The following is a 72089-nucleotide window of genomic DNA, read 5'->3' on the forward strand; positions in this document are numbered from 1 at the left end:
TTGTTTGTTGGACACTTTTCCTCTTGAAAGGAGAAAAAGCTATAGATATTTTATTAATAAATCAAATTAAAACTAAACTAGCATTTTCTATCAAAAACTGATTACCGTCATTCATAAATCAAAATTTCTCTTAAGAATGTCAAACAAAAAATGGAAAATTTTCAATAACTTTAGTTTTACGAAGTCTTAATCCTGGTTAGTAAAAAATGAAACTGGGACTATTCTTCAGTTTTCAGATGTAGCAGAGTAGAACATTACATGCACATCAACTGAACTGTTAAAGCTTGCTTTCTATTCATAAGCACTTTGTCCTGGCAGCGGTGTATATTTATAAGGTTTCCTTTAACTTATCTTTTCATTCCTCTTTTTTTAAATGAAACATTGGCATACAATTCAATTGGAATTCCAAGAGAATATTTGGACTGAACAGGTGCCCTGCAATATAAAATCCTAGAATTGGAAGAAGTCTAAACATAACCAGGTAAAGTACCATTTTTCAGACTGTACTTTTATGAATGAAAGGATCTAAGCCATGACACAGATAGCATTTTCCATTAAGTTAATTTTACAAAGGAAACTGTGCTGGTATCTAGGTACTTTTATTTATGTCATCACTGTTGTGATTGGGCACCTGACAAAAATACAAAAGTAAACCATAGACAAGAGAGTCAGGCCTATCTAGCTTCTTTCCTTTCTCTTTTTGGGAATGTCCTCATTTTCCTAATGTTCATGTATTTTTGTCAAATGTACGAGCCTTGAGGAAATGTGTCTGTTGAATTATGTAGTAAGAACTAACTACTCTATCCAGTTTTAGTCCATTAATATTAGCGATGGCTTTAAATCAAAATCCCAGAATAAAACACCATTGTCCTGACAATTAATAGAGTTCTGGAACTTGACAGCCCAGGCCCCTATCTCCAGAGGGGACCAAACCAAGATCCTGTTTTTTGAACACTTTCACATTTGGGATACATTTGGATCCAGACCTGAGTTTTGCAGCTCCAGTGCACCTCCAATGCAAAATTTGATTGTTTTGAAATATCTTAATTATGTTTTGGTTAACAATTGAAAGGACACACCTAAGATTAGAATATACCTCAAAATTAACACCTGTTCACAGTGAGTGCTACATATTTTCAGCCCTTTCATACCAATGTTGCTGACATGTCATATATTAATGCTAGCTTCACAATGAAAAATCCTGACTGTGAACAATGAAAAGGGACATGGGTGACCAATATGCACAATGCATGTCCATTTCGACAAACCAAATGTTCCTCTGCTGCATAGGTACTTTAATTAGCCTAAGTGATGAAGGGCTTGAAAGTTAATTTGCAAAAAGTCATACTGTCCAGAGCTGCCCTGTCATGTAAAGAACTCACTTTCAGAATTTACTCAGACACTGCTTTTCCGGCACAGTGAACTCTTGATTTGTTACAAATGTGGCACCCTCTCTATTAAAAAAAATATGCTGGAGAGTCTGTTCACATAGCAAGCTGAGTCTCACAGCCCACAGAGGTGTCACATTTTGTTAAGATCTGAGTACCATACCCTCATGGTTGATTATGTGTGGACAAGTACACAAGAGGGTGAGGGTAATAAAAATTAATTTTTAAACTGAGAGAAGACCCCAGATCACCGAATGATGGTTTCCCAATACATCTTCCTGCTTTAGAGTATTTTACACATTAAAAGTGCACTTCTATAACCCTCACGAACATGAGTAGTTCTGGTATTTTATAACTGAGCTTGATTTTCTAGCACAGCACCCTGACTAGAATGTAGAAAGAATGCTACATTAATTAGCTAATTTATGCAAATGTGCCCATATTTGTATTATTATTGACCATGTTTATTACAGTAGCATGCCTTGTACAAACATAAGGTCCAACCAAGAATGGGCCCCCCATTGTACTAGACACTGTACAAACATATAGCAGTAGACAGTCCTTACCCTAAAGAGTTTACAATCTAAATGCTTGTTGTCCTCCTTACATTACCCCTACTTGTCTTTTTTTTGTCAACCCGTTGTCTTGTTAGATTATGATCTCTTCCACCGTATCTGTCTTTTTTGTGTGTGTATACTGCCTGGCACAGTCTGAGTCTTTCCCTCACTGGGGCCATTCTGTACCACTGCAATATAAACAACAATTAACTATTGAGAGTAACTAAGGAAAGAGGCCACATCCCTCACCTTGGCATTTTCCATTGACTAGCTTAGGCAACCCATTGCTCAGCATACTGGCTTTTGTGGACCCATTATGAGGTGGGTAACTCTCCAGATGCATTGCCTAGGGAGCATAATGCAGGACTGTGGATTCCACTAGGTAGCAGTATGCCTAAAGTTAGATGTTTCAGTGCTCAGCCTCAGATCCTGTTGTGGATCTAACCCCAAATGCATTCTGCTCAATTTTTTCTCTCTCTGTTACAGATGCTAGAAGAGAAGTTGTCAGATATTATAGGGTGGATATTCCCTACTACCTAAGGTAGTGGCTGAATTTACACACTTTGGGCTTTTATTTAGCTTGGAAGGCTTGCTCATTAATTTTTCACAGCTGTGATTTCCTGCATAACACATTGTGCTCCATACACTCACGTAGACACCTCAGGATGCGTGTGTTAATTCTGGAAGAAGACATCAAATAATTGGGGATTCATTATAATACTGATGATTATGTTTCATATCTGAATTCCTTTCTTTAAAACATAGCTTTATATATTTAAAGACAGCGCCGTCCCCACGCACCTCCATACAGAAGCTGCACACCGGCAGACAGAAAAGGTCAGCACTTCTGGATCTAGTTTTAGTAACAGAAAGATGATAGGAGATTTTTATATAACACTGCATTAATCCCAGACTTTTCCCTATGCTTGGCTGCTACCAGGGCTCCTTTTCCTACCTCCTTATATTCAGATGAAGTCTAATGAGCAACACCAGCTGCAACGAGTCAGTAAGAATTAATCTGCAGCTCTGTGCAGGTTACCTGCTAAAAACAGAGGAACAACAAGAGAATATCTTGACACCTTACAATATTGTTCAGGTTCTTTGCAAGGTGGTGACAGGAAATAAATCAGTGGGGACACGACCGTCTGGCCAATAGATAGTTGATACAAGCAGGCAAACAAAAGTTCTTTCATTCACAGCTTCTGCTTTATTTCATATCCAGCACTTACATATATCTGCAACAGATTGGTAGAGCATCCCAAATTACCCCAGATTCATATTTACCCAAGGTCTGGAGTGGATAATTGTAGACATCCAGTGGCCAGCTTTCCAGCTCCAGGGGGACTTGAGAAGTGTTCAAGTGTCCATTAAGCTCAGATTTCTTCCTCTTCTTATACCCATTTTTTTTAGTATTACATGCTTTGGCAAAAAGGTCAAGTCAGGAGGGCACAGAATCACGTTTACTCCTCATGGTCACTCACTTCCCCCTCCCCTCCTGGTCTGTTAGTTTTGCTAAGGTTTCAGAAAGGCCTTTCTAGCCGCTTTCAGCAATAAGCATAACAATTGGCATTATAGCTGTGGGCAATCTAGGCATGTTACTGGATTAACAAAATTTCTCCTTACATAATGACTGCAAAAAAAATGACCTCAGTGGCTTGATTCTGAGAGGTGCCGAGTGCCTCTTTAGTAGTGCCCACTATTAGCATGCCCACTAATTTAAGAGGGATCTGAAGCACTTGGCACCCTATAGTACTGGGTCCTGTTTGTGAAGTCCAGTTCTATGGGCCTGTCCTGACACTACTTAAGTCAATGAGAGCTTTTCTGGTGATATCCATGGGAGCCAAATTGTGCCCTTATCACAAATTATACAGGGCTAACAGAGGCACTGACACAGGGGTGAACTTACAGGAGGGTGAAAACTGATAATTATTTAACTCTGTACTTTTTATATAAGTACATTGTATTAGTTTGAGTGTTATGAAAGTAATGAGATGAGGGAAATATTCACTGTTAAAATCCCCCAAGGAACTCATTATAAACATGAACTAATTATTATATTGAAAAATGAATGAGAAATGAGACTGAAAACAAGAATGAATATCACAAGTCTTGGTCTATTTGTTATTTTTTTTTGTTTAAAATATGTAATTGTTGCATTTCATTTGTACTTTTTGGTTACTTTTTGCCCATATTTGCAAATTTATTTACAATGGTAGAGAGAGGTTAGAATGTAGTAATAAAACTGTGATGAGTTGGCCTGGTTCTACTAGGGCCATTTCCCTCCCACCCAGCCATTTCCCATATGGTCTTCCAGCGGCTCAAAATTATTATTAGAAAGTCCAAAATACATATATCCTTTAGCTGAACTATACAATAGCCAAATTTGATTTTTTTAAACTCTTAAAAAGCAAGATTTTCTAGGCATCTAACTAGCCCCTGGGCTCCTAGAAAGTTGTTGCTATTTAAAAAAAACAAAATAAAAACTCAACACCCAAAATACCACTTGCCCCTCCAATAATTGGACCCTAGAACCAGCCCTGGTGTTAAATGCAGTGGAAATAGAGAGCTGAATTGATTGATGTTACAGATGGACAGGATTCTCTAAGAACATAAAAACAAATGGCTATACTGGGTCAGACCAATGTTCCATCTAGCCAAGTATCATGTCTTCTGAATATGGCCAAGGCCAGATGCTGCAGAGAATGAACAGAACAGGGCAATTTAATGAGTGAACCATTCCCTGTCGTCCACTCCCAGCTTCTGGCTTTCAGAGGGTTAGAGACACCTAAAGCATGGGGTTGCATCCCTGACTCTCTTGGCTGGCTAACAGCCATTGATAGCCCTATTTTCTATGAAAATATCTAAATCTCTTGTGAACCCAGTTGTAGTTTTGGCCTTCACAGCATCCCCTGGCAAGGAGTTCCACAGGCTGACTGTACATTGTATGAAGCAGTATTTCCTTATGTTTTATTAAACCTGCTGCATATTAACTTCATTGACTGTCCCTGGTGTGATGCTGTATGGAATCTGAGGGATACTTTAGGATATTATGAATACCAATATTGTAAAATTGCAATGAGTTGTGCCAGGTATGCCATGTATGGTATCTGCAAAAATGATATAATTTGCCGAGTATGATAATCTGTTGATGTGTTTGTATCACCATTATACTGTAAGTTATAGATATGTAGGGTATATCTATATTTCCAAAATTGTGCTATGCATCTGGGTGACACCCTCAGACAGATTGGCATCAGTACTGACTAGTCTGCTTGTTGGCCCAACAAGGGACTATTGAAAGACCAGGGACTACAGCAAGCCATGTAGGGGCATGCCTATGGACAAAGAAGTCTTAGGCCAGGTCTACACTATGGGTTAGGTTGAATTTAGCCATGTTAGATCAATTTTAAAATGACTACATCCACACAACCAACCCTGTTCCGTTGACTTAAAGGGATCATAAAATTGACTTCTGTACTCCTCCCCCAACGAGGGGATTAGCGCTAAAATCAACCTTGCTGGGTCAAATTTGGGGTAGTGCAGATGCAAATCGATGGTACTGGCCTCTGGGAGCTATCCCAAAGTGCTCCAGCGTGACTGCTCTGGACAGCACTTTGAACTCCGATGCACTAGCCAGGTACACAGGAAAAGCTCAGGGAACTTTTGAATTTAATTTCCTGTTTGGTCAGTGTGGCGAACTCAGCAGCACAGGTGACCATGCAGTCCCCCCAGAATCATAGAGCAAATGTTTCTATGCTCCCCCTATCATCTCCGTCCCTGAGGTTATCACAGATTAGAAAGCGAAAAAAATGCACTCGCAATGGCATGTTTTCCAAACTCATGCAGTCTTCCTGCACTGATAGGCACAGCTTAATGCATGGAAGCATTCAGTGGCAGAGGCCAGGAAAGAATTAAGTGAGCGCAAAGAGTGAAGGCAGGACACGATGTTGAGGAAAGCCAGCAAGAGCACAGACCTCCGCTGCATCCACTGTATAACCACCTACCCTTCTCCTCATGTTCCATAGCCTCCTCACCCAGATGACCAAGAACATGAGGGGGGAGGATCCGGGCATCCAACCACTCCACTCCAGAGGATGACCCAAGCAACAGAAGGCTGTCATTCAAACAATTTGATTTTTTTAGTGTGGCTACAATAAGCAATATGGCTGTGTCCCTCCCTCCTTCCCCAGGCTACCTTGTCCATTATCTCATTTTAAAAAAATTAATAAAGAATGCATGGTTTCAAAACAATAGTTACTTTATTTCGAAGCGGGGAGGGTGGTTGGCTTGCAGAGAATTAAAATCAACAAAGGGGGCAGGTTTGCATCAAGGAGAAACACACACAACTGTCTCACTGTAGCCTGGCCAGCCATGAAACTGGTTTTCAAAGTCTCTCTGATGGGCAGCGGGTCTTGCTGTGCTCTTCTAATCGCCCTGGTGTCTGGCTGCTCAAAATTGGATGCCAGGCGATTTGCCTCAACCTCCCACCCAGCCATAAACATCTCCCCCTTTCTCTCACAGATATTATGGAGCATACAGTAAGCAGCAATAACAATGGGAATGTTAGTTGCACTGAGGTCTGACCTAGTCAGCAAACAGTGCCAGCAAGCTTTTAAAGTGCTTGACGATGATCTGAGTGGGCTTCATGCTTGCTGTGGTATGGCATCTGCATGGGTAACCCAGGAAAAAAGGCGCAAAACAATTGACAACTGTTGCTTTCACGGAGGGAGGGGCGACTGACGACATGTACACAAAACCACCCATGACAGTGTTTTTGCCCCATCAGGCATTGGGAGCTTAACACAGAATTCCAATGAGTGGCAGAGACTGTGGGAACTGTGGGATAGCTACCCACAGTGCACCGCTCATTAAATCGATGCTAGCCATGTTAGTGAGGATGCACTCTGTCGACTTAATGCGCTTAGTGGGGACATACAATCGACTGTATAAAAATCAATTTCTAAAAACTGACTTCTATAAAATCAATTTAATTTTGTAGTGCAGACATACCCTAAGGCTTTGTCATGTGCTGTGAAGCTTGTGTTGGGAACAAAGGAAGTGCAAGCCTCATGGCAAAAGAATATAAAAGGCAACTGCATCATCTCCATTTTGTCTTCAATCCTGCTTCTTACCTCTGGAAGAAATTTTCTACAAACTGAAGCTCTGAACAAAGGACTGAATGACCCATCTCAGCTGTGGATGTGTTCTAGAGTGACTTTCATCCAGCAAACTCACCAACACTGCTAAGAAACTGATATATGTACCTTGAAGTCTTTGTAAGTATGTGACTGCATTATCATTTAACATCTCTCTTCTTGTTATTTCTTTTTTCTTTATAATAAACCTTTAGTTTTAGATGCTAAAGGATTGGTTGGCAGCATGGTATTTTGGGTAAAATCCATCCCAATACTGACCTGGCAAGATGGCTGTCCTTTAGGGGTCAGAAGAACATTTTGTTTAGTAAGCAGAGTTTTAAAACAACTTCTCACTGTACTAGACTTAGGTGCTGATTAGGAGCCAGAGAACTGGAATGCAGTAAAGGAGGCTGTGTGATTTCTTTTTTAACTTCTTGATAATCAGTGTGGGGATCAGAAGCAGAGTTTGTGACTGGTTGGGGGAATTTAACTTCAGTGTTACCCAACAGGCTTGAGTGTATCTACACTCCTTTTTGCAGCCTGCTCTGACCTTGGCATTTCCAATGAGGTCTGCTCCAGTCACCACCAGGTCACACCTGGTTCGTGTATTATGTAAAGTGGTAAATAACACTTCCATATTCCCTTTCTCCACACCATTTCTGATTTTATAGACCTCTATCATGTCATCCTTAGTTGTCTCTGTTCTAAGCAGAGCGGTTTGGATCTTATTAATCTCTCCTCATATGGAAGCTGTTCCATGCCTCTAATAATTTTTGTTGCCTGGTCTGTACTTTTTAAAATTCTAATATATCTTTCTGAGATGGGGTAACCAGAACAGCATGGCATATTCAAGATGTGAGCATACTAGGGATTTATATGATTGCATTATGACATTTTCTGTCTTATCTAATTCCTAACATAGTTAACTTTTTTTGACTGCTGCTGCATTGAACAGATATTTTCAGAGAACTATCCATGATGAATCCAAGATCTTTTTCCTTCAATGGTAACAGTTCGTTTATATCCCATCACTTTGTATGTATAGTTGGGATCATGTTTTCCAGTGTGCTTTACTTTGCACTTAGCATCAAGTATCAGAGGGGTAGCCGTGTTAGTCTGGATCCAGGGGTGAAAGTAATTTACAGGACTTACCAGTACTGCTGGAGTCCTGAGGAGGCATGGCCTCACCCAGAAGAGGCGTGGCCTCTCAAGATTTAAAGGCCCTGGGGCACCAGCTGTGGCTGGGAGACCCAGGGCCTTTAAATCAACCAGGGGCTCCCAGCTGAAGAGGTGGCTGGGAGCCCCCCGGGACTCAGAGGCAAATTAAAGGGCCTGGGGTTCCAGCCGCCAGGGGGAACCCCAAGCTTTGCGGGGCTGGGGCAGGGATTTAAAGGGCCCAGAGCTCCTGAGCCCTTTAAATCCTGGCCCCAGCCCAGCCGCCAGAGCCGCAGCCGGGACTCAAAGGGCTCTGGGCTGCCCGTAGCTGTGGGGGAGCTCTGAGCCCTTTCAGTCCTGGCCGTGGAAGCTGGTGCAGTCCAGCATGGCGTACAGGCTCTTGTTGAGTATCAGAGGGGTAGCCGTGTTAGTCTGGTTCTGTAGAAGCAGCAAAGAATCCTGTGGCACCTTATAGACTAACAGATGTTTTGCAGCATGAGCTTTCGTGGGTGAATCCCCACTTCTTCGGATGCAAGCAGTGGAAATTTCCAGGGGCCTAATTTCCAGGCTCTTGTTGGTACGCCGTACCGGACCGGCTTACTTTCACCTCTGTCTGGATCTGTAAAAAGCAACAGAGTCCTGTGGCACCTTATAGACTAACAGAAGTACTGGAGCATGAGCTTTCATGGGTGAATACCCACTTCATCAGACGCATCTGACGAAGTGGGTATTCACTCACGAAAGCTTATGCTCCAATACTTCTGTTAGTCTATAAGGTACCACAGGACTCTGTCGCTTTCTGCACTTAGCAACACTGAATTTCATTTGCCATTTTGTTGCTTAGTCACCTAGTTTTGTGAGATCTCTTTGTGACTCTTGCAGTTACCTTTGGACTTAACTATCTTGTAGAATTCTGTATCATTTGCAGACTTTACCATCTCACTTTTTACCTTTTTCCAGACCATTTTGATAAATGTTGAACAGCTCTAATCCCAATACAGGTCCTTGGAAGACCTGTTATTTACCCCTTTCCACTGTGACAACTGACTATTTATTCCTATCCTTTATTTTCTACCTTCTAACCAGTCACTAATCTATGACTGCTTAGTTTGCCTAAGAGCCTTTAGTGAGGGACTTTGTCAAAGGCTTTCTAAACGTCCAAGTACACTATTCACACTGGATCACCCTTGTCTGAATGTTTGTTGACCCCTCTCAGAATTCTTATATTTGGTGAGCCATGATTTCCCTTTACAAAAGCTGTGTTGACTCTTCCCCAACATATTGTGATCATTTATGATCATCTGTTCTTTACTATAGTTTCAATGAATTTGCCTGATACTGAAGTTAGGCTTACCATCCTGTAATTTCCAGGATCACCTCTGGAGCTTTAAAAAAAAAAACAAAAAACACTGGCATCACATTAGCTATCCTTCAGTCATTTGGTACAGAAGCTGACTTAAATGATAGGTTACAAAACACAGTTAGTAGTTCTGCAATTTCACATTTGAGTTCCTTCAGAACTCATGGGTGAATACCATCTGGTCCCAATGACTTCGTACTGTTTGATTGATCAATTTGTTCCAAAACCTCCCTATTAGCACCTCAGTGTGGGACAGTTCCTCAGATCTGTCACTTAAAAAGAATGGCTCATATGTGGGAATCTCCCTCACATCCTCTGCAGTGAAGGCCAATGCAAACAATTCATTTAGCTTGCCTGCAATGGCCTGGTCTTCCTCAAGTGCTCCTTTAGCACCTCAATCATCAAGTGGCTCTACTGATTGTTTGGCAGGATTCCTGTCCTGAGATACTTAAAAAACTAATGGCAATATTTTTGTCTTTTGCTAGTTACTCTTTACATTCTTTTTTGGCCTACCTACTTATACTTTTACACTTGAGGTACCAAAGTTTGTTCCTTTCTATTTTCTTCTGTAGGATTTGACTTCCAATCTTTAAATGATGTCTTTGTGTCCAACTGCCTCTTTTACTCTGTTTAGCCATGGTGGTGGCTTTTCTGGTCCTCTAATTATTATTTGATTGGGGTATACATATAATATGAGACTCTATTTTTAAAGAGTTTCTATGCAGCTTGCAGACATCTCACTCACATGACTGTTCCTTATAATTACCCATCATCAAAATGGTGATGTTGTAACTTGGGAAAATATGCCCTTCTGATAATCTGAAGGCCCTGATGTCAAAACATTAGCTATACACAGTAGACCAGATTCCCCTATTCAGTGGGCTTTCGATCAGGCCCGGACTTGTTTTATATCAGAGACCGCAATGGAGTTACAATAGTGCTGGTTAGAGAAGACTCAGGACTAATTTCCCCGGAAAGAGCAAAGAACAAAACTTTATCTCAAACAGCCCTAGAAACAATGTGCTGCTAGAGATAGATAGATCTGTCTATAGATAGACATACATACATATTTTCCTTAACCTCTGGCCTTTTGCCTATTCCCAGTGAAGTGGATTTATTATATTAATACATTTCCTTAAGACTGGGTGTACAATTTGGATACATCATTTCCCCCCCAGCAGCCACATTTTGTTGCTGTATCACACTGAAAACTCAACTGTGTTCTGGGTTCAGTCAGCTCTGGTCGATAACAGTCCATGCTATCAGCTAAAACTGATTTTTTACCCTTCAGACAGAATACAATTTTTACACTGTCAGCATGAAAGATGAGGACCAAGTATAGACTAAAAATAACGTTTTTCTTTAATGGAAGGTTAATCTAATTAACGAGTCATGGCAATTTTTCTTTTAAATGTAAATGATTTATTCATTGTTAATGGAATTATATTTAGTGAATGGATTACTGCAGTTACCTGGTTATAAATCTACATTCTTCTAACATGCCAATCATCATCTGAGCACTTTTTGCTCCAGTGCTGTCATTTTCATACTATTACTAGGCATAATAATGACAAATAAGGTATTCACTTCATGCTTTTCTTTTTCACATTGTGTTTTCTACTGCTTATTTCTAGATGGGTATTCTTGTTTTAAACCCTTATACTGGATGGCCATTAGTTCCTATGCTGATGAAAAATTGGACTTTTACTGACATTAGCCATATTATAATGGCACAAGTGAATAGGAGATGCAGAAATTTTAAATCTTGAGAATATTTCACTTGCATTTCTCCAAGACTGCAGCAGCTTACACTGCTTCTTCTAGTGTTGCTATTGGCTGAAATGGCCCTATGACTCCAGGAGATAACAGGTGCCTCAGTGAAAGTTAACTGAAACTATAGTACACTTATGGCCACAATAGTAAGAATTTTGTTACAGTATTAAAAGGGGGAAAAATCAAAACAGTAAATCAGAATTTCTGTCTTGCAAATGTCATACTATTTTCTCTAAAGACAGAAGAGACCCAAAGTGAAATAATGCTAGTGATCTCAAAACTATAGGCAACTAGCATTAGATGTGGAGACTCTAAATTACTTTATGCAAGTGTGTGGGACTCACCCCTGTGGTGCCTCCTGCTGGTAGCTTTTGGGAATTAGCTCTCCAGCTGTTGGAGTGCCCTCTGCAGGCTGGTGTCCCACATTTTCCAGACCTGGTGCCCCTTGCATGCTGGGGTGCTGCCCCCTGGCAGTACACCCCTCCGTCTCTGGGTCTCCCCTCCCCAGGGAGGCCCCACCCACTATCCCCACCTCACCTCAGTTTATGGCCACTGCCAGCCATCACCTAGCCCCTCTTCACTGGGGCAGAATGCAGTGTAAATGCCACTCATCACAGGCAAGGGGGTTTGGACCTGCTGCTTTGCCTACCCCTTTAGGCTGTCCCCTACAACCCCACTACCTATTTGGCCCTCCACTTGGGGGTTTCAAGGCTGGAGCTCCCCAGGCCTTCCTCCAGCTCAGGTACCTTGGTATGCTCCCAGCAGCCAGGTCCCTCCCTCTCAACAGGCTAGAGAGAGTCTGTGCTCCTAGCCCACTGCCCTCTTATAAGGGCCAGCTGAGCCCTGATTGGGGCATGGCCACAGCTGAGGCTGCTTCCCCTCAGCCTGGGAACTGCTTGTTCCCAGCCACTGCCCTCTCCTGGACTGTTTTAAGCCCTCTTAAGGGCAGAGCAGGTGATCACCCTGCTACACTTTATTTGAAGTGTTTATTCACTGTGTGCATATATATATATATAGAAAGAAAGAAAGATACGTCTCTCATAGAACTGGAAGGGACCTCAAAAATTCATTGAATCTAGCCCCCTGCCTTTACTAATAGGACCAAGTACTGATTTTGCCTCAGACCCCTAAGTGGCCCTCTTAAAGATTGAACTCACAACACTGGGTTTAGCAAACTAATACTCAAACCACTGAGCTATCCATCCCCCCCAGCATTATAGCTTACCAAAGTATTATCTTGGAGTGCTAAGGGAATAACTAACCTAATTACAGTAAGTGGGGGAGTTTTGTTAACCTTACTTTAAGAAAATTCTAAGTCTTACTTCTCTCTCTCTCTCTCTCTCTCTCTCAAAGAATGGATGTATCTGGTTCAAGTTGCAACTTTTTATATAATTTGGGGGGGGGGGTGGAGGGGTGAAGCCACATCGTCTAACCAAGTAGACAGATCAGTCAATACCACCCTGCTATTTAATTGCATCACCAAGCTAGAGTCCAGTAAGCATCCTCAGCTGTTCTCTGGCAGATGGCTATAACTAGTGGTTGATTTTCACTGCCATGTCTTAGTGAATAGAAGTGAGTGTTATTTTGGCTCATGTACCAGGATAATTTAAAGTCTGGTACTAAAGGTGTTGGTTGTACATCATATCCCCACAACCCCATTCTCTATCAGCCCTATAGGGAATCCTTGGGAAAGCTAATATAGCCTCAGATTTTATTTTCCCCATCCCTTCTGGAGGAGAGTTATCAGCAAATGGAGGAAATCTTGCTAGTTTATCTTTATTGGCTCTGTGCTCACAAGGAACTGAACAAAGGCAAGGGAGCTAGAGTTGGTGCAAAGCTCACTGCCTCCACATGGATGGTCCTAGCTGCCAAAGATTCTTGAGGGAGCTGAGTGTTCTGGAAGGAACCCAGCCTTTAGGGAAGATGTACAAACTCTTTTCTATACTCAGTCCCCTGCTGGAATGAGCTTGGAAGAAACTCCACTAGAGGAATATCCATGGAATTTTCCTTTTCCCCAGGTCCTTCCTGTCAGTATTTTTGTAGGGCTTGAGAATTCAGTCTTTATCCCTTTAAGATGAAGTATGCTAATTTCTAGAACTCTGGAAATATTAATGGCATCCTACAATGTTAAATAATATTTGGGTAACAAAATTGGCTAACTAGGTGATTCTTTATACTCTAAGTCCTGATATAGATTTTATTATTTTGTTTATTATTTGTATTGTGGTGGCACCTGGGAACCAGAATCAAGAATCAGTGCCCACTTGTGCTAGGCATGGTGCAGACTGGTAACCAAGACGACACTTCCTGCCCCAGAAAGCTCTCAATCATAGCTAGCTGAAATTTTTCATTCAGAACTTTATTTATTATTAAAAATAATCTTTTTTCTTTCCAAGAAGAAACTGTTACAAGTTTCTTTTAATCTGTTTTTAATGAAAAAAAAAGTTAACATATTCTTTAGTTTCAAAACCAAAACCTGAAAACATTTTGACACCCCCCTCTCCACCTTCTTCCCACTTTCTTTTTTCAGTTTTAAATATTGACAGTGAAAAGGGGCATGAGAGGAAAGGGGGAAACAAAAGTTGGGGGGGGGCAAAAATTTTGAATACTCTGGTTTTCATCAAAAAATTGGAAATCTTTGAAATTTGTCACAAAACATAATTTACCATTTCTTGACTAACTGTACTCACAATCTACATGACAGACAGGACTCAGAGGGACAAACTAACCAGATGTGTTGGTGGGGGAGAACTTGGAAGATGAAGTACCAGTAAAACAAACAGCTCAGTAGAAAAGCAGAAGTCACTTGGCTCATCACTTGCCTAATCTGTCAGGGTACATGACTTGCAGGCTTCGTGGAGGAGGTAAATTTGAAGAGGGATTTAAAAGAGGAGAAGTGGCAACTTTACAAATTTGATGGAAAGTTTTTCCCATGCATGAAGACAGCAGGGGTGAGAGACACAAGCAGATGATCAAGGCTGCCTTCATTGGCAGAGAGTGCAGAGGTTGACAGCTTGATAAGCTTAGATTTCATAGTTGGGATACAACTAAATGGAGAAGGGCCTTAGAGACAAAGACAAGTATTGCCTTGTATTTGATGCAATGGAGGAGGGGGATCTGATATTTACCTTTAGATTCAGACTCACATTGACTTCTTATGCTTAAGCCATGGAAATGATTGTGAAGTTTCTCTAATGTTAATTATATTCCTCTTCTTAGATGAATCTAACCCAGGGGTCGGCAACCTCTGTCACACGGCTCACCAGGGTAAGCACCCTGGCGAGCCGGGCCAGTTTGTTTACCTGCCGCATCAGGAAGCCACGGCCAGCACATCCCTCGCCCACGCCACTTCCCACCTCCCCCATTGGCCTGGGACAGCGAACCACCACCAGTGGGAGCTGTGGTCTGCCGAACCTGCCAACACGGCAGGTAAACAAACTGGCCCAGCCCACCAGGGTGCTTAACCTGGTGAGCCACATGCCAGAGGTTGCTGACCCCTGATCTAACCATTATTTTAGGTTTCAGAGGGGTGGCCGTGTTAGTCTGTATTAGCAAAAACAATGAGGAGTCTTTGTGGCACCTTAGAGACTAAGGAATTTATTTTGGCATATAGCCCACAAAAGCTTATGCCCAAATAAATTTGTTAGTGTCTAAGATGCCACATAATTTTAGGAAATCCTTCATGGAGACCTGAAAACTATTCAAGACTGATAACTGGGGTTTCTGTGATCACAGGGTAGAGATGACTGAATTTCCCCCCAGGCCAGCCAACTCAGTATAAAAGAAGAGGGGGGGCTACTACGGAGATCCAGTCTGTTACATTGAGAAGATCCACAGGAATGAAGCTGCACTCCTGCAGAGCTATTAAGTTTAGGATAAAAAAAATCTCTGTTCCTGTATGTTTTAGGAGCTGCATCAGAGCAAAGCTTCATTCAGTATATCCCCTTAGGCTGTATCAGGCCTATGATTAACACATATCTTCTGATACTCAGAGTTCAGCAAATCAAGGTATACCTTATTAAGAGAGTATGTTATTCTAAAACCATTCATTTTGGGCCAAACTGAGGGAGATCTAAATCAATGTAATTTATACCTTCCAGACTCCTTAGCACCTACCTTTTGGGAGTCTAGAAAAATCACAATATTGCTATCCACAAAGCCTGAGTTAGATGCTGAGGTTTCATATACAACGGAAGGGGAGAGATAGGCACCATAGAATACTACTTGCAAAGTCAGCATGTTAGGCAGGGAGCTAGCCAATGGGAAATGCCGATGAGGTATGTATCATAAACTCTGCCCCTCTCACAGAAATAAAGGCCCAACTCTGGGTTGTAGAGGCACATATCTCTGCTTGCTATCCACAGCCTGGTGGAAGATAGGTGCTCCTCCACCTAACTCACATGTGGGGCCTGAGCCAGTAGGTTTTGCTCAGAGGCCACCTAACTCCACACAAAATGGTTGGGAGTGGGAGGGGGAAGGTCCTCCCTTACAACAGTGGTTAAAGCACTCACCCAGGATGTCAGAGACCCTCCATTTCAAGTTCCTCCCTCTGTCTGATGAGGAGGCGTGATTTGAATAGAACTCTACTACCTCTCAGGTGAATGCCTTAACTACTGAGCTATATAGTCACTCACTCCCTTTGGCCCAATTAATTATTCAATTAGTTACAGTGGAACATCTTCAATAGGAGAGACTGAGTGATCCCTACATTAGAATATACACTCCCAGACCAATGGTGAGGTCACTCACCTGAGATAGAGAAAAGCCCTGTTGAAATCCTTTCCCCCCACTTTAGAGAGAGGCAGGATTTGAACTGTGGTCCCAGGTGATACCCCCAACCACTAAGGCTACCAGCAAGGGCCTCCTGCCCTTCCACACCAGGTGTCTTGTACCCCTTACTTAGGTTGCTGAACACCTATCTGTCTATCGCTCTGGGGCTTAGGCAGGAAATAGGTAGACTAAGGCAGCTATATGCATGCCCAGAGACAGAAACATAGGCACCCAGGAAATTTTTACTGCAGAAAGTTAGGCGCCAGGTGAGTTTAGGTGTCTACAGTTAGTAGCGGCTGAGCCGGAGTTTCATGGGTTGTAACGGCACCTTCATCTGGGAGTTAGACAACTAATTACCTTTGTGGCTCTGGGCTGCTCTCACTTACCAAGCTACAAATTACAACCCTCACCTCCCATGTACACCTCACCGGTGAATTTGTCCATGGCAACTAAGCTGGTGTAAGTGACATGAAAAGGGGCTGGAAGAGATAATGCTTCATGCTAGTTTATATAGGATAGCTTTGAGTATAGTTTCTACATATAATCCATTAAATAAATAAATAAACCTACAAATAAACATTAAGGAATAGCGACAACAAGTTTATGTTATAGAAACGATTGTAATTAAAAACATCAAATAAACAACTTGTTTTTGTTGCAATCCGTTGCACAGTTATGGCTATGTATGGCCACTTGTCGGTCCACGGCCATCTTGAACCTGTTCAAAGGACAAGACAGCCTCCATGTTGGACCAAGTTCTTGTTAAAGGGCAGAGACTCAATCCTGCCCAGCAACACTGACTGTGTATGCTCTCCTGTGTTTTTTTTTTTTCCTCTCCTGCTGGGCCATCTAAAGGTCAGGCTAGTTCTGGGTGTGAAGGCCTGATTCTGCCCGGCAACCTGTTTTTTTTGGGTCGGTCGTCTGGAGGTCAGGTTAATTCTGCCCAGCGACTCACTTTCCCACTCTTTTTGGACCCAGTCATCTAAGGGTCAAACTTGTTTACTCAACTACCCCAGTGTGCCGTGTGCAAATCCTGCTGGCGTGGGGTGGCAACAGCTCGTAACCTGGAGGGAGGGGGAACCAGGGAGCCAATCAGAGACCGACACAAGGGAATGAGACCTTTCAATAAAACTAGGTTTCCCCCCAGAAAATCTTGTCTTGACCATCGTCTTCTTTGGTGGAGTATCCGCGTGTTAGCTGAGGATCTGATCAACCTTTCAGCCAGGTGCTCTTCCCGGTATAGAGCTCTCGTGTCGTGTCGTTTAACTTCATCTTGTGGATTTATCTTTTGGATCTATTTTTTGGTTTTTGGATTTCTCGCTTTGGACTTGGTCCCGGTCGCCTCATCATGCTCCTGGTGTCTGTTCTGCTGGTCAGCTGCTCCTGGAGTGCGGTATTTGTTTTTTAATTTCTGGCAGTTAATATAGTTAGCCTCTCATTTTTCCCTTTCCCAAATTGGTACCAGCCCCAAACAATTGCACATTTGCACACTTGTACATTTGCACATTTGCTTAGCTAGCTTGTTTAATCGTTATAATTGTTATTGAATTGTTAATTGTAAACTGTTTATGTGAATGAATCACTGCTCTGTCTGTGTCTAGTGTGTGTGGTTAAACTTGGGAGCTGTCTCTACTTAGAGAGTAGCTGACCAAGGGGGTCCAGTCCCCGCGGTCTGAGTGAGTGGAATCTGCCCAGCTGCAGCCACACCACACTCTGGATTTATCCTTTGTGTGAACGCAAGGGTGGCTAAGGCAGTGGCCCGTGGGTCTCTTTTCTGTGTTACACCGGGCATCGCCCTGACGAACCCGATTCCTACCTTGAGAGATTGGTGTGCCTGTCTATTTGGTGGTGTGGTGAGCAGTATACAGTACATTGTTATTGGTTTGAATTTGCTTGCATTGTTTATCTGAGTCCCAGTTGGGAATTGCCTCCTCCCCCGGCCCAAGGTGTAAAGAAATCCCTAAATAAACGCAGCCACTTGGCTTTTCAGTGTTACCCTGGTCCTGCCTGTCTCTTCCTCACTCAATACCAAGCTTGAACGAACCCCCAGCTAATTCAGACAGTTTTAATACTCAGTTCCCCCCACAAGCCATTAAACAGAAAGAAAATCTCAGTTGCTAACCTTAAATATATCTCTGTAGTTCAAAGAAAATACTGAAAAGGCATCTAAAAGATGAAGTTTGGAGAACTGTGTGTTTCTTATTTTTCTCTCTCGTGGTGAACTGAACCTAATTTACAGAGCAGCCTGGATTGGGACTCAAATATGCTACATGCTGTACAATCCCTTAAAAAGACATGGTTCCTGCTTTGAAATGTTTACCGCAGTGGTGGGCAACCTGCGGCCCGCGGGCCGCCACTTCCTGCAACTCCCATTGGCCGGGAATGGCAAACCATAGCCACTGGGAGCTTTAGGCAGCTGTGCCTGCGGGCGGTCAGTGTAAACAAAGGGTCTTGTGGCCCACCAGTGGATTACCCTGACGGGTTGCAGATTGCCCACCACTGGTTTACAGCCTAATTTGAGACAATTCATAACAAGACAGCATGAAAAACAATAGAAGGGAAAGGAAAGGGTAGAACAAGAGTAGATTTCAGGGCTGGATTAAAAGAATTCAGGACCGTAGACACACCGTGAGATAGGGATTGCCCTGGCCGTGGCACCATGGCCCTGCTGTCCTCATTTGAAGTAGTGATAGCCCTCCCCTTCTAGAGAGGCTAGGGTAGTTGCATTGGACCCACTTCTCACCCAGGAGCAGGAGTGCATTCTCCCTCGGGAGAGATATGGACAGCAGCCTCCCTTATTACTTACTCCAGGAGCTGTGGTATATCTACTGGAGTGGGTGGACCAGACCCACTGCGCTCTTCATCTCTTACCTTACCCAGGGTTTTCTGCTGGGCCCCCTGACAGCAACGAGGCTTGTTGCTAACACCCCAGTGGGATACATATGGCACTATACCCCAGTCTCGGAGCTATCATTTCAGACTGTCTGCAGACTCAGGTAGACATAACTGCATTGGTTTCACATGGGGCATATTTTCAAGATGTTCTTCACAACCATGAAGGCTAAAAATTGAGGGGATTGTTTGTTTGTTTTTAATGAAAGCTGGAATTCTGACAATCACATGACTCCAGGAACTGAGGCTTAAGAAATAGGCCTTCGGCCCCTATGTCTTGATCTGGCTTTGGTAGGTTCAGCAAATTCACATACATGCTCAGTCTAACAATGTGGGTATACTTGCAATAATACCAATATTTCTTCTGTCTACTAAATTTCATAGTTTATGGTATTTAATGTAGAGTATATACTTTACCATCTTCCATAAGAGTTGGGACTAGGCCACATGCACATGCTTGCTTTTTGTATACATAAAATTATTTTGCTCTGGCAGAGAAGATTGTTATCTGAATGTGTTTCTCTACAACTATTATGGAAACTTGAGTGATAACTGGCTTGGTGACATACCTGTGATCTTATAATGAACCGAATATAGAAACTAATACTGCACATTAAATTGAGTAAGTTAAATCTCTTTCTATTACCTCCTTCTTCCACAGCACTAATGGAAAGTTCAGCTTTTCATGGCAAGTTAAATGAGAAGTAAAGGACGATGAAGCAGACAAGATTAAATGAATTCCAGGAGACATTAGTGTTGGTGGCTTGCTTGCATTTTTCCTCCCTGTACACTTATTTGACTTGCGTTCTTCCCTCTAGTTTGGTGCTATGTGTGTTGTTTTTGTAAAATGAATCTTCCACAAGCCATAGGGGCTACTCTTCTGTTGACTCTACGTGTATGTGCATAAAACACCAAGTTTCCAATTAGGATCCTTGTGTGCTCGGTAACTATGACAAATCAGTACTGTCAGACTAAAAGCCTTGTAGCTGAAAAGAAAAATGTCACACTGCTGCTGTGTCCAATATAAAAACACCGCTCCATCATTTCTCTTAACCTTTGATGTCTAAGCTGCATCTCCAAAATCAGCCAGCATTTAAACAGAATACTGTTCATGAGTGACTTAACTTTTTGGTTGTACACCATTAAAATATCTACCTTAGTTTGTGTAAATATGAAATTAATGCTAGACAGGTTAACCTGAACTCTTCCCCATGAAGTTAGAAAGAAATACTGCTGGTAGTTTCATATTACATTAGAAACCATTGTAATGGTACAGTCAGACCATTAATACCACTCTCCTAGAGCTGGAAGAGACCTTCAAAGGTCATTGAGTCTAGCCCCCTGCTTTCACTAGCAGGACCAACTACTGATTTTTGCCCCAGATCCCTAAGTGGCCCTCTCAAGGGTTGAACTTACAGCCCCCTTGGTTTAGTAGGCCAAGGCTCAAACCACTGAGCTATCCCTCCTCCCTTAGCTTTGCAATAGTTTTGATTGACTTCATTCAAGAGCTAGTTTGGGTGTGGCCGTAAGAACAAAGAAAGACCCTGCACAATATATGGTGCTTTTCTGGTGAGTCACCCTGGCTGAAGTTCTAAAACCCACACTCAATTTTCCAGTTAACTTTTGCTGAGTCATGCTGGCAGGGGTGTCCAGTTAGTTTTCAGGAGGTAAAGATTTGGGGGTGTTTCTTTGGGTCTAAAGGAAACTAAAGAATTTGGCCAGAAGATAGAGATGGGGAAGGATGTATTAGGTCATTTAGTCCATTTTCTTACTAGCACTGAATTACAGGCAAGTTTCATCTTACGCGGGGGTTCCGTTCCGCAGTTAGCACATAAAGCAAAAACTGCATATAGTGAAACACTCATTGAGTTAAATGGCAGGCAGAATCGCCTACACTACAGATGCAGTCTTTATATTATTATTTTTCTTTTTTTGCCGACCAGGCAAAGCTGAATGCGCCTAAGATGCGACTTGCCTGTATGCCCTGTCTTGCATTTACTTGTGTTTTGTCCTATCTAGTTTTAACATGTGCTAAGTGATAGGGTTTCTACCATTACCTCCTGGTAACTATTCCTTTCACTATTAAGATTTTCATGATATTCAGCCTAAATTTTCCCTTGCTTAGTTTCATCATATTACTCTGTGTTCTATTCCTTTGCAATATGGTAAGTCATTCCTTTCCCTCTGTGTTGTCAAATATTTGTATACTGTGCCCTTAGTCATTGCTTAGCCAAGCTAAATGTAGTTGATATTTAATCTTTCCTTATGTTAATCTGTCATTCCCTCTAATTATTTTTTCCTGTGGAAGCTGTGAGATGCTATGTGCTGTACAAACGTAAAGGGAGGCACAGTCCCTGCCCCAATGGGTGTACAATCTAGACAAATAGAGAGGTAGAACAAGGTAAAGTGATTAATGTGGTGAATGTCCTTATCTTGATATGTTTTTGTGATTGCTTCCATTTTTTTTTATTAAAACCTCTTTTGCCATATGCAGTATGTGGGGAAACAAAAACAAATAAATGAATGAATGAGGAGAATTTCAATTTAAATTGAGCTCTTTGAGACCCATCATGACTGAGAAATTTGTATGCATCCTGACTTGCCTATGTGAAGAGATCTGACTCACAGATGTATGCCTTTGCCATCTAACAACAGAAGACCATTTTTGGAGTGGGAATGTGATCTTATTGTCCTTATCCTCCTCTTGTCTTTCTTAAGCACTGAGTACTACTATTTTGGACTTCCATACAACTTGCTCTGTTAGATACAAAACTGGAACCTAGACAGGTTTTGGGAGTGGATGATTGAGGGGGTTGGTAATCAGAAATATGCCAGTTGAAAACCACCCCTGTTTTCTCTTCATAGTGACTGAAAATTATTGCTATCTGTTAGCAAGCATGAAATGAGTTGGTGGTTTGATGCAGTTTCTAGTGGATCTGGGATCAACACCAAAAATTCTATCTCAATTACAACCAAATAAATGGTTTTAGTGAGTGTCGTGTGTGTGCATGTGTGAGTGAAATACTGTAACCTCTCATTCTTGGATATGGATCCTACTGAAAAGGATCAAGACCCATTGATGATTGATTGGGTTTAGGCACTGGGATAGGTGGAAGTTTGCACTGCCGTTGGAGCTTCTCTGAAAGACATTCAGTCTTGCACTTGTAATAAGCACTAGCCCCTTGAATTTCCTTAAAATAAGCTATTGTAGCACTGAGTATTGTGAAGAAAAAAGTCCTCCAAAATCTTTAATTGTTTTAGAACTTATGGAACTTGTTTCGTTTCTTGAGTATTTGGGAGCACTGAATTATTAAACTTAAATATAGTATTTGTCTCTCCTTTCCAGTTAGGTCCTGCACAAGGAGACTGAGCACAAGGAGATTGAGTGACTTATCTAGAGGAATGTCTGCACAGCAGCTGTGAGGGTGCTTTCCATTGTGGGTAGGCAGACCCGTGCTAGCTCTACTTGAGCTAACACCTAAAAAAAGCAGTGTGTCCATTGTGGCAGGGGTTGTAGCTCAGGCTAGCCACCTTTGTATGTACCCAAAGGATTGGCTGAGATTGTACTTCAGTCGGTAGCCTGAGCTGCCATCTGTGTCACCATGGTTACACTGCTATTTTTAGGTACTAGCTTGAGGAGAGCTAGTGCATGTCATGTCTGCACTGGGAATCCCAGCTGTTGTGTAGATATACCCTAAGATCACAATATGATTGAGTGACTCAGCTCAAATTAGAAACCAGAACTTTTGGCTCCCATCCAATTGCTCTAAACACTAGATCATACTCCTTTTTATGTATATAAAGCAAAAATATTTTCAACGGAGTAAAAAAAGGAACAGTGTGCCTTTCCTTGTAGTTAATACTGTACTGTCTCAGAAAGAACACGTCCTTATTCATCAGCATCACTTCCATATGTTAAAGATAAAAGGCTGTTCCAACACCGGATTATTCCAGTTTTGTGCCAATGTAATTGTGTTGGCTTCAATGGAGTTGCACGAGTTGAATCTGCAGTGGTGGAACAGGCCCTAGAAATGCTGGCAATCCAAAGGGGATTGTGTAGAAACTCATGAGTCTTAGGTCTTGTCTACATGGTGCAGTAATGCACACCAGAGGGATGTGAATTCTAATGCTCACCTATGTGTGGTGCGCAAACTGTGTTGATCCTGCTGGCATGCATTTGAAAATTTCCCAATGTGAGTTAACACAGTATTGTTTTATTTTAACACATGCTAGGAAACTTCCAGTCCATGCCAGTAGGATCAGCACAGGCCAGATTGCAAAACACATCATGGTGCATAGAATTCACGCTCCTCTGGTATGCATTACTGCACCATGTAGACAAACTATTAGGTTCATTTGTAATGGGAGATTCCACATTGCTAAACTCTTGGGGAATTCCAGATTCTTTCTCAGCATGAGAGACTAAACAACATTTTTCACTGGCTTCTGAAAATGAACAGTGAGAAATCAAACAAGCCAGGTGAAAAATCCTTAAAAATACTGAATTTAGACAAATTGTAATCAAACAGAATGAAAGGCAGATGAATTATCCTCTATTTGTGAATAATGCTGTATTAAATGAGACAGCCAAAAGCTCCCTTTCTTAATTTTCTATCACAGAATTGGGTCATGAAATCCCATAGTTCCAAATACATTTTGATACCTTAATCATTAGTTTTGCAATCATTTATCTTCCTCCTACTATGAGTCTTGCAACCTATGACAATTTAAATGGTATGTTTACGCTTGGACTGGCTCACTGGCCAAATCAGGTATGAGGGCCAGACCCTGCACGCCTTTATTTGCATAAATGGTCCTTACTCACATACATAATCCCATTGACTTCAGTGGGATTATTGATGTGATCAGGTGTTTGCTAGATTAGCCCATAAATGTCTATTAGAAATATAAGGGGTAAAATAATGTATTAAATGAGTACTACTAATTGGTTGCATTAATTAATTACTACTACTTTACCTGTAAGTGATAGCAACTCTTGCTAGAACTTTTATTGGTCTCAGGAGCTAACTTTCATCCAAAGGATGTACTGTCACTAGATGTTTGTTTTATCTCTTGGCAGGTCTCCTGTTTGTCTCTTTGAAGGCTATTCATAAATATTTAAGAGCCACTACTCCCATGCATGACATAATCCACCATAGGTTCACCTCACAGGAAGCACTTGACACCTTACTGGCTTGGATCTCAAGGGATAAACTTGCTATTTTTACACTTATGTTTTTTTCTTGCATTTTATTCCTTTACCCTTTCATGTTCTATCTCTAACTTTTATTCTAGTGTGTCAGACACCTGAAACATGTATAGGCCATGATACCCATATGTGGAGAACGGGGGAGATTCCAGTACTATCTTTGTATGAATATTGTGTATCACAGTTTACTTGCTTAACTCCACAAAGGCCAAGTAATGTCAAAGGACCAAACAGGAAATGAAACAAGAACTAGAGGTAAGATAGTCTCCAGGGAAAATACTTCAAGGATCCTTAGGAGAACAATAGGAGGGTTATGGATTGGGAAATGCCTACCTCCTTGGCTTCAGCCAAGTTAATGGGTTTATTTCTCCAGGGCTGGGACCTAAGATCAAAGAGACAATGACCAGTGAAAGATCTCTGCCTAAAAAGAAGGGTGATTGGTTGTCAGCCACTGCTCAAGGGAGAGATCCTGTCAGAGATACACTGACAGAAGCAGAGGTGCTGCAGGATGTATCTGAGCCCTGGTGTACACTACAAGTTTAGGTCGATTTTAGCAGCATTACATCGATTTAACCCTGCACCCGTCCACATGATGAAGCCGTTTTTTTGGACTTAAAGGGATCTTAAAAACGATTTCTGTACTCTTTCCCCGACGAGGAGATTAGCACTGAAATCAACCTTGCCGGGTCAAATTTGCGGTAGTGTGGGGTAGTGTGGTCGCAATTCGACAGTATTGAACTCTGGGAGGTATCCCAGAGTGCTCCATTGTGACTGCTCTGGACAGCGCTCTCAACTCAGATGCACTGGCCAGGTAGACAGGAAAAGACCCATGAACTTTTGCATCTCATTTCCTGTTTGGCCAGCGTGGCAATCTGCAGGTGAGTGCAGATCTCTTCAGCAAAGGTGAACATGATGTAGTCCCAGAATCACAAAAGAGCCTCAGCATGGACCAAATGGGAGGTACGGGATCTGATCGCTGTATGGGGAGATGAATCCGTGCTATCAGAACTCCGTTCCAAAAGATGAAATGCCCAAACATTTGAAAAAATCTCCAAGGGCATGAAGGACAGAGGCTATAACAGGGACCCACAACAGCGCCATGTGAAACTCAAGGAGCTGAGGCAAGCCTATCAAAAAAATAGAGAGGCAAACGGCCACTCCGGGTCAGAGCCCTAGACATGCCACTTCTATGATGAACTGCATGCCATTCTAGGAGGTGCCCCTACAACTACCCCACCCCCATGCTTTGACTCCGTCAATGGAGTAGCACGCAACAGGGATATGGGTCTGGGGGACGAGGAAGATGAGGAGAAGGAGGTTGAAGATAGCTCACAGCAAGGAAGCAGAGAAACCATTTTCCCCAACAGCCAGGATCTGTTTCTCACCCTGGACCTGGAGTCAGTAGCCCCCGAACCCACCCAAGGTTGCCTCCTGGACCCGCCAGGCTGAGAAGGGACCTCTGGTGAGTGTACCTTTGTAAATATTATACATGGTTTAAAAGCAAGCGTGTTTAATGATTAATTTGCCCTGGCATTCGCGGCCAGTACAGCTACTGGAAAAGTCTGTTAACATGTCTGGGGATGGAGCGGAAATCCTCCAGAGACATCTCCATAAAGCTCTCCTGGATGTACTCCCAAACCTTGCAAAAGGTTTCTGGGGAGGGCAGCCTTATTCCATCCTCCATGGTAGGACACTTTACCACACCAGGCCAGTAGCATGTAGTCTGGAATCATTGCATAACACAGCATATGGTTCTGGAGTTTACTGGCATTCAAACAACATCCGTTCTTTATCTCTCTGTGTTATCCTCAGGAGAGTGATGTCATTCACGGTCACCTGGTTGAAATAGGATGATTTTATTAAGGGGACATTCAGAGGTGCCTGTTCCTGCTGGGCTGTTTGCCTGTGGCTGAACAGAAATGTTCCCTGCTATTAGCCACACCATCGGGGGAGGGGTGAAGCGATCATCCCAGAGAATTGGGTGTGGGGGGGAGGTTAGTTGGGTTTGTGCTGCACGTTAATCTGAAAACCACAGCCCCTCCTTTTAAAATGCCAACCCATTTTAAATAAAGAGTCTATCCATTGTTCTCTAAAATGTGTCTTTTTAACTACCACTCTCCCTTTTTTTAGCTCCACCTGCTGCAAATGGTTCAATGCTCACACTATCTTCTCCTTCCCAGAGGCTAGCGAAGATTACAAGGTGAAGAAAACGCATTCACGATTAAATGTTCTCTGAGCTCATGCAGTCCTCCCACACTGAAAGAGCCCAGCAGAATGTGTGGAGGCAGACAATGTCAGAGTCCAGGACGTGAGGACAATATGAACGTGAGGACAGGTAGCGGGCTGAAGATAATAAGTGGCAGACTGAAGATAATAGGTGGTGTCAGCTTGGAGACAGAAAGCAAGAGGCAATGCTGAGGCTACTGGAGGAACAAACTGATATGCTGTGGCATATAGTTGAGGTTCAAAAAAGGCAGCATGAGTACAGACCGTCGCTACAGCCCCTGTGTAACCAACCACCCTCCTCCCCAAGTTCCATAACCTCCTCACCCAGGCGCCCAAGAACGCGGTGTGGGGGCCTCCAGTCACCCAACCACTCCACCCCAAAGGACTGCCCAAGCAACAGAAAGCTGGCATTCAATAGGTTTTAAAGTGCAGTGTGGCCTTTCCTTCCCTCCTCCCCCACCTTGGCAGTTATCCCCCTATTTGTGTGATGAATTAATAAAGAATGCATGAATGCAGCAATGACTTCATTGCCTCTGCAAGCAGTGATCGAAGTGGGGAGGAGAGGGTGGTTAACTTACAGGGAAGTAGAGTGAACCAAGGGAGTGGGGGGTTCATCAAGGAGAAACAAACAGAACTTTTCCACCATAGTGTGGCCAGTCATGAAACTTGTTTTCAAAGCATCTCTGCTGTGCACCACGCCTTCCTGTACTCTAACCGCCCTGGTATCTGGCTGCACATAATCAGTGGCCAGGTAATTTGCCTCAACCTCCCACCCCGCCATAAACATCTCCCCCTTACTCTCACAGAGATTGTGGAGTGCACAGCAAGCAGTAATAACAATGGGAATATTGGCTTCGCTGAGGTCTATCCGAGTTAGTAAACTGCACCAGCGTGCCTTTAAACGTCCAAATGCACATTCTACCACAATTCTGCACTTGCTCAACCTATAGTTGAACAGCTCCTGACTACTGTCCAGGCTGCCTGTGTACGGCTTCATGAGCCATGGCATTAAGGGGTAGGCTGGGTTCCCAAGGATTACTATAGACATTTCTCAGAGGGGTAGCCGTGTTAGTCTGGATCTGTAAAAGCAACAAAGAATCCTGTGGCACCTTATTATAACAGAGACAGACTGCAGTATAGCTGTGGGTGAATACCCACTTCTTGCATCTGAAGAAGTGGGTATTCACCCACGAAAGCTCATGCTGCAGAACGTCTGTTAGTCTATAAGGTGCCACAGGATTCTTTGTTGCTTTTATAGACATTTCAACATCCCCAATGATTATTTTCTGGTCTGGGAAGAAAGTCCCTTGCTGCAGCTTTTGAAACAGACCAGAGTTCCTGAAGATGTGAGCGTCATGTACCTTTCCCGGCCATCCCACGTTGATGTTAGTGAAACTTTCCTTGTGATCCACCAGTGCTTGCAGCATCACTGAAAAGTACTCTTTTCAGTTTATGTACTCGCTGCCTTGGTGCTCCGGTGCCAAGATAGGGATATGGGTTCCGTCTATCGCCCCACCACAGTTAGGGAATCCCATTGCAGCAAAGCCATCCACTATGACCTGCACATTTCCCAAAATCATTACCCTTGATATCAGCAGTTCTTTGACTGTGTTGGCTACATAGATCACAGCAGCCCCCACAGTAGATTTGCCCACTCCAAATTGATGCCCGACTGACTAGTAGTTGTCTGGCGTTGCAAGATTCCACGGGGATATTGCCATTCGCTTGTGAACTGTGAGGGCTGCTCTCATCTTGGTATTCTTGCACTTCAGGGCAGAAGAAAGCAAATCACAAAGTTCCATGAAAGTGCCCTTACGCATGCAAAAGTTTTGCAGCCCTGGGAATCATCCCAGACATGCAACACTATGCGGTCCCACCAGTTTGTGCTTGTTTCCCGGGCCCAGAATTGGCATTCCATGGCATGAACCTGCCCCATTAACACCATGATGTCCACATTGCCGGGCCCGTACTTTGAGAGAAGTCTGCGTCCATGTCCTCATCACTCTCATCACTGCGCTCGTCGCCTCCTTGTCTGGTTTTGCTTTTGCAGGTTCTGGTTCTGCATATACTGCAGGATAATGTGCGTGGTGTTTACAGTGCTCATAATTGTGGTGTGATCTGAGTGGGCTCCATGCTTGCCATGGTATGGCATCTGCATGGGTAACCCAGGAAATAAGGCTCAAACGATTGTCTGCCATTGTTTTCATGGAGGGAGGAAAGGATTGAGGGAAGGGGGTCTGACGACATGTACCCAGAACCACCCGCAACAATGTTTTTGACCCATCAGGCATTGGGAACTCAATCCAGAATTCCAATGGGCGGCAGACACTGCGGGAACGTGGGATAGCTACCACAGTGCAACGCTCCAGAAGTCAATGCTAGCCTCGGTACTGTGGACGCACGCCGCCGAGTTAATGGTCTTAATGGACTTGGAGTGGGGACACACACAATCGACTGTATAAAATCGATTTCTAAAAAATCAACTTCTATAATTTTGACTTAATTTTGTAGTGTAGACATACTCTGAGGCAGCTGTGCTCACAAGCTTTGAGAGGAGTGATTAGGCAAGACCAATGCAGGTAAACCTTTTGTCATCTTTACCATTTTTGCTGCTTGCTGTGCAACTTTGGGCAAATGGACAATATGTCTGTTTGGAAGGAGCTGTTCTGAATCACTTTAATCAACCACTAGTCATAGGCACCTGAAGGGGAGCGTCTTGCATTTACCAATTCCATCAGATTAACACAGTTGGAAACAGTGGGGCTGCCATCCCAGAATCCAGTCTAAGAGTGGTAGAACCACTCCATTGCCCCACCCTCAGAGACTGGTGGAGATACTGTGAGGGATGCACTCACAGGGAACTGTAAGGGGGTATTGTAGCCCGGTGAACCAGGCTAAGGTGGGATGAACTACAGAGTGCCACTCTGGAAGGAGCATGGGTAGTGTCCTATCACTTGGAAAAAGTGCCCATGGGAGAGCTCACAGATGCTGCTTACGCCTGAATTGCCAAAAAGAGATCAGTTATGTATTTCTGAGGAGGATAGGGGGAGACTGAGTGTATGTATATAGGTGGTGGAGTGTCCAATTAGACCAGTTTATAATAGCATCTCTTAAGGTCTCCCTCCTAACCTATTGCTGAAGGCAAGAAATCTGTCCTTCATTTTCAATACTCACCAGTCACATGTTCATTCCTATAGAAGGAGGAGAAGGATTGCAAATATGAGCCCGCTTTCTTTTAAAGGATAGACTTTTTACTGAAATTGGTACACAAGACAAACTTTTAGAAAATGAGATTTCTTTCTTAATGGGACAGGTAGCTTGAGGAATTTGATTTGTCATGGTTTCTTTCAAGAAAATGAAGATGGTAATCTAAAATGCTACTAATTATCAAAGAGATCATGGTTTAGATACCACTTAGGCTGTGTTGTAGTGTCTCCATTGTTTTGATACAAAGATTCCAGACACCAAAACAAAAATTGATTTCCTCAGTGATGAACTACAATAAACAAAAAGGTTAAATTCAACTCTCCTACAAACAAACAGCTAACACTGATCTTAATGCAAGTTGCAGCAACATATCCAAGGACAACATGTAGCCTTATTTCTTCTTAGCTTTCCTGACTTTTGTACACAGGTTATCACTCAGTAATTACGTGATGTGAGCACGAGGTATAACAGAGAGGAAATCCTTCACAAGACGAGAATAAACAAGGATGCTGACACTCAAGATATTGGGATTTAAGATGTTGCCCCTACCACTCTGAGATTTTTACCTCCTCCCCCTCTATCTATTTCTACAGAATTTAAGTTTCTATGTAGTGTTTGTACATTGTGAGGGCCCTCTCTATGGGGTGAGTTTCAGTGGGAACCCAGAGAAGGGAGCTGGGAGGGCAGTGCAGCACAGCTGAGGAGATGAGACCAAGGGCAATGCTGAATGGGACCTGGGGAGGCAGGAGAACAGCATTAGTGCCTAAGATTTCTCCCTTGGGGCTCTGTTAAGATAAAGCTGAGATGGGAAGGAGGGCTGGAAGTAAGGCTCAGATGCAGCATATCAGGATGTGTTTGGAGGGGGCGAGGGGGAGCTGTAGAATTAGGGGTTAGTTTCTCCCTCACTCCAGAAAGAAGAAACGGAAGAGCTTTTGTATAGACTGTATTTGGGGAACACTAGCTAGATACTAGAGCCACACTAGTCTGGGATGTAACCGGAGTAGTTGGGGAGTAAAACTTTCAAGACACAAACTCTACAACTAGCAAGATACTGGAAACAAACTCTTTAAGGCACAGTTCAGGAGAGGGGAGGCTATTTTCCTTTGCTTTATAGGAGCTGATATTGAGACTTCTCTTGTTTTTTTTGAATTCAGTGGCAAAACTTGCATTGACTTCAGTAATGCAGGACGGAGACCATGTTGTGTAATGTTCAGGCTGCTGCCTTTCCATGACACCTCATTGAGTTATTCCTGAGTAAGAATTGATTGAGGTTTGAAGGATTTTAACCCAAGACTTTATCCATGCTCTGCTTTTCTCCCCCCACGCCCTGTTACAAAATGCATTCAGATGCGACACTGATGAGCATCATTTAAATACATAGAAGCAAAAGCAAATAGTGTGAATATCATATCCACATAAGAATTTGATTAATATATCAATCATTATTGCATTAAAGTGCCCGTTTATAACTGGTTGATTAAATTACTTTGCTGAAACACAACTGTTGTATAATAAAGTAGGTATGTCTTGCATAGCTCTAATATGCCACTTCCCCCACCCCCACCCTCCAAAATTAATCATTTAACGACAGATTCTGAAGTTAATGGAGTTACTGTAAGGCCTGGTTTGCATCATTTTTGTGCTGGTGTATATCAGTTAGGGCAGGGGTCGGCAACCTCTGGCACACGGCTCACCAGGGTAAGCACCCTGGGCCGGGCTAGTTTGTTTACCTACCGCGTCCACAGGTTCGGCCAATCATGGCTCCCACTGGCTGCGGTTCGCTGCTCCAGGCCAATGGCTGGGGATGTGTGCGGGAAGCCGCAGCCAGCACATCCCTTGGCCCACGCTGCTTCCCGCAGCCCCCATTGGCCTGGAGCAGCAAACCGCGGCCAGTGGGAGCCGTGATCGGCCGAACCTGCGGACGCGGCAGGTAAACAAACTGGACCGGCCTATCATCGTGCTTACCCTGGTGAGCCGCATGCCAGAGGTTGCCGACCTCTGGATTAACATTATAATTATACAGCTACATCCCCTAGTCTGGATGTAGTTATAACAGGGGTCAGCAACCTCTGGCATGCGGCTCTCCAGGGTAAGCACCCTGGCAGACCGGGCCAGTTTGTTTACCTGCTGCATGAGTAGGTTTGGCCAACCGCAGCTCCCACTGGCCACGGTTCACTGTCCCAGGCCAATGGGGGCTGTGGGAAGCGGTGCAGGCCAAGGGATGTGCTGGTCGCAGCTTCCTACCACCCCCATTGGCTTGGGACGGCGAACCGTGGCCAGTGGGAGCCGCGATCAGCCGAACCTGCTGACACAGCAGGTAAACAAACTGGCCCGGCCCACCAGGGTGCTTACCCTGTCGAGCCGCATGCTAGAGGTTGCCAACCCCTAAGTTATACCAATATAAATGTGCCTTTTACCGCTACAGTTAAAGTGGTACAACTTGTGTATAGACAAAGCCTGAGATTAGGATCAGGATCTTGACGCTGAATTATCATATTTAATTTTAAATTAAATGTATGAAATATACTTTGGACACTTGCAAGTATTTTAGCAAAGATTGAGTGTGGTGGCCTAGGTCTTTGGATTTAGCTCATCATTAATCATTCTGTCATAGTGGCATTCATTTTGAATTCAGACTGCAGTGTGAATTTCTTTTATTTAATTTGGCAAAAGTGCATGATTTACACACATTTAATATTTCTTTTTTTTACTGTAGCTGGGCAATCTTTAGGCAACTTGTCAAGTGGCCTATATTTAATATAATTTTCTGATGTTCAAGGTGATCTGGTTTGAGTAGGTGTGATGTATTAGCTCTTATCTTCAAGCTGGTGTCATTAAGATTCTTCAGACACTATCAGTAAAGGCTCATTTAACATGCATCCTTTGTTTCTCTTCCATTACAATGAGAACTCTCACACTCCTCCTGCAACAGAAAACAGCTGAGTTCTGGGGCATCCACTTGTAGATAATTCATACTCTCCCTCTCCCTATTTGCACAGGTGTGCAATGTCCAAAAACCAGTGGAACCAACATAGTTCTGTTGCCTAGGACCAGGAAAATCGTGGAGGAGCCATGCAGGGCAGGTCTAGTTCCCCTCCGTGTAGGAATGGAGAAAAGATGCAGGACACTGGAGCTTTGGGAGTGGCGGGATAGGAGTGTGAAGGGGGGTGGAGAGCTAGATCCTGTGGAGAAAATAGTATGTGCTTTTGTAAATAAAGTGTTTCATAATGCATACACACACATGGGTCAGAATTAAAGTTGTACAAACACCCTTAATTCTAGCATTTCCTAACTGTTGAGCACTTGTCTTTGCAACATTAACCTTCTTTTAATATAGCTTTTTATGTAGTTTTATATATAAAATCAGGCAGTGACCACTACTTCAGCTCTGAGGCTTCAAAATGGCTTTGGAGCTATTCAGTCATATGGCACTGAGTTGCGGGGGGGGGAGGGGGGCAACTCCATCCTTTCCTTCCCAAGCGGGGAGGGATGGCATCAGGGCCGGCTCTGGCTTTATTGCTGCCCCAAGCAAAAAAAAAAAAGCAGGGGTAAAAAAAAACAACAAAAACGGCACAGTTGGAGCGGCAAAGTGGTGGTGGGGGACAACACAAAAACGGCATGGATGGAGCAGCAAAGCGGGGAGGGGCGCGGTGGGCAAAGCAGGGGAAAAACAAAACAAAAAACCCTACAGGGCAGCCAGAGCCAGGGGACTCCCTGTGCTGCAGAATGCGCACCTGGTCTAGTGGAGGGAAGCGGGGGGAGAGGGGGAAGAGAGAAGGGGGACGGCCAACGCTTCAGCGGGGCACTCACCCTGCAGCCCCCACCAACGCGCCGCCTGCCGGGAGGGCTCCGCGCCACTCCAGTCAGCGGGGAGGGAAGGACACAGGCTGCCCTGCCGAGTTTGCTGCAGGGCGCTCCCCTCCTCCGCTCCGCTGCCCCCTACAGGGCGGCCGGAGCAGCGAACAAAAAAAAAAAAGCGGCCATGCCGCCCTAGGATTGGATGGAATGCCGCCCTGTAGAATCTGCCGCCCCAAGCACGAGCTTGCTCAGCTGGTGCCTGGAGCCGGCTCTGGATGGCATGGGGGAATAGGTCCCTATGTAATGCCCATTTATTCAGGCTATGCACAGGGGTTAAGAATTTGGCTCATACTGAGTATAGTATATGGCATTCCCACATGAATCCTAATTGCATTAGTAAGTCAATGAAATTAATATATCAATGTCACGTTATTGTTATCTTTTAGGGGAAATGTAGAATGATGGAATATAATAGTTTGAGGCCTTAGGTAAAATTTTGATTTAAATTTATGCCAACTGCCACCCAATCTAGGTTTTTCCTTCATTTAGTTTTTCTTATTATGCTGTTTATATAGTTAGCATAAAAGTTTCATTATTTGTTTTGTCCCCCCTCCTCCATATCATTTTTAATTAGTATGGTAGTTTAGCTAAGGTTACATTAATTGTTGATGCATAATTATTTTAATGAAATGCTAATAGAAAAGAATAATATCCAAAAAGACACACAGCTCTGATCTTGTTCAATGAAGTATAGAATCTTACTTTAACTAGGTTTGTCATCAGTGATTTTTGTGTCAATCAGAATTTTGACTTTCTAAGGCTGGTGTCCGTTTTGATCTCTGGCATTCTAACTTGGTAGTCTTAGATATAGGAAGTAAAAGAGATTGGGGGGTAGAGGAAGTGTATTAGATCTGAGGGTCCCTGATACTGAAGATCTTGGATGTGAACTAGCACTCCCAGTACCTTGGAGAAGGTCACCGAAAGAGAGGGTTTCACATATGGTGTTCATCCCTTGAGCCTGAGTTGGATGAGAGCACTGCTTAAAGCTGTCCTTATTGAGGAATTTCTTAGAGCCCAACTGGATGGGTCTGGAACCAAGTTTTGGCCAATTGCTCTGAGGTCTTTGACTCCAGCAGTTGCTTCAGTGATGAGGCATACAGAGGCACCACAAAGAGGAGCTCTTCATTTTGAGGTCTCAAGGTCTATTCAGAAACTCAAACTATTGTGTGTTTATCTGCAGGCAACTTCTTGGAAGAAGAAATAGCAGGATGGATTGGAGTGCTACTCTTGCTCAGATTCCAAAAGTACAGGCATCTCAAAAGAATGCATCTTCAGAATCAAGGAATGCTGCTACCCGAATGGTCTCATCTCTATCACCTGGGATCTGACAAAGTTCTTCTTCGAGTGATTGCTCCTATGCATTCCAATTAGGTGTGCGCGCCGCGCGTGCACGGCATCTCGGAACTTTTTACCCTAGCAACACCGGCGGGCTGGCTGGCGCCCCCTGGAGTGGCGCCGCTATGGCGCTAAATATATACTCCAGCCGGCCCGTCCTCTCCTCAGTTCCTTCTTACCGCCCGTGATGGCCAGTTGGAACTGTGGAGTGCTCTTCATTCTCCACGATCCCTAGCGTTCACATCTTTCTTGTATATAGTTAGTTTTGTAGTTAGTTTTACAGTTTAGATAGTAGTTAGTGTATATAGATAAGGTGAAAGGGGGGGTCTTCCCCTTTTACCTCACCCGGTGCGGGCTCATGCCCAAGGCACCGGGCTTTAAGCCCTGCGTGGCGTGCCAGAAGCCTATGCCCATCGGAGACCCACACGACGCCTGTCTCCGTTGCCTGGGCGAAGGGCACAGAACGGACAAGTGCTCGATCTGCTCGACTTTTAAACCGCGGACCCGAAAAGAGCGGGATATCCGCCTGAAGCAGATCCTCATGGAAGCGTCGCTTCAACCACCGGCACCGTCTGCGCCGGCACCGCGAACCGCCTCGGTGCAGAGCGCACCAGCGGCACCGAGCCGCTCCACCTCCGCGGCAGCGCCGGTACAGAAAGCGGCTGCGAAGTCGCGGCACCGCTCGCTTTCGCCGGCGAAGAAGCAGAGACTGGCGAAGGCACTAGCTCAGGTCCGCTCGGAGGACTCTGCAAGAGTGGTTGCGCAGCCTGCGGCCCCCGTGGTACCCGTGCACAAGCCGTGCACCGGTCCCTTGACTCCGGCACCGCAAGGCCCGTCGAGTCCGCCGCCACCACGCTCCCCGGTACCGTCCGCGGTTGAGCCCCGGCTACCATCAACGCCGGAGACATTCGCCTCTGCAAGAGACCTGATCCACCTCATAGAGGCACCAGGCCTCCGGCCCCCAGCACCGCCGGTGCAGGCCGTCGTTTCGGCGGGGAAGCCGGCTAGAATGACCCGGCCACCGTCCCTGGACAGGCAGCACGGACGACGCTCCCGGTCCCGGTCCCGGTCCCGCAGCAGTTCTCCATCCAGGCGCTCGCGATCTCGGCACCGCTCGCCTTCACGGTGCCGGTCGCCATCACATCGTCGGTCGCAGTCCCGGTACCGCTCGTCATCGCGGTACCGGTCGTACTCCCGACGCCGCACGAGATCCAGGTCGCCATCGCGTCGGCACCATCGGAGATCGCCGTCCCGGCACCGCTCCCGGCACCGCGACTCGCGCGGACGTTCGTGGCACCGTCGATCTCAATCCCGGTCGAGCTCCCGGCACCGGTCGAGCTCCCGGCACCGTGGCGGACGTCACTCCCGGTCGCCCTCCCGGTACCGACCGGAGCAACCTCGCGCTTCCCTGCCATCGGGGGACGGACTGCCCCATTCGGCAGCGCACTCTGCAAGCGCTTCGGCACCGCCATGGCCTTCTCGACCTGCGTCGGTCGCTTCCGGCGCGGACGGATACGGACTCCTGCCGCCCACTCCACAGGACCATCCTCAAGGGGCACAGCCGTGGGGCTTTTGGGTTCCATGGGCTCAGTACGAGGCCCAGGGGGTGCCTTTTCCACCAAGGCCCCCCGCGTCAGAGCGCAGAGTCCCAGAGGCGATGGTATCCAGACCGGCCCCTTCGCCACCGGCGGCGGATGCTGTAGCATTGGAGTCCCAAGGCCACGCGCAGCCCGCACCCTCCGATGGGCAGGTGGCGGACCCCTCCTCGGGGATGGTCGTCCAGGGGTTGTCCTCCTCGTCCTCGCCTGATGAGGCGGTGGCCGGTGCAGCAACTAAAGAGCCTCCCCCTATTGATGTGAGAGCTTACCAGGACCTCCTTCATCGTGTGGCGACGGCAATGGCCTTGCCCATAGAGGAGGTACACGAGGATGAGGACCCGATCACCAACGTGGTCGAGGCTGACATGCCGGTGCGAGTTGCACTTCCGTTTGTGCGGACGGTGCAGAAGAACGCCACCACTATCTGGCAGACGCCAGCGTCCGTGCCCCCTACAGCCCGTGGTGTTGAGTGGAAGTACTCTGTCCCTCCCACGGGCTATGAATACTTGTATATACATCCGACCCCGGACTCCCTGGTAGTCCAGTCGGTTAATGACAGGGAGCGGCACGGTCAACCGGCTTCGGCGCCCAAGTCAAAGGACGCGAAGCGTATGGACTTGCTAGGCCGAAAGGTCTATTCTGCAGGAGGCCTGCAAATGAGGATTGCCAACCAGATGGTCCTCCTCGCCAGGTACGTCTTCGACATCCTGACGTCCCTGGCGAAATTTACCGAGCTCCTGCCGTCAGCCTCCCGACAGGAGTTCACGGCCATGTTGGAGGAGGGAAGGAGGTCGTCTAGATCCTCCATCTCTGCCGCCCTCAACGCTGCGGACTCAGGTGCGAGGACCTTGGCCTCCGGGGTCACGATGCGGCGTATCGCCTGGCTGCAGTCTTCCACCCTGCCGCCGGAGGTCCAATATACGTTACAGGACCTTCCCTTTGATACTAAAGGGCTGTTCTCTGACAAGACGGTTTCTAGGATCCAAACTTTAAAGGACGGCCGTATCGCGATACGCACGTTAGGCATGCATACGCCAGCGACGCAGCGTAGGCCGTCCCTTCCACAGCCCTCCCGGCCCGCCTACCAGTCCCGGTATCGGCCGTACAACAGCCGACGTCCGGCCCAAAATCGCCGTCGTCCATCCGGCAACCCTCGCAACCAGGGCCAGGCCGCTTCGAAGGCCCCTCAGGGGGCCAAGCAGGCCTTTTGATGGGACGCTCGGGGATGGCCCATCACTCTCGGATCCTTCCCCTCTGTTTTACAACCGCCTTTCCCATTTCTTTTCGGCGTGGTCGCATTTAACATCAGACAACTGGGTGCTCCAAACAGTCCAGTCGGGATAACGCCTGCAATTTGTTTCGCCCCCGCCTTCCCACCCACCCTCCCTGTCCCTCTTCAGGGACCCCTCTCACGAGCAAGTCCTCTTACAGGAGGTCCAGACTCTGTTGAGCGTGGGTGCCATAGAGGCAGTGCCTCCGGACAGACGGGGCAGGGGATTCTACTCCCGTTATTTTCTCATCCCCAAGGCGAAAGGCGGTCTGCGTCTTATCCTGGACCTTCGCGAGCTGAACAAGTACCTGCTCAAGCCCAAGTTTCGTATGGTCACCCTGGGGACCATCATTCCCTCTCTGGATCCGGGAGACTGGTTTGCTGCCCTCGACATGAAGGACGCGTACTTCCATGTCACAATCTATCCTCCCCATCGTCGTTACCTCCGGTTTGTGGTCAACGACACTCACTACCAGTTCACCGTGTTGCCGTTTGGACTGTCCACCGCCCCGAGGGTGTTTACCAAATGCATGGTGGTAGTCGCCGCAGCCCTCCAACGTCGTCAGATGCACGTTTACCCGTATCTCGACGACTGGCTGGTTCGAGGCCAGTCCCGGCAACTGGTGATGGATCAGATGTCAGAAATCATATCTCTCTTTCATCGGCTCGGGCTTCTCATCAACACCGAGAAGTCCACTTTGGTTCCGACACAGCGGCTGGAGTTCATCGGAGCGGTTCTCGACTCCACAGTGGCCAGAGCCTGTCTCCCTCGCGCTCGCCACCAGACGATGGTCGCCATCATCCGGGACCTTGTCGCCTTCCCTACCACGACGGTGCGATTGTGCCTCCGCCTCCTGGGCCACATGGCTTCGTGCACGTATGTCACCAGGTATGCGCGGCTCCGCCTTCGTCCGTTCCAGTCCTGGCTCGCGTCGGTGTATCGGCCACTTCGAGACCCCATCGACATGGTGGTCACGGTCACCAGGACAACCCTCGAGTCTCTCAACTGGTGGCTCAACCCACAGGTCGTGTGTGCCGGAGTTCCATTCCACCCTCCTCGCCCGTCCGTCACTCTGACCACGGATGCCTTAGCACTCGGTTGGGGGGCCCACCTGGGCGATCTCCACACACAGGGCCAGTGGTCGGAGCAGGAGCTCGCCCTCCACATCAATGTTCGCGAGCTGCATGCCATCCGCCTGGCCTGTCGCACCTTCTGCACCCACCTGCAAGGCCGTTGTGCGACAGTGTTCACGGACAACACCACCGCGATGTTCTACGTGAACAAGCAGGGCGGAGCCCGCTCCTCCCCCCTGTGCAAGGAAGCGATGCTCCTGTGGGACTTCTGCGTCACCCACTCAATTCACCTGGAAGCATCCTTTCTTCCGGGAGTGCAGAACACGCTCGCCGACCATCTCAGCAGGTCGTTCCTCTCCCACGAGTGGTCCCTCCATCCAGATGTCGCCCCCCACAATCTTCCGGAGGTGGGGGTTTCCCCAAGTAGACCTATTCGCCTCCAAGGAGAACAGGAAGTGCCACCTGTTTTGCTCGTTCCAGGGTCGCTCGCCGGGCTCCCTGTCGGACGCCTTCCTTTACCCCTGGACGGACCACCTCCTCTACGCCTTTCCTCCGTTCCCGCTCGTGCACCGAGTGCTCCTGAAGCTTCGGAGGGACAGAGCTCACGACAACCTGATCGCGCCGGCCTGGCCGAGGCAGCACTGGTACACCCTGCTGCTCGAGCTCTCCGTTCGGGAACCCATCCCCCTCCCGTTGTGGCCGGACCTCATCACCCAGGACTTCGGCAGACTCCGCCATCCCAACCTGCAGTCCCTCCATCTGACAGCTTGGTACCTGAGTGGCTGACCCACGCGGAGAGGGGCTGTTCTGCGGCGGTTCAACAAGTCCTGCTCGAGAGCAGAAAGCCTTCCACTCGCTCCACTTACCTAGCGAAGTGGAAGAGATTTGCACTCTGGTGTGATCATCGAGGTCTTAATCCATTCCTGGTCCCGGTCCCTACCATCCTGGACTACCTATGGCACCTTAAGGAGCAAGGTCTGGCGGTCTCCTCCTTGAGAGTCCACCTGGCAGCGGTATCTGCCTTCCTTCCCTCCGTGCAAGGGCGGTCCATCTTCTCGAACCCGATGGTTTCCCGCTTCCTCAAAGGCCTGGACCGTTTGTACCCGCCGGTGCGGCGCCCGGCCCCGACCTGGGATTTGAATCTCATCTTGGCCAAACTGATGGGTCCTCCATTCGAGCCCTTAGCCACGTGCTCCCTGCTATACCTCTCTTGGAAGACGGCCTTCCTCGTCGCGATTACATCAGTGAGACGAGTCTCTGAGCTTCGTGCTCTAACGGTCGACCCGCCATACACGGTCTTTCATGGGGACAAGGTGCAGCTTCGCCTTCATCCGGCCTTCCTCCCGAAGGTAGTGTCTGCTTTCCATCTCAACCAGGAGATCTTCCTCCCGGTGTTCTACCCGAAGCCACATGCTTCGCCTCGGGAACAGCAGCTGCATACCCTCGACGTGCGCAGGGCCCTCGCTTTCTACATCGAGCGGACGAAGCCCTTCCGGCGTTCACCCCAGCTCTTTGTAGCGGTTGCCGACCGAATGAAGGGAGAGCCGATATCCTCCCAACGGATTTCCTCCTGGGTCACTTCGTGTATCAGGACCTGCTATGAGCTGGCTCACGTACCACCAGGCCGCGTGACTGCACACTCGACGAGGGCGCACGCCTCATCGGTTGCCTTCCTGGCCAACGTTCCGATCCAGGACATCTGTCGAGCGGCCACCTGGTCTTCGGTCCACACCTTCGCCTCCCATTACGCGTTGGTGCAGCAGTCTCGAGACGACGCAGCCTTCGGCTCCGCGGTATTATACTCCGCCACGTCTCACTCCGACCCCACCGCCTAGGTAAGGCTTGGGAATCACCTAACTGGAATGCATAGGAGCAATCACTCAAAGAAGAAAAGACGGTTACTCACCTGTAGTAACTGTTGTTCTTCGAGATGTGTTGCTCCTATCCATTCCAGACCCGCCCTCCTTCCCCACTGTTGGAGTAGCCGGCAAGAAGGAACTGAGGAGCGGACGGGCCGGCTGGAGTATATATTTAGCGCCATAGCGGCGCCACTCCAGGGGGCGCCGGCTGGCCCGCCGGTGTTGCTAGGGTAAAAAGTTCCGAGATGCCGTGCACGCGCGGCGCGCACACCTAACTGGAATGGATAGGAGCAACACATCTCAAAGAACAACAGTTACTACAGGTGAGTAACCATCTTTTCCTTCTTCATAGCCAAAGTCAGGCACATTTTGGGTCCACTTGGAATGTTTCTCATCTGTCCTTTGCACCTCCAAATCATTCATGTGGTGTTCTCCTTTTCACTCCTCTACAGCTCTGAGGTCATCTTATCCATCCCACGAGTGTGTCTCTACCATTTCTATTCATATGATATTTACCTGTTATCTATTCAAGTTCCCTCAGTCAAGCACTGCAAGTGTATTTTTTATTTAATTCTTCTAACCACTACCATCTTGATATTCAGTCTTTCCCACCCAAACGCTATGCACCGCAGTCTGTCTTGAGATATACAGTTCCACAGATTCCAATCTGATTACTCCTCTGTGATCCCAATGCTCTCCTTTTTGTGTATCATTGTTGACTCAATTTCTTGTCCAGTGTCCACAAGACATTTTGAGCTCCCCCTGTCCCCAAAATCACATGCTGTTTTTGTCACATCACTGTGTAAAAAGTGCACTGTATTCTGTAGGTCCCAAAACCTGGAATGGTTAAAACAAAACCTAGCCATGACATTGGGAGGCTACTGAATTTGTATAGTTAACAATAGATTTTCGTGAGTGTGCAATTTCAGATGGGCACATAGTATAACTATCTCAAAAGTTACTGAAACTATTATAAAAATGTTTCTCACTTGTACCCCAAACTGAAATATGATGTCACTTTTAAAGGTAATTTTATTGGACTTCATTGTGAAGTTGGTCATGTTTAAAAGGTAATAATTGGAGATATACCAATCTCCTAGAACTGGAAAGGATCTTGAAAGGTCATTGAGTCCAGCCCCCTGCCTTCACTAGCAGGACCAATTTTTGTGCCAGATCCCTAAGTGGCCTCCTCAAGGATTGAATTGACAACCCTGGGTTTAGCAAACCAATGCTCAAATCACTGAGCTATCCTTCCCCCCAATATAGCCACAATATAACATACATAGCCCAAATTTTGTAATGTGGCCTCTATTTGTTCCTATGGAACTTCATACATACAAAACACTTGTAGATGCAGTGTTGTGGACAACTGTCCTATGCAACTGGTAAATCTCACATCTGCACACTCCATTTGAATGCAAAAGCTTATTTCTGTGTGCAAAAATATGCATACAAGTTATGCACAGACAAAAGGAGGCTGAATTAAGGCAATTTTGAAAATATGATTTCTAGAATCTAAGAATAAATAGTGGGACAAACTTAGACCTTAGTTACCCTTGCATACTGTAATTAGCTTAATTAGAATTGCATGGTTGCAACTAACTGAAGGCAAACCTGTGCCCATTGGAAGAAGTTATGGGGTGACATAATTCATAATGGATTTAGTCATTATAATTTAATTATTCCTTGAATGCAAAAGAGTTACCAGAATGAAAAAATGATTGATTTTTTTCCCTTGCTGACATAACAGTTGCTGCTCTTATCTGATAAAAGAAGAAATCTCTTGCCACAAAAGATTCTGCTTCTAGCTCTACTGTACCAACACTGTGCTGCATTGAACTGATGAGTCACTTACCACTTCTAACACTAACAGAGTTCATACACCAGACAAGAGTCTGTAATTAAACTATTCAATGATCTGTACCATGTGCATTAGGCAATGGTTCAGCAGAATACTTCAGCTCAGCAAAAACAATTATTAACTAATAGTAAAATGAACACATAAAAACAATTACGTTAATGGGTTGCCATGTGAAATATAGCAGTAAAGAATAACAGATCATAAGACCTTAGAAAGGCAAAAAGACTATAAGGGGGACACTGTGTTCATCTGATTTAGTGAAATTATACACCTGACATCAGCATATGAATTTAGGTCTGAGATTGCGCTCTCATTTCTCACTGCCACCACACTGAACCCCACAGCACCGAATACATGACTTCTTTAACATGCATCTGATCTACACTCGTAATTTCTAATCTTTTGGATTCAACCTTGAGGGAGTTTTGATGTAATACAGCTGCACTAAAAGGAACCAACCCTCTTGAGCTGCCAAAACAACAGAGATCAGAACAGATCAAAATTCTTTCAACAACATTTTTTGGAACAAAAAAAACCAAAAGCATTTTGACCAAAATGAATTTTTTGGTAGAAAAATTCCATTTTGGTCAAATTTCAACAGAAAATGTTCATAACGATTTTTTCAATTTTTTTTTTAGAAATATCCAACTTTAGCTTGTTTTAATTATGCTTACCCTCTTTCCTGCTTGCAGTGCATTCTGGGGGACTCTTCAGTGAGGCTGACCATCAGCAAGTGGTGGTTGTCAGCTTTGGAAGGAGAAAATCTAGTGCAAGTGTCCCCATAGGGAAAGCAGATGTTGAAAGGCCTATTTTAAAGAAGTGTGTTTCTCCTTGAACACCTCACAGGTTTTTTTTCCCCAAAACTTCCCTTGGCTTTGCTTGGAGTTTTCCCCATATCTTATGGACCAGTCCAACATCAGGTTGCACCTTCCTTCTCCCAGGTCATGGTCTGTCAGAGGTTGTTTTTCTCCTTTCCTTTAACGTCTTTGCTGTACCAGTTCAAAGCCAGAGGAAGCAACTGTTCCTCTAACTGTGAGGGTGGTTAAGCACTGGAATAAATTACCTAAGGAGGTTGTGGAATCTCCATCACTGGAGATTTTCAAGAGCAGGTTAGACAAACAGGGATGGTCTAGATAATACTCAGTTCTGCCTTGAGTGCAGGGGGCTGGACTAGGAGACCTCTTGAGGTTCCTTCCAATCCTATGATTCTATGATTCACACAGTATTGCCAACCTCAGATGTTACTCAAAATCATGAGCTTGGTTTTAAAAATCATGTTATTTTAAAATAATAATGTTGAAGGTCTTCTAGTTTTTAAGCCTTTGGGGTTCATTTTTTCAAGCTTTTCTCCTCAGCTATGAAGGCTGGATACTTATGTTTCTTTTTTTAAACAAAAGCTGATATTCTCACATAATTTTAGGACTCCAGTAGCCAGGGGTTTAAACCCCCACTTATCTCACAATATGATACAATAGAATTGTGAGAGATGGCAATAGTTTGTAATAATTTGTGGATTTTCAGCTGAACCAAAGTGTTTGGTCAGACACACTACGATTAGCCTAATATTGGTCCTGAAACCACAGTTCAACAATGTTTCCATGAGGCAAATATATATATATATAATACCAGTATGCCAGGGACTGGGATTATTTGTCTCATGGAAACATATCAGCACTCTTCCAAAACTGCCTTCCAAGTATTTGCCTTGCCTACCCACCGATATTCATTCTGAACAAAGTTAGTATAACAGGTGATATTGCAAATCCACATGGTTCAATTTGAAGACAAGATTAGCCGAGTAACTTGGTTTCATCAAGACCAATTGCTGGTACCATTAAGAGACCCATATTTTTGCTTACCACCTTACATACGTGACGGGAGCAGCTCTAGCAGCAGGCAGAAATGTTTTGGAAAGATCTCAAACTGGCAATTACCATAAAAAATTGCCTTAGAAATGTCTTCCTGTGAGCAAGAAATGATATGCAGAAATGAGAGAGATATTAAATGTCTTCCATCGCATTTCTTTTGAGTATACAAAATGTCAGTTTTACCTCTCTGCATCAATAAAAAAGCCCATGAAAATGTTTTTAAAACCCAGACACATACCGTAGACCAGGGGTAGGCAACCTATGGCACGTGTGCCAAAGGTGGCACGCGAGCTGATTTTCAGTGGCACTCACACTGCCCGGGTCCTGGCCACTGGTTCAGGGGGCTCTGCATTTTAATTTAGTTTTAAATGAAGCTTCTTAAACATTTTAAAAACCTTATACAACAATAGTTTCATTATATATTATAGACTTATAGAAAGAAACCTTCTAAACATGTTAAAATGTATTACTGGCACGCAAAACCTTAAATTGGAGTGAATAAATTAAGACTCAGCACACCACTTATGAAAGGTTGCTGACCCCCGCTGTAGACACAAATACAATTACTAGACCCTATGACCACCATTAGGTTTAACTTATGAAGATGTCTCATTGAACAAAGTATTCATTTATTTATTATTTTGGTATAGGTATATATTCCACTATACAGGCCCACCTTTTCCTAACTGGAAACACAATTGTGCTTATACATGCAAATGACCAATAAGATGTCTAACTGGTCATTTTGTGAGTGGAATTAGGAAAATTCATGGGGTGAATGGCATATCTGCTTCCCTTATCATCCTTTGTGGGGTAAATTACAGACCTCATCTCTCTCTTTCTCACTTATCTACTAGTATCGGGAGGAGAGAACTATAGCATTTTTTTGCATTCCTACTTGCCTGGACACAAAGAGGTGGTGGGGGAGACTCAAAGCTGAAACAAAGATGATTCTGAGAACAACAGTTGGTTATCAAATGTTAGCAGTTAGAGAATAGGTTTTCTTTAGCATTCTCATACTAAGAAGTGAAGCCACATCGTTAATGGCAAATGTTTCCTTCAAGCTTCCTATTGAAAGGTACTTACATGCAGAAAAACTACTATTAATTTGCCAGAAAGGCCATATAATCTGCTCTGCTAAAAAAAATAAAGCAGCACCTATAAAAAAGTAAGATTTTTCTTCATACAATATTTTGTTGCAAGTTATCTGCCATAGGTGAAAATATTATATTTAAATCCCCATGTACTCTCTTCACTACTTTAGGGCTCAACATCCTCCAGGAAGTATCATATTTCTCTACCATGTTCTGATGTGCTATATTTTACACTTGGATTTTTTTTTAACGATGACATATGTGAAAAAAATAAAGCTCCAAAATGATTGCATATGTAGGTGGATTCATGGGTGCAAAGGTTATTCCAGCAATTAACAGAAACTGGCCATGTTTCCTTTGGACCATTTTTTTTCCTGATGGGTCAATATGGCTTAGTATTGTATGTTTGATACCAGTTACCCTTGGACAGACCATGGCCCCTTTGTGTTTCTTTCTACATAAAGATGTGGATCCAGAGGTCAGCCATCTTTTAGAGGACTGCTTCATAGCTACAGAGCTCCTGTCTCCCCATTACTTGCTCAGATGCCCCTAAACACAACATTAATGCCTAATGTTGGAGGGGTACAGTGCAGAACTGAGAAGATTATTTTGTTCATTGAATATAATTAGTGCTCCTTTAGCTCTGTTCTTTCCTCCTGATCCCATTTAGTTAATGGCAAGACTCCTATTGTCTTCCTTGAGAGCAGGATTGTGATTCTTTAAAGATAGTTATAACATATCTGTTTTTCTAACACTAATAAAAAATCCTACTGTAGAATTTCAAACCTTTACTGACTATTGAACCTTTAACTAACTAATGCAGCTGTGGGAGTTAGATAATGGTAAAGCCCTATGAATAATATTACTGATTTCCCTGTATCTATTTTTATTATTGTGAGGGTTGCTCAGCTCTATTACATAAGAAATGTATTTTTAGGATACTCTAATCTCTTATTTTACCTAAAGTAGCTAATGACTTTGTTGATTTGCTAACAAATCAGTAGATGACAGTAGATATAAATTAACAATGTTAGTCTCTGTATAATGTATGTGTGGGATTGGAGTGTATCTTGGGGGAGTGTGCTTGCTACATAAACCGTTTAAAGATAAGGCTCTGAAAATAATTCTGATTGAAGTTTATATGTAGTAAAATAAGAAACAGTTGTCCCATTTCAACACGTTTTACAGCTGAAGTAATATTTCCTAAGAGATTCATGTCTAACATCATTTCCGTTCCAAAGGGTGACTTCCCCCTCTCCGTTTTTCCCTAGGAATTTTAATTATGTGTAAAATGGATGAGCAAACAGGCAAAATACATGGCAACTTCACAATGTACAGTAGAACCAAACCCAAGCACTCATGTTCACTGTTATAGTTAATCTCTCCCAGTTAGACTTCAGCATATTCTTTTTCCTTTAGTGACAACATTCTACTTGAGATCATGCATATGTTTAAATTTCAGTTTTTTTTCTCAGAGGTCCAGATCATAATTTTAAAAGAAAAACTGAAGCAGGCTACAATTTTAACTTTCAGGCAGTATTAATTTTAGAGACTGTTCTCCCAAAATTGACACCACTCATGATTGTGCCATAAAGTACCCTGCATAGCCAAAGATGCAGCTAAGTATTATTGTGGAAAAGACAGAAGTCTCAGGTACTTCATTATATACCAAATTGCAGCGCTCAAGCTAGCTGAGTTGTAGTCCAAGCTGTAATTTTTCAAAATGGTTAATGTCAGTAACGTGTGGTATACTAACTCTGATATTGTGCAATATTTAGTAGTGCTAGTTCTCAGGTGATGCACAAACTATTTTCTTTAGCTTTCAGTACCTGGGACTTTCAAACCTCAATTTTTTTGTTTCTTTAGATTTGAACAGTCCCACAATGGGAGAAATGCAGAGGACTTATACTCACCTCATCCCCCAAATCTTTACTGTTCTGTTGATGTTTCCCTAAATGTAGTTTGATTGCACAATGTCTGTCTTCTGAAGAAAATTCTGAGTAAGATTGGCAAAAACAGGAGTCTAAACTTGGGATCCAAAATCCATACTTGGCTTTTTAAATAAGTTAGCTTAATTTTCAAAAGTACTGAATGTCTAACTGCATCATCAATATATCACATGCTATATTTCAAAGGCAGCTCAGCACTATCTGAAAATCATGCTACTTATTTAGGAACCTCAATATGGATTTAGGAGCCTCACTTAAGGAGCCTATTTTTTCATGGCTTAACCAACATCTTGCGTGCCCATGAATTTCAATTGCTACAGGTCCCTTTGACTGACTCATAGCATCACTTGGTTGGAAAAGACTTCATCTCCATCAAGGCAAGAGAGATTGTAATATTTCTAAAACATAGATGATTATCAAGTCTAGCTTTGAAGAGCTCTACTACTTATGACTCTAAGCTCTCTGATTGACTGATTGATCCATTGTGTAATTATAAACAGTGTCATTTGAGATGACTTTTCACATTGTAAGCTCCTATTTCAGATATTTATGACTTTGATTAAAATATACTGTACCCCCAATGGACTGATAATTCCAAGATTCATCGATAGCTTAAAAGTGAATTTTTCTGGGAAGTTTGAAGAAAATATATTCTGCAGTTTTCGAGGTGCGGGTATATAGAGACAGGGTGCTGGAACTAGAGCTTCTGGGGGTGCTGCCCCACTCCCCGGCTTGAAATAGTAATAACAAACACCAAATTCATGGTTTCCATGGTTTCCATCATCATATAAAAATTGTTCCAGGACCCCTGGGTAGAGAAGACCTTTTTTCCATGATTCTTAGTAATCAGCAAAGATGAATGCATATGATAAATTGAAGAAACTGTGTTTAGATATAACCAGGTAAAAATCGTTGGGGGGGGAATCACATGTTGTAGACTTGTGGCGTGTGACTATCACTCTGTTTAGCTCTGTACTTGTGGTGTAACAAACATAAGCAGGTTCATGTACAGAGAATGCACTGAGAAAGTTCTGACTAGTTTGAAAAAATCTACCTATTCAAAGAGCTTCCTTATCTTTAAATGGGGATTTCTTCTGGATGCAATAGAATCTTCCAAACAAATAGAACTTTTTACTGACCACAGTGCACTGAAACACCATGGAACCAGTCAAACAAACTTCTGTGTATGGAATTGTTGTGGAGTTCAGGGGGAAGATAGGTCTCAAATTGGGCTGTTATGATGGGTAATATGATATAATGGCACTGTTCTCAGCCTACTATCTTGTTCTCCAGAATCTCAACTTTCATTTAAAAAAAAAGTATCTGGCTGTTATCATCATCATCATCATGTTCCCATTATGCCTCTGGCGTTTAGGGCAGTGATGAAGCTCCTCCACTCCTGTCTGTTTCTGGGAAGTCTTTCAATGGTTCCCCAGCTGTGCCCCAGGTTTTTCAGCTCAGCTTCCACAGCTCTTCGCCATGTTGTTTTCGAGCGGCCTCGTTTTCTCTTGCCTTCGGGTGTCCATCTTATTGCTACTCTGGTGATGGAATCAATTTCCATTCAAAGCACCTGGTCAATCCATCTCCAACGCCTGCTGGCAACGATGGTGCTCATATCCTCCTGGCTGCACTGTGTCAATAGATCTTGGTTTGAGATTGTTCTGGGTTATATGGAATGAAGACAGTTTGGACATTTCATACTTTCTCATTCCCCAGCATTCTGATAAACCTTGAGTTTGGTTTTCGTCTTGTATTTTGATGATTTCCAGACTATATTTAAGCTCCTGAAGTTATTGATTTTGTTCCAGATGTCTTGGCTTGTTCCACTGTCCTGGCTGATGGTTCTGCCCAAGTATGTGAATGTTTCTATATTGGTGAGAACATAACCCTCTATCTGTACTGGTAATGGTAAGGCAATATTAAAGGTCATGATATCTGTCTTATTGTGGTTGATTTTCAGTCCAATTTGCTGGTTGAATGTATCGAGTCAAGTTGTTTTTTCTTGTATATGGTGTTGGGTATATGATAGGACAGCAAGGTCTTCAAGGCAGGGGGTGGGGCATTTAATGCCTCTTGGCATGTCTTCTGTTGCACGCTGCATTACGCAGTCGACAGCAATGTTGAAGAGGATTGCAGACATGACACAACCCTGACGTACTCCTGTTTTGACTTCAAAACTGAGCTCACTGTGATCAACACTGCATGTAAAGTTGAAATAGAAGCTTTTGATGATGTTGATTATATGGAGAGGGATTCCATATGCCCGCAGAATGCATCATAGGCTGGTTCTGTGAATGCTATCATGGCTGTTATGGATGCGAAAAAACCTAAACCAAAAATAACAAATAAAACCACCTCACAATGCAGAAATAATATCCCCAGGAGTCTGCAGATGGTCTGGAACAATCTTTGGCTTTCACCTCAGGAAAGTGTTAACTCAGATACCTAGTGATGATCATTTAAATTCAATAATAACTATTTTATTCCTTACCATGAATGACATTTCATTTCGGTGTCCCAAGTGGGTGATGTTGCGGAGAATTCCAACACTTTTCTTTTGAACCCCAGTCCAGAAGGAGTAAGTCCAAGGTGCCCAGCAGAGCTTATGATGTATTCAGACTTCATTGAGGGGGAAGCAAACACAAGTGGCTCAGTCAACCTCAGATGGTGTTCATAATAATATTTTTAACACCTACACCAGGGGTCGGCAACCTTTCAGAAGTGGTGTGCCGAGTCTTCATTTATTCATTCTAATTTAACGTTTTGCATGCCAGTAATACATTTTAATGTTTTTTAGGTCTCTCTCTATAAGTCTATATATTATATAACTAAACTATTGTTGTATTGTAAAATAAACAAGGTTTTCAAAATGTTTAAGAAGCTTCTTTTAAAATTAAATTAAAATGTATATCTTACGCCGCCGACCCGCTCAGGCTGCTGCTGGTCTGGAGTTCTGTTCACCTAGGTCAGCAGCGGGCTGAGCGGGGCCTGTGGCCGGGACCCCGGCTGGCAAGGGTCCGGCAGCCAGAATCCCAGACCAGCAGTGGGCCATGCGGGGCCAGTGGCTAGGACCCCAGCCCACTGCTGCTCAGGGGTTCCATCTGCCAGCTCCTGCCGGCCGGGATCCTGGCTGCCAGACCCGCTCAGCCTGATGCCGGTCTGGGGTCCTGGCCCTGCCCACCCTACATTGGATACCTACCTTCTCCCTGGTTCTGGCCCATTCTCTTCCTCTCTCTTCACTGAGCTGAGGGTAGGAGTGGACCGAGCACAGGGCTGGGGGTAAAGGAGCTAGAATGAGGGAGGGGGCTCAGGGTTGGGGCAGGAGGTTTCGGTGTGGGGCACAAACCTGGGCAGCTCCCATCTGGTGCGAGGGGTGCAGGTGGGAATGTGCGGGGTATGTGTGTGCAAGAGCTCCCATTTGGTGCTCAGGGTGGGGATGTGGGGGATGCAAGAGTCAGGGCAGAGGTCTGGGGGCATGTGAGGCGGGTGCAGGTGTCAGGGCGGGGGGGGGCTGGGTATGTGTGGGGGGTGCCAGAGTCAGGGCTGGGGTTGTAGGGGGGGTGAAGGAGTCAAGCATAGGGCTGAGTGTGTGTGAGAGGGATACAGGGTTCAGGGCTGGGGGGGGGTGGGCTCAGGGCTCAGGGCAGAGGGCTGGGTGTGTGGGGGGTCAGGGCAGAGGGCAGGGTGTGTGTGGGGGGGTCAGGGCTCAGGACAGAGGGCAGGGTGTGTGTGGGGGGGTCAGGGATCAGGGCAGAAGGCTGTGTGTGGGGGGTGGGTCAGGGCAGAGACACCCCCCCACTCCTGTGGCCCCCAGCTGGCTCACCCACTCGGGGCCCCGCGGCGCACTGCACGAGCGCAACTAGCACCCCCCCAGTGAGAGAGTCCCCTCTGGCTGTGTCTGGAGGCAGGGCCGGCTCTATACCCTAGCGCACCAAGCGCGCACTTGGGGCGGCATGCTGCCAGGAGGGCGGCAGGCGGCTCCGGTGGACCTCCCGCAGGCATGCCTGCGGAGGGTCCGTTGGTCCCGCGGCTCGGGTGGACCTCCCGCAGGCGTGCCTGCGGATGCTCCACCGAAGCCACGGGACCAGCGGACCCTCTGCAGGCACTTCTGCAGGAGGTCCACCGGAGCCGCAGGACCGGCGACCGCCAGAGCACCCCCCACGGCATGCCACCCTGCTTGGGGTGGTGAAATTGCTAGAGCCGCCCCTGTCTGGAGGAGCCGCTCTGGGCGGCGCATGACCCCGCGGTATGCGAGCTCCTCGCCCCAGGGCTCTCTGGCCATCACCAATTCCCACTCGCCCGCACCTTCTATGCGCTCAGAGCCGCCGGGCCGTGGGGCTCTCCGCTCCTCCCAACTCAGGAACAGCAGGTACTAGTCCCTGGCTGTGGTCGGCCGCCTCCTCCTGGGGATGCTCAGCGGCCGGCGCTGCTGCCACCAACGGCCTCTCCCGCCTCCACCGCCCCCGCGTCCTGCCGCTGGGAGTCGGGACCAGGTCCCACAGCGAACCTGCTCCCCCGGCGCGCGCCCAATCTGCCATTGTTGTGTATTTGGTTGTCATGGGTTTTGTTACTATGGCAACTGAGTTAGACTATCAAGGGATAGCTCAGCCGGTTTCAACCGGCTGAGTGAGCTCTCTGTCTCTGTAAATAAAATGGAGGTTTTGGTTAGCTGTCTGCTCTCTGGCCTCAAGTGATTACTTCCTACACCGGCTGCCCCAAGGATACAACACTGGCGACGAGGATGGGATCCTGGTGCTGCTCCAGTAACAGAAGGAAGTAGAAGTCGTAAAGACCAAACAAAGAAAAAAAGCTGCTTGTTGCACTGACTGTGAAAGTGAAACTAAAAATCATGGCTACTCTGACCAGGCCTCTGGAGCCTTTTGATGAGAATACAGAGCAGTGGCATGTGTATACTGAGCGTTTTGAGCTTTTTGGTATTGCAAATGACATTACAGAAGCGAAGAAGGTGCCAATATTCTTAACTGTTGTAGGGGCTAAAACCTACTCTCTGCTACGCAGCTTACTACACCCTGTTAAGCCTGAGACTAAATCTTACAGTGACATTGTGGAAATCCTGGGGTCTCATTTCTCCCCAAAACCACTGGTAATTGCTGAAAGATATAGGTTCCACAAAAGAGACCAAAAGGAAGATGAAACAGTTGTACAATTTGTAGCCATTTTAAAAAAGCTAGCAGAACACTGTGAATTTAAAGAGATGTTAAATGATGCCCTGCGTGACAGGTTAGTGTGTGGCCTCTGCAGTGAAGCTATACGGAAGCACCTACTGACAGAGGCTCAGCTTACATTACAGAAGGCTGTTGATATTGCTGTCTCCATGGAACTGGCTACAAGGGAGGCACAATACATCGGTGCATCCCCTAGGGTGCAAAAAGTGTCACAAGAACTGACCCACAAAACGGTGCAGAGTCAAGAATGTTACCGCTGTGGTAAGCTGGGTCACCAGGCATCAGAATGCTGGTGTAAGGACCTGGTGTGTCGACACTGTGGCAAAAAGGGACACATTGAGTATGCCTGTAAACAAAAGAAAAAGAGGCCTGTGGTCTGGCCGACAAAAAGAGGAATCTTGCATACCCTAGAGCAGACCCAGGATGATCAAGGTGACACCTCCTCACAAGAGGAAGTGCCACTGCATGTTTTGTCTTTGGCAGCGGGCTCACATGAATACTGGGTAACCCCCTTATTGGAGGGCAAACCTATACGCATGGAACTAGACAGCGGTGCAGCTGTCTCGCTGGTTCCGGAGACTGTGTATAAGGAAAAGCTACAGCATCTTCCGCTTAAGGCAACAAAAACTGTTCTGAAGACGTATACAGGTGAAGCTGTGCCCATGTTGGGCACTATTGATGTTAAGGTGGAGCTCAATGGACAGGCGGCTAAATTGCCACTGTTTGTGGTGAGAGGTGACTACCCAGCCTTAATGGGTAGGTCTTGGCTTGGGAAGATTCAGCTGAACTGGGCAGAAGTGCACCGGATGACTAAAGAAGAAACCAGTCTAACCCCTATACTAAGGAAACATGCTGCTGTTTTTGGAGATGATTTGGGAAGTATGAAGGGAATCACTGTGACATTGAACATTAAACCTGGCAGTCCACCAAAATATCTGAAAGCCCGAACTGTGCCATATGCCATCAGGCCAAAAGTTGAAGCAGACCTGGAGCGCCTGGTCACCAATGGAGTCCTAATACCAGTTACCCATAGCTCATGGGACACTCCTATCGTTCCAATAGTGAAGAAAGATGGCTCTCTCCGGATTTGCGGTGATTTTAAAGTCACTGTCAACCCAGTGTTGTGTGCAGAAACTAACTACGCCCAAATCGAACGTGAGGCATTAGGAATTGTTTTTGGAATTAAGAAGTTTCATCAGTACCTGTTTGGGCGAAAGTTTACTCTTCTTACAGACCATCGACCTCTGACATCAATTTTTGGACCCTACACAGGCATTCCCCCATTAGCTGCTAGTCGTATGCAACGTTGGGCATTGATACTTTCTGCACACACATATGAAATCAAATATCGGAAATCCACTCTGCACGGCAATGCAGATGGCCTCTCAAGGTTGCCTTTACCGGTCAAACATCAAGATAGTGCCCAAAAGGAAATCTTCTACTTTGAACAGGTAGAGAATACACCCATCACTGCTGCTCAGATAAAGAAGGCAACCCGCATTGACCCAGTATTATCCCAAGTTATGGACCTGGTGATGCATGGAAAATCTCGACAAACCTCTCCGGTCTCACCCGACCTTGTTCCCTACATGTCCAGGCGGACGGAGTTATCGGTCCAATCTGGTTGTTTGTTGTGGGGGAGGCGTGTCATTATTCCACCACCCCTGAGATCACAGATGTTAGAACAGCTACATTCCGGTCACTGTGGAATAGTGTGCATGAAGGAAATTGCACGAAGCTATTTTTGGTGGCCTAGATTGGACAGTGCTATTGAAGAGAAGGCAAAAGCTTGTATGTCATGTCAGGGTGTAAGAAATGCACCCCAGTGGGCACCCCTACACCCATGGGACTGGCCTGAAAACCCGTGGCAACGTATTCACGTTGACTTTGCTGGCCCCTTGAAGGAAGCATGTTCTTGGTGGCAGTAGATGCCCATTCTAAATGGCCAGAAGTCTCTATAATGCAGTCCACTACTGCAGAGAGTACTATCCAAAAACTACGAGGACTCTTTAGTCGTTTTGGTCTGCCAGAACAACTTGTGAGCGACAACGGACCGCAGTTCGTCTCTCAGGAGTTTCAAAATTTTATGAAGGCAAATGGGATACACCACATCACGTCAGCACCATATCATCCGTCCACCAATGGATTAGCTGAAAGATTTGTGCAGACAATGAAAAACGCTTTGAAATCAGCAAAGGGACAACACTCCATTCAAAAGCGTCTGGATACCTTCTTACTTTCCTATAGAAACACACCTCATGCTACGACCCAGGCTTCCCCAGCCTTTCTAATGATGGGACGACAGCTGCGCACTTGCTTTGATCTGCTGAAACCTTCTGAACCCAGACAAACTGTGCAACATCAGCAGCAATATCAAGTCATCAGACGGGCACCCAGAGCAAAAGACCGAACCTTTAGCCCAGGGCAGCCAGTTTTGGCTCGGAATTATACATCCAGAGCTAAATGGGTCCCGGCCACAGTCATTACTCAAACAGGACCTGTTTCCTATACAGTCCGGACTGCAGAGAATCTTACCTGGCGGCGACATGTAGATCAGCTGTTGCCAGGTCATGCCAGTCTTCAGGACCCATCTGCAGTTGAGGGGTCTGACTTCACCCCTCCTGGTGAGACACCGAATCATGAGTCACCTGTTCCTGACTGTTCTCCTCCATTACTGCCAGCAGCTGAGATACCCCTTTGCCCAGCACGAGCTGATACCACCTCCTCACCTATTCGTGCTGCTGACCCTGAGCCCCTAGTACTTTCGGGTGCAACAACACCAGAAGTTCGCCGTAATCCACCTAGAGACAGAAGGCCTCCTCATCGGCTGGATCTTTAGTTAGGGCGAACCCACGGTTATGGGGCAAAATAATCCCCAGGGTTTAGCCGGGAATGGAGGCAGTCTACCCTCCTTCTCTAGTTTAGTGTGTGTTTTATTTAGGGGATGTTCTTATTAGGGGGGGAGGAATATGTTGTGTATTTGGTTGTCATGGGTTTTGTTACTATGGCAACTGAGTTAGACTATTAAGGGATAGCTCAGCCGGTTTCAACCGGCTGAGTGAGCTCTCTGTCTCTGTAAATAAAATGGAGGTTTTGGTTAGCTGTCTGCTCTCTGGCCTCAAGTGATTGCTTCCTACACCAGCTGCCCCAAGGATACAACAGCCATGACCACCTATACCAAAGCGGCCCAGGTGAGCGGGCCCCTCCGCGCCCCGGGCAGGTCTCCTTGCCGGGTATGGGGACACAGGAGCCCATGGGCAGGTCAATGATGCGGCTCCTCTCTCGGGGGGACGCGGGCTCTGCCCCTCACTGGCTGTGTGTCCTCAGGACTCCGTGCTGTTAAAAATTGGCTCACGTGTCATAGGTTGCCGACCCCTGACCTACACAGTCAACTGTGAGTGGAGGCTCCTTTGGGCAGCATACAGGGGTGTAACTAATTTTGTGGGCAGACATGGGATGAGTACCACCATCTTCGCCCCCCCTGCACCAGTTGGACTCCTGAAGCTTTAGATCTGCAAGGAGTATGATATACAGTCCTTTATACCTTTTTAGGATTAACCAACAAAGCCTTTTATATTTGGGCCTTGTAAACATTATCACTTATGTCAGTATAACTTATATCACTCAGAAGTATGACTAAACCACCTCCCTGAGTGACATAAGTTACACCAACCTAAGCGCCAGTGTGGACAGCGATATGTCAACTGGAGCTTCTCCCACCAACATAGCTACCACCTCTCAAGGAGGGGTTTTTATTATGCCAAAGGGTGAGCTCTTTCCCATCAGCATAGTGTGTCTTCACCAGATACACTACAGTGGCACAGATACGTTGGTTCAGCTGTGCCACTGTAGTACTTCTAATGTAGACTAGCCCTTGGAGTTTACAAATGGCATTACTAATTTTCATATCTCCATACCAATTGTGGTTACCTCAGTCTCTCTAACCTGGAACTGAAACATAATTAAAAGAATGCTTCCTCCCTTCATTCTTTATTACAGAACAGGGGGTGAAATCCTAGCCGTACTGAAGTCAATGAAAGTGTTTCAACTGAATTCAGTGGAGCCAGAATTTCACCAGATGCCTTTCCCTTTATAAATAAAGGGAGGATTAATCAGGAGCCTCCATTTGAACTGGGAATAAAGGAATGTTCTAATTCACCAGAGTTAAATCTTTCAAGATCTGAAATTCTTGAAGCAGACGACTATGATTTATCTCCAAAAGATGCATAAAACATAAGCCTCTACTTCTTTGTGGAATCTAGCTCTGTGCATGACATAATTTTCCTAATCTGCTATAGTAAAACCTCAAATTTTGAAAACCACTATAAAAACCAATATTTAACGATTCTATAGTCTTGTGGAGACATCTGGCAAGAAGTCAGGAATTAGGAAAATCAAGTTTATTGGGCTAAACTAAGCCACTTCCCTGATTCCCACATTCCAGCCAAATATCTCAACAAGATGTTTAACATCTTTTAAATTGCTGAGCACAAGATTTTTTTAAAAAAATCAGATGCTTAGGATTAAGCTTCATATTAAAACAAAAATATTTTGATTTTCAAAACATGTCTCTACTTGGTCATCCAAGAAATGAGGCAACCAAATTTCAGTGGCATAGAAGTCTCTGGTTTTTAGCTCTCCCTTAGTCAGACATAGCTGTAATTAATCGTGGTCATACATATTTGTTAAATGAAGAGGGCCAAATTCTGTTTGTTTATATAGGTGTAAATCCACAGTAAGTCCAGTGACACTTAGCAGAAATTATTTACACTGGTGTAACTGATGATTGAATTTGACACATATGCATTTGTACAGGATTTCCATTTGTGTGGTCTGACTTTTGAAGAAGACCTATAACTATATATATTGAGTTTCTTGCTTTCCAGAAAATATAAATGGCTGTATCCCCCAATGATAACTTCTTGTTTAACTCAAAATTCCACTAAAATACAGACTTCTAACTGCATGAATTTATTTACAAAAAAACAAACAAAAACCCACTACACCACACACTAAATAAAACACTCTGGTTCCAGAAAAGCAAATTATGTCCTTGTATTATTAACATTCACGAAAGCATAGATGGTCAATTAATTTTTCTCCCTGTACCTTTATGAACCGATTGATTTAGTTGAATATCTATTGGAGTGATGAAGTTGATGGCTTTGATCTGACAAGTTTTTTGTTTTATATATGTTTTTAAAACTTTCAGTTCTCTGCAATATTGCCGGAATTAGGTTTAATTACATATATTTTAATACGTTATTCTGTTTTGCTTATTCTACATAATGGAGGACCAGTTCAATAAACTAAGTGTCACTGTGCCTCAGTGGGTCACAGCTCAGGATGACAGATTCAGGACAAACTGCTCAGAAATAGGACAGACTCACCCCCAAACTGGTGGTTATTCTATCATAAAATATACCACACCAGTAACAAAAGTGAACTTTTGTCTCAAGAAGACAAAAGTGCATATTCTTAGGAATTCCAGCACTTACTTCACCACCCAGACACTAGACTTTATGATGAATGGTTACTGAAAACTAATTTAATCAAACAAAGGGTTCTTCTGAACTCAAAAGATCAGCCACATAGTCAGATAAATATATAACTTAGATCTTACCATAATCAAGCTGTTGCCAATCCTTTAGTATCTAATATTTAAAGGCTTATTTATAAGAGAAAGGAAGGAGGGAGTTAAAACAGTCAAATAAGTCATACATAAATCATTGCAAAGTTCTTGGATCAGGTTTGTAGCAGTGATGTTACAGTCTGCTAGCTGGTAAAGTCTCTGGTAACTTCCAAAAGATTTGGAAGGTCCTCAGTTCATAGTCAATATGCTCCTTTTGGTGTAAGTCCAGAGATCAGAACAGGAAAGAGGCAAAATGGAGAGGCTTCCAGGGTCTTTCATGCCTTCTCCCATGTGGAGGGAATGCTCTCTTAATTTGTGGAAAATTACAGACACACGATGGAGTCCAAGGTCACATGAGCAAGTCATATGCCCTTGCATGCTTTGATGACTTACAGGAGCAGCCATTACCCATATTCTAGATAAGGCATCATAGGAAGTTTCACCAGGTGGGGACAAGCTTCTTCCATGGCCCATTAAGTGTTCTTTAATGGGCTATCAACTTTTTTTTTAACTTGAGTGGTCCATTCAAATTTAGGCCTCATGGTAAATGTAGTCTAGGTCACGTTAAGCCCTTCCTTTCTTTTCTAAACTGCATATGTATGTTGTTAAAAATACCTCTGCAGGTGATTCTCAGATACTGACAGCCTCAAAATACAAAAAATTGCATCCGACGAAGTGGGTATTCACCCACGAAAGCTCATGCTCCAAAACTTCTGTTAGTCTATAAGGTGCCACAGGACTCTCTGCTGCTTTTACAGATCCAGACTAACATGGCTACCCCTCTGATAAAAAATTTAATGTGACCTTTAAAAGTAACACTCACATTTAGATTAAAGACAGTTAGTCGACTTCTTTTAATCTTCTATATTGGTGGCGTGTTTTTATAGTTTGAACTATTGTAACAATTGTATTTCTTTGTTTACCAGAAAGCTGGGAAATAAATGCTGGTTGGAAGGTGTTCAGAGGTTATTAAATCAATGTCTGTCTAGAATTAAAGATCAATTTTTAAATCCCATGAATGTTGTATGTCAGTAGTGAATCCCAGCAATTACTTTTTTCCTTGCCTGGGTTAAGCCTCTAGATAGATCTTTCTTACCTTTTCTATGTTTGTATTATTTTTACAGCTAGGCATTTCATGGAACAAATAAAAAGAAGAAATACCTGCCAGAAAGCTTAAAATCTTATTTTAGTCATGACAAACCTAATGAGGGTAACAAACAAATGGCGGGTGAAGAGGGTAGGACTAGGACAAATTAACAATATATGCCATAGGCCTCTCAATTGGTCTTCTGAGTCTCAGCTTCCATTGAAGAGTACACCTCTAGTTGTTATGGTTGTACAATAAACCTTGAAAAAATGACCTTTGTGTAAAGCTACAAAGACATCTGCCTGAGTTGGCAGAGTGTCTGAAACAATAGCTCTGAGGTGAGCTGCCCCCTTGCTTTCAACAGGAGATAAGTGAGATGTGAATAATGATACTTTAAATATCATTTATCAGAGGGGTAGCTGTGTTAGTCTGGATCTGTAAAAAGCAACAAAGAATCCGGTGGCACCTTATAGATTAACAGATGTATTGAAGCATAAGCTTTTATGGGCGAATACCCATTTCGTCAGATGCATGTAATGGAAATTTCCAGAGGCAGGTATAAATATTGCAGGCCAGAATCAGTCTGGAGATAACGAGGTCCGATTCTGGCCTGCATATTTATACCTGCCTCTGGAAATTTCCATAACATGCATCTGACGAAGTGGGTATTCGCCCACAGAAGCTTATCCTCCAATACATCTGTTAGTCTATAAGGTGCCACAGGACTCTTTGTTGCTTTTTAAATATCATCGTTAGTTATCTCAATGCTAATCAAAGAATGTAAGAGAGATGAATTATATAACAAAGATCAATACAATCGACTAAGAGTGACTACTAATTATTTTACATTGGTCTTCAATAAGACATGATGAGGTTGATGGGAGTGCTATGATGGAATGTATTAATGGCAGCCATCAATTGGGTATGTGCATTATAGATCAGTCTGTGCTACATTGAAAATTAGAAACATACTAGTCACAGACCTAGTTAAAGGCAACGTGTGTGTTAAGTACCCTGCTTTCAGGCTAAATGGAAGGAGCAATTAAGCACTTTTAATTATTGAAATAGCTTGAGATTGCCTCAGGCAGTCAGTGCCATGACAAAGCCTGAGAAGAGCTAAGCCATTGGGTCTGAAGGGTTCTCCTGGGATGATTGCAAATGCAGGCTCTAGGTGGTTGATTAATAAGCTGTGTGTGTTACAGACAGAAATTCATGAGAAAGCCAGCTGACAGTGATGAAACGGTTGTGAGAGAAGCCATATGAGGAAACAGAGGGACAGAGCTACTTGGGGCATAGGACTTGCTGGAGGAGCAATCTTGATAATTGTGAGACAGGAAATTGCCTGCCGTTTGTTTCTACTGTGTTCAGGGAAATAGGACTTTGTGTACATTCTGTGTAAATAACATGGGTTGCATCAAAGAAATACCTGAACTGTGTCTTGAAGTTCTCCTCCTAATGCAAGGACCTAAATATTGAGTAGTTTGCTTGGACTTAAAGGGCGGCACTAACTCAAAGTGACCAATAATTTTAGGTATATCTTCAATCAGACATGATGGGATTGAAAGGAGCATAACTGGTTTAATTTTCCTGAAAGAAGGCTCAGTTTACAAAAGACAGTTTACAAAATTTGGGAAATGCTGCTCCATAGTCTGCTCTAATTTTTGCTTCTTTGCTAAGAATGTCAGAATCAGTAGCGCTGTTGTGGCTTTGTGATATGGACACTTGGAAGTGGACAGAACTTGCAAACCATTAAGAGGGAAGCCTTCAGATGTAAATAACTTTTTTTCATTATCAGTCTGTGCTACGTTTAAAATTAGAAACATAGTAGTGATAGCTCTATGCCCCAAAACCAGTCTCCTCAACCATCCAGTTCTCCATCAAACAAAGCTACTTATGCATGTTTCTCTATACAACTATAATGTATTGTTTGAATATGAGTCACTGGTGCACAATTGAAAAACTTACTAGATGTTTTAATATCATTGTCCTTTGGCAAAAAGGTTGCCATCAATAAGTGCATTTATATATAACTGGTATCTGAAAGCCCATTCTGTTGCATGGGGGTGGCAGTTGGGTCAAGTAATCCACCATCTATGCAGTCTTCCTCACAACCAGTGAAACTGTTGCCTTCAAAGTAGAGAAAGGGTGGTAATTTGTTGAGCTACCTCAAACCAGTGACAGATTAGTGATTCTGAAACTAGTACTGGTGAGGCAGTTTCTGCAGTTGAGTGGCAGGCATTGAGACAGCTTTTCTCTGGTATGAACTGGTGCTATTTTTTATGCTAGGTGTTGTGTTTGGGGAACAAACATAGAATTTCCTCTTTAGTCTGCCTCTTTCTAGTACCTATGCACACTGATTATCCTTCCGAATCCAGCAGATATAGAGAGACTCTAGTTCAATCAAGTGTAATTAAAAAACTTTCAAGAGTGATAATCAGTACATAGTGTCATGACAGATCACATTATTAAACAGACGGTAATTTTAACCATATCAAAAATAGAGAAATATGTGATAAAAGTTCAGGACTGCCCATTATGTCCAGACTTCTGGCATCCACTGCTCAGGTCCTGTAAGAGAAGGAAAAAAAACCTACACACAAGTACTATAAAAATCTGCTTCTCAAGGTAAAAGTGGGAATCACAGGCATGGAGATAACCTCTTACATCTCATCATAAGCAAAGTAAAGTTATGCTCATGCTTAACATGAACAAACTTCTGACTCCTTGCACTTCAAATAACCCACATAAGACATTCACTTCATTAGAGGAGTACATTCCTTTTGGATGTGTTAATAGTAAAGCCTCCCCTGAGAATTAATCAGTTGCTCCCATTGTCTGCCTGAGCTCTGATTTGACACTTCATGTCTGAGCCAGGAGAGCACCTGCTGGGGCTTTTTTTTTTTCCTCTCTCCCTTTTGTCATGATGTGATATGTCGCCTCAAGTGCCCATTTTGTGAGATGAAAAAGAAACTTACCACCTCTCAGGTACAGCAGAGAGATGAAATCTCACCAGGGAATCCTGAACATATCTGAAGGGTGAACACCAGGGAGGGATTGGAACTGCTGTTGTGCCAGTGCTGAAAAGGCTGTAGTCACAATGTCACACAATAAAGCCTAGGTGTAGCCTGATTAGCTGGGATCAGCGCTGTAGAAAGCATGTTCCTAACAAAGGTACAGTATATTGGTATAATGTACATTATATTTATTTTTATGTTGTGTACCAGAACCAATTTCCCTGAGTTCAACTTCCGAGGGAAATCGCTCTGATTCTCCACGAGTTAGCTCTTCCTCAGGCCTTCCACATACCAGTGCTTTGGGCAGGAGTTACTATTGTTTCAAGCTATCTTATTCCATAAAGGAGCTTTATTGCTTTTTCCATTTAGCCAGAATGAAGGGCGTTTAGCACTCCCATCAGCTTCAGCAAGGTCTGGGATTGCCCATAGATCAAGGCCACACCCTCCGGCCTAATGGCAAATTCTTCTCAGCTTCCATACTCCCAGATGGCATCAATGGCCAGAAACACCTCTCTTTTTCTATCCCACTATCCTCCCATAAGCAGCATCACCTCCACAAGCAATGACATTCTTAAGTGGCCTAGGTCTACATTACCTAAAAGGCCACCTGTCTCTCTCTGATCCACCATACAATCTATGCTCTCCTGGAATGCTGATACAAACTGTTTCAAGGGTAAATTTTGTGGGAGCTGAAGACAACGCATTGTCTGTAGCAGACCTAGGTGTGTGGAGCTTGCTTCCAGAGGAAATTTGTTTAAGTGTGAATCTGGCAGAAGTTAAAAGGTGTCTGACTTTATACAGACTTTCCACTGACTGTTAGCTATATTACCAGGTTGACCAGGTCTCTCCTCAATTTTTGTCTGCATAGTTGCAGCTGGCAGCGGAGCATTGGGTTTGTTATTCTATTATTTGGATATTGATTACTTAATTTAAATAATATAAATTTCCCAAGAATACCACAGTAATAGTTTGCAAATGCTGCATTACAATAATAACAGTATGTTTCCCCCTCCCTTTCTGTAGTCTATGGGCGTTTGAGCTTTCTCTTTTGAAAGGAATGGGGGATAAGAGAAGATAGGAGGAGACTCTCAGCTTCTCCAGTATCAGTCACACAGAATGATGTTTCAACAAGTTCTTGAACAAAATCTTTTGGAACCGTTTAGTAACACTTAGTAAAATCATGTTGATCAGCAGCTGACCATACTCTGGTGTCCAAAAGGTTAACAAATAAAGGCAGATGGCAATAGATTAATTGTAACATGTCTTTATTACAATGCAGCCGTGCTAGCTGCATTAAATAGAACTTCCAAAGATTAATTTCCCGTCTGCCTCATAGTCACATGCCACCTAGTGACCTAACAATTAATTGCAATTTAAAATGTATTAAGAGTAACTGTTAGTTACAACACACCATAAAATAAAAACAGCGTCTGTTTGTTTGTTTTTTAACCAGCAGCCTCCCTCTTTTGCAACCAAAACTGACAGTGCAAATAACTGTGGGAACAAACTGGAGCATGTTATTATTTGTGGGTGCAATTTGATCATGTAGACCTCAAAGTATCAGTGTCTGAAAATGGGGGATTCAGATGTCTAAGTAATTTATATTACACTTTCAGTTATTTGTGTCCACCAAATAATTTGAAGTCTCAGAAAGAGATGCATATCAGGCCCTTATAACCTTTAAAAAATCCTTCAGACAAAACTTTATATAAAAACCAAATATTGTATTCAGATAATAATATAGCACACATTCTCGAGTGAAGTCTCAGTCACCAACTGCTTCAGCAACACCTGTTTTTGAAAAGATTTTTGCTTAGCCCTCTGAATTAGCTGTGCACATTTTCAGCTCCTAAAAAATTATAGGTTTCCAGCGCAGTGGATTCTTTTTAATCATACTTTGATTTTCTCACAGGGTTTTTTTTTTCTAATGGAAGAGGGGTCCTTCTTTTCAATTGCATGCTGCATCCCAAAGTCCAGGAACATCATGATACTTTGACCTTTAAATACAATATCTCAGAATGGTGCCAGAATATGCTCTTTGTCAACAGAATTAGGGATCTGTAAAACCATTAGTTAAGCTGCCCTGCTACTACATTTTCTACCAATGACCCAAGAATCTCACTGAATGATAAAAGTCATAATAGCTTTAAGTCTGAACGTTAGTGCTTGGGTAAGCACTAGTAAGAGAAAGAGATTGGGTGACCTCACTCACAGCATTCTTCAAGTTCAGAACAAAGAATTAGTTCTTCATAGTATTCATGATGTTTATCATAGTAATAAGTCTGCTGTTCCTCAAGTGTATTTTGATTGAACACTGTCTGAAAGGTTCTTCATTACATACACAGTCCTGGTATTACCCATTCAGCATAACTTCATGTAATGCAGAGCGGGAAGCATTTGATGACAATTTAATATTTGAAATGTAATGAATAATTCATTCTATGGATCCTGAACATTATCTTACTTGCCACATTAATAAGATTATATTGTAAAGAATTATCTTCTCAAAACCAAAACAAAATACTTGACAAAATCAAAATTGACATTAAAATGCAAAACTATTACATGAACTTGTCTCAAAACATTAGAGTATAATCTCTAAGAAAAACTCCACTAGGGGATGGGGATTCCATGACTGGCAGCATAATAATAAAACCAAGTTCTTTTCATCCATAGATCCAAAAGCACTTTTCCAAAGAGATAAGGAATAGTCCCCATTTTACATATAGGGGAAACAAGGCTCGGTAAGCTGCTGGGGCATGGGCAGCCTATCCAGTGGTTGGAGCAGGAATTTGCCTGGACAGTGTGGTGGCAGTTCGGAGCAATGGTGAGCGCAGATCCGGTCAGATAGCAATCCAAGGATGAAGCTGGAGTCTGGGTTGAGGAGCAAAGCCAAAGGCTGGCATGTGAGTCAGAATAAAGGCAGAGAGAAAGGACTAAACTGAAGCAGGCTGGAGTCAAGGCTGGAGCAGGAAGTGGAAGCACCAGCAGGGCAAGCACAGTTGCAGGCATGGTATGCACTGAGCAGCCACTATTGTGCTGCCTCTGCAACAAGGCTCAAGTAGCAGGCTGATGGCTTCCTTGCCCAGTCAGGAAGCACAACCATTTGGAGAAGGCTCATTAGGCCCAGCTGAGCTTGCTGGGTTACCTAGCAACCAGGTTGGGAGCCAACTGTGTTCCTGACAGGCACACAGAGGGGAAGGGCCTTACTCAAGGTCACCTAGTGATAGAAATGGGAATAAAACCAACATCTCCTCAGTCCCAATCCATTGCCCTATCCAGTGGGCCACTGCACGGTGTTCTAAATGCAGGTCTTTAGCCTGCATATAGATGCTGTAATCTAAAAATGTATCCTCCATGATGAATATCTCTTTACTTTAAAGTAAAATTCCAGAATAATAGGAATCCATATAATTCATATTATATGTCCCAATCCTGTTCCCATTGAACTCCATGGAGTTTGGCTGCCACTTCACTGAGAAGGAACAATTTTAATCCTGTCCAATGTAAAGAAATCAAATAAGCACATTATCTAATTTGATTATCTGCCTTCTTTACATTGGACAGGATCAAGTAAAATTCCTTTCTTTCCAGAATTTATGTGTCTATCTACCTGTGGGGGAAAAAAACAAGGAGTCCTTGTGGCACCTTAGAGACTAATAAATTTATTTGGGCATAAGCTTGCGTGGGCTAGAACCCACTTCATCAGATGTATGAAGTACAGATGTATGAAGTAAAAAATACAGGAGCAGGTATGTGGTTTCTCCTTACAATCTGAACTTTACTGTCTGAATGAGGTCTGTCAATGGATCTCTAAACAGTAAACAGTACATATATTTTAAGGTTGTAAATGCCATGGAGGGAGAGGAATTATTTAATGTGGTTTATAGAGGTATAAACAGAAGATAAAATTAAGATGGGGAAAGTTTGGCTGGATATTAGAATAAAAAATCTTAGCACAAGTAGAGTACTGGTGATGGAATAGTCTCCCAAGGGAAATACATCACTTACAGCACTATTATTTAATAATTGCTACTGTTATCTGTCATTATTATAAAAAGATTCTTAGTATTGGTCTGTGATCATTCCATTTTCATAGTGTGAGGTGTCTGAACAGTTGTCTTAAAAGAATTTTTAAAAGGCGTTCTTACAATTATCCAGCCCCATAAATCTGGCTTTAAGAGTGAAAGTTCTTTGAAGATGGGACTATATCATCTTTTGCAACATGGACTATACTGTACCGTGCAGACTATTGGTACTCAACAAATAAATAATAAATAGTGCTCATGATGGTGGTGTCTGTGAGGTAGACACATATCTCCTGTGAACGAATCTAAGACCATATAACCCATTTCAAACAGGTCACTGAACAGCCATCAGGTGACAACAGCTTTTGGCTGTCGCTAGCAATATAGGTATTAGCACACCACAAAAGAACAACTGTGTATCTTTTCTGGCATCCTGTCTCTGACAGTCAGTGCCAAATGATTCAGAAGATGGTGCAAGAAACCTCCTAATGGACAAGTGTGTAAACACCCTGTCCATAGTGGAGGTCTTCCTCACCCTCAGTAGTTAGTGATTGGCTTATGCTCTGCTGCATGCAAATTTATAGCTCTTCTAAAAGTTTCTCCTACCTTATGTAAATCTTAATCTTGTACTAAATCCTACTAAACTCTCACCCGAATATCATTTTGTAGAAATATGTTCCACAGGTTCTCTCTGCTTTTTGTAGGAAAATACTAGACCTCTTGCCTTTCAATTTCATTGGATGTTGCTTTGTTTGTGTATTACTGCATGAGAGATGGTAAATACAGTAGAAGTGCAATAACTGATTTCTATATCAGTAATTATATTGAAGTATATACCATCATATCCCATCTAATTAATCTCCTCTCGAAACTGAAGAGTTCTAATGTTCAAATATGGAAGTATTTCCATGCTTCTAATCATTTTCATGGTCCATCTCTCTGTTCTATCTGAGATGGGGTGACTATAACTGAACACACTATTCAAGGTGAAGGTTTACCATAGATCTGCAAAATGGTATTATATTTTCAGCATTATTTTTTTATCCTATTCCTGACACATCCTAACATTGTTTGCCTTTTTGACTATTTCTTCATATGGAGATGTTTCCATCCAGCTGCCCAATGCCTAAGTTTATTTCCTAACTGGCTATGGACCTGAAGTTAAATCAAATAAGGAACATAGAGGGGAATGGTAGCAAGTTATACAACCAATCACGTGCATTCTCCAGCCCTCTTTGAAATGAAAACAGGGAGGCCATCTATTAAGTAAGATTGTCAGAGCCAATGCTAAATTATGAATAAACTGAAAATACAGGTTATTTACAAACTACAATAGATTAAATTAAATTCTTCTAACCTGAATGTTATAATTAATGTTATATTACAATGTATCATTGTACATACACATTTGCAATGTAATAAAACATATAACATCCATAATATAAATCAATCAATAACTTTAAGCAATATAGATCAATCATTAGGCTTTATATAATATAATAATTTTATATAGTTCTTCAAAAGGAAATGTAACAGTAAAAATAAGTGGAAAAATATCTATCAGTAATACATTTACCATCCAGACTGTTTATTACCTCAAAACACAAATTGGATTTCAGGGTGCAATTCAGGCTGACTTTCAAAGTAGATCACAGGATTGTAGCAACACAGCTAAAGTACTATGAACTGCATTGAAGATGGGAATAAATTTAACATGCCACTAATATATGATGCAAAGAAGATGCTCCTCACAGTTACTTGTGCTCTTTATTGAAGCAGAAGTGGATGTGGATTCTTTGGCACCTGAAGACCATCATCAAGTGAAAGCATTAATACAAAGTTAGATACTCAGAAGACATCAGAAATCCTTTAAGAGAAAAAGCTTACCACTGAGTGCTATTAAGCTTGCCAGTTTTATAATAAACCTGAGAGCTCATAGGTGGTAAAATGAATTTAGAGAAGGAAGGTAAGGGAGAAAAACAACAGAAGAGCAGACAGCAGCTATAAAACAAAGAATAGTACCAGTGAACAGCAGATGTTTGTGTAATGCATTCTCTATCTATCTATAGCTGCTGTCTGCCCTTTTGCTGGGGAATGCAAATGACCCACCTTGAATCCATCTTTTTGAAGCTGCACTTTGAATAGAGACACATTGTCTGGCTGATTACCTATTCATGGTCTCATCAAATTGGATAGATGAGTGACTTACAGAGTCATGGGTTGTTCTTGTTTGGAGTAAAGGGTGTGATGAACTTGAAACCACAGGAAAACCTCTGGGTGGGAGGTTGTAGGACTAACTGCTCCTGCCAGAGGCTATGTTATGATTAGGGTGATCTCTGGTAAGCTTATTAGCATGCACTTAGTTTATTTTACTGTTTTAATATGTTTTTCTGTATTGCTTTTACCTGAAGAATAAAATATGCTTGCTTGGAAAAAGCTGTGTGGTAATTTATAAGTGGGGCAATTACACTGTGAACTGTCTCCGAGGAAACACGCAAAGTGGGTGTGCTTAGGCAGACTGTCTTGCTAGGAATAACGCAATGAATGTAGGGAACTGTAGCCTAGAAATACCCTGGTCACCACCTAAGACAGGTGAGGGCTGAGGAGCTAGAAACCTAGAATGGGTTGTCAATTGTCATGCAGCCAGCATAAAATTCTCTAGCACAGGTCCACTGATGCTTCACACTCACCTTTTGTCTCTCCTCTACTACAGTTGTGGCTAAGACTATGGCTACACTAGAGAACTTACAGAGTGGCACAGCGGCACAGCTGCAGCTGCACTGCTGTAAACTCGCTAATATGGCCACTCTAAGCCAACAGGATACAGTTCTCCCATTGGCTTAATTAGCAGCGGTAGCTATGTCAGTGAGAGAAGCTTCTCCCACTCGGTGCTTAAATCAGCATATATTATGTTGCTCAGGGGGTGACTAATTCACATAACTGTAGCATAGCCATAGACTTATACTTTGTCAGCTCTGTTCACCTTGAAGCTCCCCAGTCTAGTAAAAGAAACAAAAGTGGATATTTTAAGACAGGCATAACAGATGAAAATTTAAACCACAGAGCGAAAGCCCAAGAAGAAAGCAATACATTGATAATGTTAATGTCAGCACCTGAAATATATGGCAAAACTTCAAAGAGAGAAGTAGGCAAAAGGTAATTTAGAAAAATAGGTTGCTAAATTGAAGAAATCAGTATGGCAATATTGCCTGACAATACCCAAAGGGAAATGTAGGAGAGGAAAGAGAAATAGTATGCTAATAACACCACTACTCACATGCCAGCTCCCGCTAATATTATCAGCAAATGAAATATCAAGCCTGGATATACACCTAAATGCCTTTTGTGCCTTTGAAATTCTAACTCCTTGTTACATGTGGATGGCCTAGGCTGAATACTTAACAAATGAAGAGACACATTTTAAACATTGCCTAAAAGTTCAAACTGTTCATTTGATGAAAGTAGTGTAGTACTGTTTAGATAAAGCCAGCTTCTCATTAAAAATAGTTAATTATGCTGAAACAAGTCCAAATCAAACTCAAAAATGGACTTCAACCAAAAAAGAAGAAGAAAGAAAGAAATGGATGTGTGTGGTGAAGTGCAGGGGAAAACCAGAGCTAGTCAGGAGATTTCTAGCAAGCTTTTAAATCAAGAGAAATGGCTTTTCACATAGACAATGAGCTATTTATTGTAAAAGTCAACTAAAGTGTTAAATCAGTGCTTTAAGTGTGATTCATTGAATGCTGCAGTAACTTCTGATATAAGATTATCAGTATTAATAATCTTATTAATAAGTCTATGGCTATGCTACAGTTATGTGAATAATCAGCAAGATTCCAGTGAAAAGTCACTATTGGACAGCCATATATTAGGATGAAAAAATGCCAGAATAAATTATGGTCTGAAAATGCAAAACTGGTATGTAAAGTGCTTCACTAGGACACTGCTGAATAACCACAGTACTGAGACAGTCTCCAGATGAATGAATAGCCAAATAAGCAAGTAATAATCAAGTATTTAATACTCAAAACAGAAGAAAATAAAAGCGAATAAGATAACAGAATTAGAAAAACCACTGACCAAATTCTTCCATAAACATATAAGATGAACTGGGAGAACAATAAATTATTAGGACCCTAAATAATATAAAATAAGCAGCTGGACAATGTGGTCCCAAAAGAAGCTAAAGTACTTAACACAATTTGAGCTAATGATTTCATATCCTAACTGGGGCAGAGCCTCAAGCCAAACCCTTCACTGCTTCAAATTAAATTGAAATATATTCCTTCAGTTAATGCACCCAGAGCAGTAAAATCTTCAGAAGAGAGCCACAGCTTGGTTAGAGTAGATGGCCTATATGATTCAAAGCAACAAGTTAATAAAGATTTGTTAGTTAGCAACTAGATATCCCAGAGTGAAACAGATATAGAAAATTTTCAAAAACAGAGGCAGAAAATGAATTAATAGGAACCCTGCTGAAGTTAAACAGTTGGGAAACAGACAAGTGGTCTATACGCAAGCATGACTGAGGCCATGTCTATATTACAACTTTCTTTGATGCAAGTTACTTTGGTGTACAGCTGCTGAAGTTAATATATTGCTTGTGCGCATATATACTTGGCTGCTTGTGTCAAAACTGCACATACTCAGAAGGAGTGTGGGGTACTCTGTGTCAACACAAAATGCCATGCACCACTATCTGGGGAAATTTTTTCAATGTGTTATGGGACAGAACTGAGTTGCACAGGAATCTCTGGGAGCTCGGGGTCAAGTTCCTTGCATTCAGCTTCTCCGTCACATAATACCATACTTATTCTATAATTTTAGCATCTTATTTTTTTTTTTAAATCTCTCAAACCTGTGCAGCACTTTTTTGGTGTCAGCCATCTCTGGCAGACGGAAACATGGACCCCACAGTGCTCAGCACAATTCTTATGAATGTCGAAAATGCAGGACACATGATCCTCCTGTATTTGCAAAACCCAAGAAAGAAAGGCAACAATGAGGGACTATTTCTTTGAGGACCATTTACTAAGGGGGATAGTGAAAAGCCATTCAAGTTTGGTTCTGACATTTATGGAGTAGGTACAGTAACTTTTGATATAACTTCTGGGCCCCAAAAAACAAGCAGTGACTGGGATTGCATCATAATGCAGGCTGGGTATGACAAGCAGTGACTGCTGAACTTTTGTATGTGAAAGGCCACATTGCTGGATCTGTGTGCCAAACTTTCCTCAGCCCTCCAGAATGCGAGCTGCACTAACAGTTGAGAAGCAAGTGATGTCAGGATCATGACCAGGATGTTGGCAGTCTTGCCTAGTGGGCAGAGCCATGGGAGTGGCCAGGCCTGGAGGTTAAAGCAGAGCCAAGCCAGAGTCAAGAATCAGACCTTTGTGAAATCCAGGACTGTAGTCAAGAGCAGAGCTGACGGTCAGAGCCAGGGGTGTGAAGGAAGGGGAAGGGCAGGAACTGGAGTGGGCACAAGAGCAGGCTGGGCAGGAGCAGGAGCAAGAACAGGCTGGATGGGAGCAGTAGCAGGCACAGGAAGCAGGAGTCCAGGGTGTTCCTGGGAGACTGACCCTTCTGGAAGTACCACCACCCCATTCAGGACATCTTCTAGGATCTTAGTGTCCAGTTTTTCTGGGTTCTTCTGGTGAAAAGCATGTACAAGCTCTAGAGCATGGTTAGTGCCTTCACATTCCCA

The 72089-nt window shown here is 43.9% G+C and overlaps 1 long non-coding RNA gene across 1 annotated transcript; it reads right to left on the reverse strand.

Annotated features, from left to right (window-relative positions):
- Positions 1–32309: 32309 nt before the first annotated feature.
- LOC120395503 lies at positions 32310–51964 on the reverse strand. Its single transcript, XR_005592667.1, has 3 exons — positions 51744–51964; positions 49930–50057; positions 32310–32854 (listed from the first exon to the last, which is right to left on the reverse strand). It is a non-coding gene; the product is annotated as an uncharacterized LOC120395503 (long non-coding RNA).
- Positions 51965–72089: the final 20125 nt, after the last annotated feature.

The sequence above is a fragment of the Mauremys reevesii genome, linkage group 1 (genome assembly GCF_016161935.1).
Source record: "Mauremys reevesii isolate NIE-2019 linkage group 1, ASM1616193v1, whole genome shotgun sequence".
NCBI lineage: Eukaryota > Metazoa > Chordata > Testudines > Geoemydidae > Mauremys > Mauremys reevesii.